The 70,382-nt window shown below is 53.3% G+C and overlaps 1 protein-coding gene across 1 annotated transcript; it reads left to right on the forward strand.

The window, feature by feature from the left end:
* The first annotated feature begins 9,657 nt into the window (after window positions 1–9,657).
* Window positions 9,658–60,374, forward strand: DISP3 (dispatched RND transporter family member 3). The gene is made up of 21 exons (XM_082615201.1): window positions 9,658–9,814; window positions 29,290–30,388; window positions 31,330–31,549; window positions 39,644–39,780; window positions 40,710–40,844; window positions 41,274–41,434; window positions 42,910–43,049; window positions 44,678–44,826; window positions 45,063–45,224; window positions 46,359–46,520; window positions 48,464–48,577; window positions 49,518–49,654; window positions 50,765–50,949; window positions 53,019–53,149; window positions 53,227–53,399; window positions 54,392–54,518; window positions 55,039–55,184; window positions 57,376–57,535; window positions 58,340–58,457; window positions 58,880–59,042; window positions 59,948–60,374. The coding sequence occupies exons 2-21, from the start codon at window positions 29,293–29,295 to the stop codon at window positions 60,308–60,310; spliced, it is 4,179 nt and encodes a 1,392-aa protein (XP_082471327.1). The 5' UTR covers window positions 9,658–9,814; window positions 29,290–29,292; the 3' UTR covers window positions 60,311–60,374.
* The last annotated feature ends 10,008 nt before the right edge of the window (window positions 60,375–70,382 follow it).

A 70,382-nucleotide genomic window follows, 5' to 3' on the forward strand; every position in this document is an offset into this window, starting at 1 on the left:
GCTTGAGATGTGTTTACGTGGTTGTGCTTGCCCGCTTGCACTCCTGCCATAGCCAGAAAAGGAACTTAACTGGAACAGCCATGGCCCCCAACATGACACGTGGAGCAGACGTGAGCGGGCTCACACCCAAAGCAGAGCTCTCCAGCCGCGTCAAGACCTCTGAGCAACATAGAAGTGTTAATGTTAAATGCCAGAGACTTTGAAGTGGTTTGTTTTGCAGCATTATCGTGGCAATAGCTGACTGATACAGGTAGCAAGGAGAACGGGAGGCTCTGGGTGACAGAGAAAGAGTGTGTGCAACAGCCCAGCCCTCCAACTGGGACTTTGGGGACCCCACCGGACTTTGGGACCCAGGGGTCTACAGTTAGGTCATATGGCACTATCCCACAAAATGCCATGTGATCGTGGGAAAGTCATCCCTTCCTTCAATGAGCCTCAATTGTCCCAACTCTAAAATGAGCAGAAGAATGTCTGACTCTGACTTCTGAGCTCAGCATCCAGGTCCCGGTAGAGATGGTCCCAGAACTCCAAGCTCTGCTGCTTCTCATGATCTGCCCCTGCCTGCCCCCAGCCTCAGCCTGGGGAGCGGCCCCCTGCGGCATCTTCACGCAACCTTGCACTCCACGCATGCTCACACAACACTCTATATAGAAAACAAGTCAGACTGTGACAAATGCAGAAATAGATGTGTGAAATCGTTCTAGGAGCAAAGAAGAGAGAGAGTTGAAGACTCTTTAGGGGAAAGGATGAGGGTAGGTTTGGGAGTGGCCTCATCATGGAAGGGATGAGTTTGGCATTGAGTATGAGTGATGCTTCAGGCAGAGGGAGGGATGTGAGTCAAAGCTGAGAGACACAAAGGAGCCTGGTGTGCTTGAGTGATGAAGGGCTAGCTCTTCAGCTACGACCGAGTCAGGGCTGCTGGGGGTGAGGAGTGGACGGCCAGTCGACCAGGTTGGAGAGAGGCCATTGAGGAGAGAGGGCCTTGAGTGCCATATTCAGGGTCAGGACCGTGTCGTGCAGGCAGTGGGGAAGCGTGGGGCCGTGGAGCAGCAGACTCTCCCGCAGGGAGTAGCCGGTGTCATCAGGGCTTCCTGGGAGCCCCGAGAGCTCTCCCGGCTTCCCCAGCCCTCCCGTACCAGGCCCAGGAGAGGGCAAGGCCTAGATTCAGGACCTTCATAGGCTGTCCCTGGGCTGCCCAAATATACATTGGGAATAGAAGGATGAGAAGGTACAGAGAATGGAACAGTTCAGGGAGGGAGATGAAATCAGCTTAGAGTTTTAAAGGAAAATCAAGACGAAAAAAGCATTTGCCAATCAATCCAGTCAATGTCAATCAATCAGCAGATGGCACCGCATCTGGCCCTCTTGCCCTACATGCGATGAGGTGCTAGTGTCCCCAGCAGAGCAGAAGGAGAGGAGAATGTGGGCTCAGAAGTCAGCTGGGCCTTACAAACCCTGACCTCTCTGAGTCATATTTTCCTCAAAAGGGAAATAATTACTCTCCAAGGGCTATCATGAAGATGAAAGAATATGGTGCATGTAAAACACTTGGTATGGGCTTGTCACACAGGAAGTGCTCAATATATGTTGACTGTGGCCATTATCAAGGGAAGGAAGACATGTAGAGGAGGAAAGGCGGGGAGTTTGGGGGTGCTGGGGGAGAGATAGGAAAGAAAACAAGGAGGGAGAGGAGGAGAGAGAGGAGGAGGGGGGAGTAAGGGAACACGCCATCCGTCTGCACTCCCAGACACGCCCAGCCATGCCAGCCTGGCCCGGTCTACTCCCCGTGTGGCCATTAAGCCTACTCACGCATTCCCCCTGCATCCTCCTGCCACATCTGTCAGATGTGGCCCTGGATGCCAGCAAGAACAGCTGTCCCCAGACGTGCCCAGCTGCAAAATGAGGACCCAGCGGTGTCGTGAAGGACACAGAGGCCTTGGAGGGGTGGCCAAGAGGACAGTTCTGTCAGGAGGCAACCACACCACTGCGATCACTGCGCTGGACCTCAGTCTCCCCAGTGGTAAAGGAGAAGCGAGGAGATGACGTGGCATTTTGGATCAGGGGATGTCAATCCCATGATGTGTCCACAGCCAGAGACCTTGGCCCCTTCATCTTGTCCTGGAAGGTCTAGGTATGACCCCGCCCTCCTGGGTCCTGGGAACTGTCCCGCCATTTTGCTGGATAGCCCTTCTAGTGTGTGTGGGAGAATCTCATCAGACAAAACAACTCTCAGATTGGAATGTAAGCTCTGTCTTAGGATTTTTTTTTTTTTTTTGGTAGTTTGGGGCTCACAGAGAGAGGCAGTGACTTCCCTAAGGATGAATCGGGAGGTGAGTTTTGTTGTGTTTTAGACCTAGGATAAGACCTAAGTGCCACAGTAGGGGTCTCTGAGAGTGGTATCTTAACAGGGACCAAGTTCATCAGGGAGCAGTAAAGTAGAGCAGATACATGTAGTATCTTTTTTGTTTTTTTTTTTTAGAAAAGGAATTCTGCCTTTTAAAATTTATTTATTTATTTGTTTATTTTTACTTATTTATGGCTGTGTTGGCTCTTCATTTCTGTGCGAGGGCTTTCTCTAGTTGCGGCAAGCAGGGGCCGCTCCTCATTGCGGTGCGCGGGCCTCTCACTATCACGGCCTCTCTTGTTGTGGAGCACAGGCTCCAGACGCGCAGGCTCAGTAGTTGTGGTTCACGGGCCTAGTCGCTCCGCGGCATGTGGGATCTTCCCAGACCGGGGCTCGAACCCGTGCCCCCTGCATTGGCAGGCAGACTGTCAACCACTGCGCCACCAGGAAAGCCCCAAACGTAGTATCTTCGACGTCAGGCAAACCTTGGTTCGAATCCTCTCCATGGCTGACCCTTTCTGTGACCTTAACCAAGTCCCTTATCCTCCCCAACTCTCAAGTTTTCCATTTGTAAGATGAGAATAAGAACGTGGTAAAGAACTTGAGCTATGGCATCTAACTGCCTAGGGTTGAGTCTTCAGTACTTACCTGCTGTGTGACCTAAAGGAGCTTATTCTCTGGGCCTCAATTTCCTCGCCTGGAAATGAGGATGATAAGAGGACTCACTTCATGGGGTGAGTTTAAATGAGGTGATGCATGTACAAGGCCTGGTACTCAGTGAATGGAGCCATTCATTATTATTGGTGTTGATGTTGTTAGCAGAATCCCTTGGTGCCCAAGATGTATTTCAATGGCCTGGGCACTGATGATCTGTCTACCGGCCCTTCATTCCAGCTCAAGGACCCCAGCCACGAGTTCTCTGGCATGGAAGGTTCCTTGCCCTGCCCACACTGGATGTGCTAGAATAGGAGCTGGCACTGGGGCAGCCCATCAGAGCTGCACAGATTCCTGACCGGGAAAATGCCAGAAAAGCTCTTTCTTGCTGTCACTGCAGAGGCCCAGATAGAGCCTGATGGTCAGTGCTAAAGCTGGCACCAATGGGACAGCCAGGCTGGTAGGGGCAGGGGGAGCTGCTGACCAGCTTGTGCCAGGAAGCCGAGGCCAGAGGGATAAAAGGGCAGGAAAGGGTAGGAAGATGGGGCTGGCATTCCATGCTGAGTCATGGAAGAGCTCACACACAGGCAGGTGCATCAGGAGCCTTCGGTATTCCTGGTGCACCTCCCTGTACATGACCCCACCCTCTAATGCTTGGGCAGCCCCCCTGGGTACTCAGAAACCTCCATCAGGTGTAGCTGAGTTATTCTTGAGCCTCAGCACTCCTCACACTGAGCGTCACACCACCTCCAAGGGGCCAAAATGTCCTCATCCCTTTGCCCTTGCCTCAACTATGGCTCAGGTGTTTGGAAGATGTCCTCAGCCGCTGTCTATTGTTCTAAAACATCCCCAAAGACAAGAACTGCACTGGGGACTTCTACTCAGCCTCTCCCAGGAGCTCTGAACCAGGCACTGATCTTTTTTTTCCTGTCTTGATCAAAGGTATGTGGTTTCTTTTACTGATGCAGAACCAACAGACTCTAGGCTTGACTGTGTAACTGGTTTCATGTTCTTTGGGCAGTTCCATCACATTTACCATTGCTGCCATTCACCCTCTTGAAAAATTGGGGATTCCATACTCCCCACAGCTTCCTACCTACCCTACACGCATTCCCTCGACCCACACTCCCTTGGAAAATCATAGTTAGAGGGGCTCTAGAGCTCATCTAGTCTCATGCCCTCCTTTGTCAGGTTGGAACAAGAGGCCAGAGTGGAAAGGGCACCAAGACCACACTGTAAGTTGTAGCAAACCTGGGGTCAGCATCCAGGTCTCCCGACTCCCCATCTACCTCATTCCCCATTGCCCCACGCTTCCACTCCCGTCAAGGGAAAGGAAACTCACAGGAAGCACAGAGTCTCTTTCCAGGGCTCCTTCCATATAGAACACAGTAGCTACCACTTATTTCCAGTTCACTCTGTGCCAGTAGCTGCGCTGCTGTGTGCTTCTGTGCGGTATCTCCCTCCTTGGGGAGGTGTGGCCACTGTGGCCAGCTTAGACGGAAGGAAATGAGCTCAGAGACATGAAAGGATTTTCCCAAAGCCACAGTGCTAGTATGTGACTGAGCTGGGATTTAAATGAGAACTTTTGGGGTATTTCTGACCTCTCCCTTTCAAGCCAGTTCTAACAATAAACCCGCACGGAATCTACTTAAAACCCACAACCTGGAGGTTAGCCTTTCTCCCTCAAAATGAGACAGTCTCTGGCTAATGCCACGCTGTCCAGATCTTTGGCAGGGTCCTGCTCTTCCCTGCCAGTGCGTTAACCCCGCTATGTACAATGCCCCTTGGGGTCTAACCCCTCACTCACTTTCACTCTTGAAGGCCTCTACTTGGTCTTCTCCAGATGTTGAAGTCAGAGCAAAGGCCTCTAGAAACGTGGCTGGGGAATGAGGGGACGGCGCATTGGGAGAGGAGTATGGGGCAGCCTGAACACTGATGATGCTGTAACTGGCTCCCTCTTTCCAAGCCGAGGTGTCAGCAGGCCCAGGCGCTGGGGCTAATTGTTGCAGGCAGTTAATAACTTGGATTGTATTCACTCTGGCATAAGTTGCCTGCTTCCTTGGAGGAGGCAGGCAAGGCTGGGAAAGGAGTGCTAAGCCTGCTGCTTGCGAAAGTCTGGAGAGGCAGGAGTGAGGGGCTGCCACCTGCCCAGCCTCCCCCAGGCCCTGTCTGCAGCAGCCCCACCCCAGCCTGGCCCCATCACCTTTCCCCAGACCTCTTTTTCTTCTCTTGAATTATTGGCCCCTCTATCCTCTTCCCCCCCATAAACTCACACTCACCTCCTGAACGGAACTTCAGGGAGAACGGGGCTGGGGAGAGGAAAGACGCTGTCTTGGGAGAAGCTCGAGACTGAAGGAGGCCTGGGTCCAACCCAAACTATTCCACTGACTTGCTACACGACCTGGAGTCAGAAATTCATTCACCATGAACTCGGGCAAGTTTCCTGAGCTCTTTTGCGTCCATTATATCACATGATGAGCAATCGACCTTGAAAGTCATGGAAACAGGGATTGTTCATTCTATCTAGCATATGGCTCTCCAACTATATATAACTATATATATGACTAGTTACCTAACTGTTACCTATAAATCTGTGCTCCACCTCAGCTGAAAAGATAATTGCAGGAGTATTATAGGCAGAGTTCATTATTACTCCCATTTTGCAGTTGAGGAAACTAAGTCTCAGAGAAATGAAGTGACTTGCCCAAGGTCATACAGGTAAAAAACGACACATAGAAAAATCAAACTCAGTTTCCTAAATCTAGAACTCTTTATAGCACACCCCGGTTCACTTGCCTCTGGGCATCCTGGAGGAGGTGAGTTTAGAGGGAAACCTCTAATCTCTTTGGGTTGGGGCCAAACTCAGTGTGTTAGCAGACTGAAGAGGGAAACACCTATAAATATAGTTACTCTATTCCTTGATGGGGGGACAATGGAGAAATTGCTTTCATCTACTGCACTGTTAAAAATAAACACCCCATCCGTCACCATATACTCTTTCCCTTAGCTGCTTAAACATTTAGTGGGAGGACTTGATCTGTACACAGTCCCCCTCACCAGGGGTGGGGCAAAGAAGTGAGAGGTATTATGGTCACCTGTAGGTCACTCTTGCCCAACAGGCAAGAAGAAGGAGGAGGAGGGGGAGGGGAGGGGGAGGGGGAGGGGAGGGGGAGAAGGAGAAGAAAAAGCAGCAGCTAATATTTATTTAGAGCTTGGTTTGTGCCATGCACTGTGCTAAATACTATTTTTTCACTGAGACTATCTCATTTAGTAAACTCTTTATAGCCACTACTGTGAGAAAGGTACTTTTACCGTCCCCATTTTATAGATGAGATGATTAAGGCTCAGCAAGGTGAAGTGACTTTCCCATGGTCACATAGCTGCTAAGGAATGGAACAGAAATATGGCTTTACTGGGAGTAGTGGAATCAGATGCTGGGCTCAGAGGCTCTGCTTCAGACATGGTTGGAGAGAAAATAGAAATAAAGGGATAAGAGCTAAGGACAAAGCAGCCCTTTATAGCTCCAACTTCTTACAGAAGAAGGCCTTTCAGTTAGTCGTGAAGACAGAGAACAGGGGAAGCAGCTTATCGGCACCAAGAGACATTTAACTCAGACCCTGGAAGAACCTCCAACAGACATCACTAGAGTGGGGGGCCAGGGGAACGCAGAATCTCATTCTCTGCAGCCCTGCAGTTGGGTGGATCATTTGACTATCGGAGTCATCTTTAATTAACACCTGGAGGGAAAGAAGGCTTCAGGGAGGTGCCCCGAGGCTGGGCAGGGCTCTCTGAGTCCAGCATTCCCAGGCCCCTGTAAACAGGCATTCTCTCCTGCAGGCAAAACATGGAGTAGAGGGCAGGGAGTCCGAGGATGAGGCTCTAGGAGGGGGATTCTTGTGACTTTCCACACCGGCGCCAGCTTCCACTGCCACCACCAGTTCCACTTTATGGCAGGCATATTTCAAAGGCCCAGTTCCATTTGCATTTTTTTTTTTTTTTTTTTTTTTTTGCGTTACGCGGGCCTCTCACTGCTGTGGCCTCTCCCCCTTGCGGAGCACAGGCTCCGGACGCACAGGCCCAGCGGCCATGGCTCACGGGTCCAGCCGCTCCACGGCATGTGGGATCCTCCCAGGACCGGGGCACGAACCCGTGTCCCCTGCATCGGCAGGCGGACTCTCAACCACTGCGCCACCAGGGAAGCCCTCCATTTGCATTTTTAAAACCCCGCTGATGGCCTGAGAAAATTGCATGCTTCCAGTGTTCCTGGGAACCACACTCCCACCTCCTCCTTTACTCCACTTGGCCTCTGCCTCTGAACCTTCTGTTCCCAGAAGATCCCACATCAAGGGCGGGCCAAACCCAGGCCCCACTGGAGATCATCTGGAGGCCCCAGGAGGCCAGGGAGGACTCCAAGGAGGGTGTGGCTGAGGGGGCCACAGCTATGACCAGCTAGACAGCATGAAGCTAGGACCCAAATCCACTCAAAATAGTTCCCAGGGAAGTGAGGGCTGTGTCCCCAGGCATGGGCTGAGGGTGGCACATGGAGCACATCAGTATCGCTCCCTGTGGATTTGTCTGACTGCAAGGAACAGTGAATGAGCCTTGGAGAGCTTTGAGGAGGCTCCTGGAAGCAGCCTTCAAACCAATGGAAAAGTGTAAGCCATTCGCCCGCAGGGAAAACCCTTTGCTTTCAGCTGGACTTGGAAACACACTTTGTGTCTCCCTTATAAACAAACCTTCCCCTGGTTCTCCTTCCTCCCACCCTCTCCCATGGTGCCACGTTCTCTGCCCTCTCCCTGGGATGTGGCAAGAGAGACTAGACGTTTTCAAGGCCATGCTGAGTCTGTTCCTCCGTGCGCACGTGTCAGATTTGGCCTCTGATCTGGGGGCAGTCACACACGCACTCTCCACTTCTCGGGAAAGGTCTCCTGTCTCTCTCTCCGCTCACAGCTCAGGGAGGCACCCTTCACACAGGAGCTGTCCTAAACCCTAATGTCTTCGAGGCCAGATGGGACCACTGGGAGTTCCCTGATAGATTTGGCCAGCCTGGCAGTGGTTCCCACGACGATCTTGAGTACATAGGGAGTGAGTGCCAGGGTAGGGACACCCGCTCGGGCCATTCGCTTCAGCATAGATGAGCTCTCAGGGCGTCCAGAATCATAAACATCCATGTGTCCGGTTGGCAGCCAGCCACTGGGAACAGCTCCCAGGGGCTGCAAACCAGAGAGATGGAGCAGGGATGGAAGGTGAGGAACAAACAGAAGCTCCACTCAGCCCTTCCATGTTAGAGGTGCTCCCAACTCAGTTCTCCTCTTTTAAAAAGAAGGACTGGGCTTCCCTGGCGGCGCAGTGGTTGAGAGTCCCCCTGCCGATGCAGGGGACACGGGTACGTGCCCCAGTCCGGGAGGATCCCACATGCTGCGGAGCGGCTGGGCTCGTGAGCCATGGCCGCTGAGCCTGCGTGTCCGGAGCCTGTTCTCCGCAACGGGAGAGGCCACAACAGTGAGAGGCCCGCGTACCGCAAAAAAAAAAAAAAAAAAAAAAAAGAAGGGCTGCGGCATGGATTGAGCATCCGTGTGTGGGTATGGGGCCTGGTGTTTCATTTTAGAATTCACTCGTGTTTCTATCTGCCCTGTAAGCTGGGAACTTCCTAGAGACAGGGCTTGCATTTCGACCCCCTCTCTATTTCCTCTATCTGCTCTCAGCACACACTGAGGAGGTATCGTGAACTCCTGGCTCACCCCTAACACAACAGTAGCAATGGCCTCCCTTCGTTCTGGCTTCTATATGTAAAAACCCTCCATCCGGCTGCTGGGGGCTGGCAACTGGTCCTCTTTCAAGGCATCCCCCTTGGCTCTCCCTGGGTGACACCAATGCCAATGTCCTCTGAGTCTTTCTCTCCTGATGGAGAGAAATGAGCCAGGCAATAGCCTTGGCTCCCTGGCCCCTTCTCCTTGTGGCCTGCGAACCAGGGATATAGGCAGACCGTGTACTAAGGCTGGAGGGATGCCCGGTCCCAGGAGCTGGCATGGCTCTGGGCTCTGGTGCCAGAGAGATGAATGGAAATGGGAGCAAGGGACGGCGCCAGGAGCCTGGGCTTGGCAGCTCCCTCCGGAGGAGACCTGAGGATGCCCTCCAGTGTCCAGGAGGCTGGTGGCCTGCCAAGGCCGGGCGGACGGGGAGAGGAGAGCGGGCTAGGAGACAGGTGGGAATCTAGGAAAGGGGGGGCGGGGCAGGGGACCCTGTCAGGACCGTTTGCAGAGGCGGGGACTGACCCACAGGGGTCGCTGTGCCCCTCGCAGTCCCCGCCCGCAGGCTTTGAGAGCCCGGCTATACCACAGCGCGGCTCTCGCAGGGGGTGCGGCGGCCACCGTGGCGCCTGGCGGCGGGCTTTGGAGACAGCAGGGAGCGGTGGAGCGCCAGCCTTCGCCGGCTACTGACTCAAAGCCCGGCGGCGGGGAGGCCGGCGGCGCCAGGGTCTGGGGGACGGTGTGGCCCCAGAGCCTGCCCTGCACACCCCCACGCCCCGTGGTAGGAGCCCGGACCCAAACAAAGGCGGGCGACGAATAAAAGGCGGCGGCGGCGCAGCGAGCTCCCGGTGCGCGCTGGGGAGCGAGACACACAGCTGGGCGAGCACGGTCTGTGCGCTCTGGAGCGGAGCGGGGAAAGCCGGCCTCCTGCAGCTCCGAAGAGCTTCTGCCTGCGACTCCCGCGAGGGGACAAGTCCGCACGGCAGGGTGGCCGCAGCCCTCGGCCCCCTACGGCGCGCCTCCCTCCCGCGCCCGCGGCTCAGCCAGCTCAGCTTGGCCAGCCGAGGTGAGTGCGACGGCCGCTGGGCGCCATCCGGGTCGGGGCATGGGGATGCATTGCTCGGAGGAGGGGGGCAAGCCCTCCGCGCCGCCCCCACCCCGGCCTGCGCGGCTCTGTACGTGAAGTTCTCCCGCTGTCCAGCCAGCCCGGGATGCGGGCCTCGGACCCTCCGGGAAAGCCGGCTGGTGGCGGGCAGAGCCCAGAGCTAGCCCCCCGCGGCCGAGCTCCAGCTCCTTACCAACTCCCCGCGGGGCCCGAGCAGCCTGGGTCTGCACCAGCCTGTTTGATGCCCACAAACGGCGAGGCTTCCGACCTCTCGTCCCCTGCTAGTCCCTGCGGATGGATGACTGATTCCGGAAAAGTTGAGCATCAGTCTGAAGTCGCCCGGGATCAGTCTCTCACCCCAGCTGGAGCTCAGGGAGGGGACTGGAAAAGATTAATGACCTCCTCTCCATCCACTTTCTACCTTAGCGCACTCATGCTCTCGACGGGACCTTCCCGGAGTGCTGGGGCCCAGTTAACCTGGCAACCGGTCCAACCGGGCGCGCGGGAGCTCCGGGGCAGACCGGGTAGGCTCTGGAAGCTGAGCACGAGAGGGTCTCCGGGCCCTGCTGAGAACGCTAGTGAGTGTGGAGATGGGGTGGGCAGCCAGCAGTGGTGGCGCTGAGGGTGTGGGGCAGGTTCTCGGCGCGAGGGGCGCCGACTCCTGGGAGCAACCCCGCCACTGGGAGAACTTTTCCAAACTCCCTGGGGGGCCCGCAGCTGGGCTAGGAAGGCGCCTCCTAGGAGGCGTCCTTTCCTCGGCCCCTCTTTGCTCCACGGTTGGCCCCAGGTTCCTCTTGACACTGGGCGCAGGTGCCCGCCCGTCCACGCCCGGGGTCAGTTCCGCGGACAGCACCTGGAGGCGGCCTCGGAGACTCACACCCCCCGCGCACGTGCCCACGGGCCCAAGAGCACACAGACCCACAGTCCATGGCCACACTGACACAGGTCTACCCGCAAACAATCCAAAGATCCACACGCACGTACACAAACACAGATCTTCCCACAAGCACCAGCAAGCCGAGCAGTATCTTCACTCAGGTCCTGGTGTCTCTGGACATCTGACTGAGCCTCAGACTTCAGAGCTCACCTCTGGGTGCCCACAGGGATGCCCAGTGACTCACAGAGCTGCTCAGGCTCCCTCCCTCAGCCTCAGCCCTCCTCCCCGCCCCCCATGCACACACACCCTTTGAGGGAAGCAGCGGGTCACAAAGAAAACCCTCCCCCCACCCCAGTGCAGACTTGGTCAGGAACCAGGATATCTGCCAAATGGAAGGAGTAGCCTGGCCCAGTGGAAGCGGCAAACAGAAACCCAGCCTTACAGGAGCTTGGTATTGGGCTCAGAGCCCATTTTTCTCAGCTCACCACCCTCATGCCTGCTCCCCTTTCTTACTTCAGACAAAGCTCCTACAACCAAGGTCCACATCCGTCTCTCTGCATATTCTTTGCTTGCACTTTCTGTCTCTTTGTTTCCCTGCTCGGTTCCCCTCCCCCATGTTTATCTTACACACACACACACACACACACACACACACACACACACACACACACACCCTTTTGTCTTTCCCAATTCCTCTTTCCCAGCTGCCTGCACTCTCTCCCCAACTTTCCTGCAGCCTGGGTCTGGTCCAGTCGGTCTTTGCTCCTTGCTCCGATGCGGCCACAGCTGACCCTGAGGGGCAGCTGACTTCATCCTCCCTGCAGAATCCACGCCCCCATACCTCTCTCTTTGGAAGTCTGACCTTCCTCCCCATGGGGAGCTTCTGCCCCCTTCCCCGGAAAATCTCCACGGCCAGATGACACAGATCCTTCACAGTCTCTCCGAGGGGCCAGGATTCCTCAGTTCTGGAATCGCAGCAAGCCCCTTAAAATCCAGAAACTGAGCTGAGAGAGGAAGAGTCACAGAGTGGTGTAGTGGAAGGAACACTGGCGTGGAAGTGGGGAGGCAGGTCCTAGATTCAGCGTGGCCACAGGCTCCCAGTGTGTCCGTGGGCAAATTCCCTTCTCTGAGCCTTAGGCTTCCCCATCTGTACGAGGACAGGGCTGGTTGAGGTGACCTTCAAGGGTCCCAGTTTGGCCCTAATAATGTGGGACACTGGCTTTCTCCTGAGTCTCTTGAGTGTGGGTGGGATTGAAAATTGTGATTCTAACCCCAGAGTTTATGGTACCTTTCCCCTTCCTCAGAGCACCCACCACCGGTGAAGGCATCCTGTCCCCTGAGCAATGGATGTTCAGATGATTTCCTTTATAGGACCAGAGATGTCAAGTAATTTTCTTGAGGTCACACCACTGAAGTGCCATCTCCACTGGGGCAGGCACTGATTCTACTGTCAGTATATCCTCTGCATGAGCCACTGGTTGTACTGGTGGAAGCTTGGTGAATGAATGAATGAGTGGAAGGGTCAGGACTAAAACCTGGATCCCCTGACCCTCGGAATCTTGGAATTACGGTTTAAGCCCTTTTCTCTGGTAGTTTAGACATGTTTCCCTTGTCTCCTCATTTCCCCTTCCACTCACCCGGTCATTCAAAGGCGGATGGAATTGTCTGAGTCCCTTCCCCCCTTAAGGCAGACTCTGGGCTGGTTGCAAACGACCACAGAGAAGGGACTAGCTGAGAGCAGCTTTAGAGGCCATGCCTGGTGGGTAGAGGCTTGGCAGTCAACTCCAAGTCCCGAAGACTCTACCAAGTAGGCTGTCCACGGGCAGCTGGCCAGGATCTGCAGCCGGGTGGGAAGACAGTCATCGCTACCATTTGGCTAAGCAACCACTTCTCACAGCCCCATGAGCTGGGTACTGCGAAAATCACCTCTACAGATGAGCGAAGCGAGATGCTGAAAGATGAGGTGCTTTCCCTGAGGGTAATCAGCCAGCCCGCTCTCAGTCATAAAAATAGGTGCCCCAGGGCTTCCCTGGTGGCGCAGTGGTTGAGAGTACGCCTGCCGAGGCAGGGGACATGGGTTCGTGCCCCGGTCCGGGAAGATCCCACATGCCGCAGAGCGGCTGGGCCCGTGAGCCATGGCCGCTGAGCCTGCGCGTCCGGAGCCTGTGCTCCGCAACGGGAGAGGCCACAACAGTGAGAGGCCCGTGTACCGCAAAAAAAAAAAAAAAAAAAAAAAAAAAAAGGTGCCCCAAAAGGGTGGTGGTGGCGGCAGCAGTGGTTGCTAATGAGATTATTGGTGTTGATAATGATGTGAGCGTTATGATGCTTGGAAACTCAGTGATTTGCCTCTTTGGTTCCCTTCCCCCTCTTTGAAATTGCTCCCCACCCGAACCTCTTATATTCTTCCCCCACCTATACTTGGAGAAACCGAGAGCTTGGACAATGAGGCAGGGGCATCTGATCATCTGTCACTCTTAGCCAAGGAAGAGGGCTTGTCATCTGAAAGCTTCCTTCTCTTGCCCACCCTTCCCACACCTGAGCATGTCTCCGGCCAGAGAAGCCTGGAGCAGCGTCAAAGTCTGTCAAAAAACCCTTGCAAGCTGGGTTCCAAATGCAAAGCCCAGGGAAAATAAGTAAAGAGGGCAGTGTTGGCCCGAAATAGAAACATGCACCAACTCACAAATATGCATGTTTTCCAAAAGTTGCATTTCACGGGCAAAACAGCGTAGCTCACGCTCCAGCTGCTCGACTAAGGCCGGAAGCAAGTATGCTGCCAGGACTGGTCCAGGGAAGGTGGAGCCTCCCCCGCGAGCTCACTCCCTGCCTGGCCCTGGGAGGCCAGACGGTGCTCCACTCTTCACCAGCTGGAAGGCACACAGGTGGGAGGACTTAGATGATGTGTCTCTGGTAGTCAGAGCTCTTTGGAAATGGGCACCAAACAAGGCTGATGGCCTTGGTTCCTCTGCCTTACAATGGGAGCAGCAGGCTTGTAATGACAATCCTGATCATAATAGCTGCCATTCGTTGAGTACCTACTATGTGCCAGGTACCAAGCATTTACACGTGTAAATGGAAGGGGTCACTTAACCTCGCAACCATCTCATGGCATATGGATTGTTATCTCCACTTAATATGAGGGGAAACCAAGGTTCGGAGAAGTCAAGAGGTCTGCCCAAGGCCACACAGCTAGAAGGGGCCGAGTTGGGGTCAGATTTTCATCTGAATGAAGCAAGAGCCCCTATTTTGCCCAGTACTCTGCACTGCTTCTGCCATTCATTCATTTATTCAGTACATTTTTTTTTTTTTTGTCAAGAAACCCACTTATGTGATGGTTTTCAAAAGAATGTAAATTCATCTGCCGCTGGGCCGGGGGAAAGGGCAGACTTTAGCTCTGGCCATCGCAGGATCAGTACTCCAGGCTTCTGGGCTGGGGCTGGAACTGGGTGTCTTACCTCTGCATCTTGGGCTGTGTCCCCAACCATGAGAGCCCAGACCTGTCTGCCTGGGGTGGGTGGGCTCAGGCGGGAGTCCCGCTGTGAAGCCTGGACTATGAAAAACAATTTAACTCCATAAGAGGTTAGGGCTGCGAGAGGCCTCTGCAGATGGGGAAGTTACTTCAGAGAGGGCAAGTGAGTTGCCCAGCATCACACAGCATGTTGGTGGCAGAGCCTGAATCTCAGAATCCCAGGCTGGCGTGCCATGTGGCCAGGCTGGCCTCCTGGAGTATGTGGGAAGCGTCCACATGGCCCCACTGAAGGGGATTGAACGGGTGCAGGCAGTAAACCTAACACTTCCCTTCCAAGCACAGAGGCGAGATGCAGCTGGTTTTCACTGCCAAGCCCTCTCTTCCGCATCCCCCCCGATATCAAGACTGACCCTGCTGACCTGCCCAGGTCACCCCGTTCCTCACTGTGAACAGCACTAACAGATACGACATTTGCCATGTGCCAGGCACGGCGCTAAAAGCTTGACGTGGGCTAATTGATGTAATCCCCACAACGACCCTGGAAGGTAAGTGTGTACTTATTCCACTTTGCAATTGAAGGACCCAGGCTGGAGAGGTTGACTCACTTGCCCAAGGCCACACAGCTAGGAAAGAGGCATGTGGAGCCCTGCAGAGCCCCTGCTAGCAGGTTTACTCTGGGGGTGAGAGGAAGAAGGTTTGGAACCAAAGCCAAGAGGATGGAGGAGCCCATGGGCAGCAGCAGGCTATTTATATGACACCTCTAGGCCTCGTCACGCTTGCTGGCATTGGTGCCAGCAGAGGCTGACCCTCTGCCAAAACCTGGAAGGAAGAAGCCCAGCGCAGGGTCCTGGGACCAGCCCCTGGGGGACATTAGCGAAGCGTAGGGTCTGGGTATGTTTCTCCCTGAACTCAAGGGAAAGAACCCGCTAGGCATGTGGGACTCCCAGTGATGCCCTTAGTCCTGGCATCCTGCTTTCTCTCTTTGCTCCTCCCTCTGAGAGAACTAGACTGGGAATCTGGGCAGTTTGGAAAGGGCCGTTGGGTGGAAGATTAGGGTCTTGCTGTATCAGTGAACTTGACCACTGGGAATGAGGAAGTAGTGGTGACAGTGGGAAGGACTGACTTGGATTTAGATACCAGCAGGTGCCATCCAGGTCTCTTATAGGGGGCACTCCCTGGAACTAGGGAATGCTGTCCTGGGATACAGTGTCCAGAGGCTTAAATCTCCTCCACCAGAAAAAGCCTTCTCCTTAATCCCCCACCCCACGAGTGTCTGCCTGAGCAGCCCCACTGTGTGCCAGGCATGCCGAAGTGGAAAAGCCTCAGCCTCTGTCCTTGTAGAGCTCACCAGAGTCTCCCATCCCTGCCCCAGCACCACCTACCTGGACCAGAAGTGATGGATGATAAGTAATAGCTCACCCAGGCCCCCCACCAGAAGTAGAAGAGGGACCCAGGTGCCCTCTGGGGCAGGAGAACATGATCCAGGCCAGTGGTCATTTCACAGTGAGAAGGAAATTTCCTGTGGGTGGTGCCTGCAGTACACTTGGGTGCCCTCCCCAGCTTGATGTCTTGGTGGGAGAGGGGGTACGGTAGGGAAGGCTCATCCCCGCCCAGCCATCTGCTTGAGGCATCCAACATACCAGCACCTGGACGATGCGTCCTTTGCCAAACCTTGTTAATAGAGGAGACATGACTGCCAGCTGGAAGCCACTCCTGTCATGAAGGAGAATATGGTGATCTTGTCTCGGAGGAAGGCAGCTTAAATGGGGTCGGAGTTGGAACAGTTGTGGCAAACTGGAGTTCCTGGGGTGTTTGGGGAGAAGTATGTGTTTCACCCCCGCTGTTCCCACTGTATTGGCCTTTGCACGGTCCTGGAGGATTTCTCGTGCTCTTAGGAGGGTTCTGCCAGGTGATCACCCCAATGATAATGATGATTATCATAGTGGCCAACGTATTTTGACTGTTTACTCCCTGCTAGGCACTGGGCTTAGGGCTTTATAGGTATTATCTTATTGCATCTTCATACCTGCTCTATGAGAGAGTTACCATTGTTCCATTTTAAAGATGAGAAATGTGAAACACGGACTGAACAGCTTGCCAGTAAGCCACGGAAACAGGACTCAAACCCAGGCAAGCTGGCCTCAGTGCACGATCGTGACCACCATATGATGATTGTGGCTCGTGCTTGGGCCTTTATATCAACTTGATTTGGGTCCTTACAGATGAGTAGGATTGAAATCAAACGACCTTTTGGATCCTTCAGTAATCTGGGTGATTTGTACATATGGGCTCGGTCTGCGTCCTGGTTGACAGGGTGACGTGGATTGACCATTTGCTCCTTGACTACCAAGCCACCGAACAGATCACTTTTCGGACATCCAGATGTGGGCAACATCTGGCAGACTGGCAGGGCTTTTCTGGCTTTCATCCAGAAGTTTCCCCTTTTCATCCCATGTAGATACAGCTGGGACTTGGCATACCTCTGGACATAATCATATGTGAGAACTTTCTGTTTGAAATATTATTTGCTGGTTTTGTAATATCATCTTGTGACTTCACAGAGGCAGGATGCTGGGTTTGGTTCCTCTCTGCAATCCAGGCCTGGGAGACATTCAGCTAAGCTAGGGAGAAATCAGGCTTTGATCTCTCCGCAGCCAGAAGAAAAATAACCCCCTTCCCTTCTCCAACTAGAGAAGCTGGGAGGAGGCTGGCTGGTGAAGAGCATTGTAGGTTAGTAGCTGCTGCATGTTCCCTGCAAGGGTTCCTGACTTGGTGACCTGGGCTTCCAGAGGCTTTGAGTGGATGATCCCAGAGTAACAGAGCCAGAAATTTGTGATAAACAGGGACGAGTCAGCCAAGAGGCACTCTTGGGCATTAATGCTCATGAGAATAGATCTGGGATGTGAAGGTTCATGGAGCCTTACAGAGGAAAGGAGTTCAAGACACCACAAAGTTAAGATACTGATGATTTAACAGAAGGTCCTTATTTTATATAGCAAGCACCAACAAGTGAAGGAATGAAGACGATGAATGAATGAGTGAATGGACGCATAAACGTAGAATTGGTGAATGGGGCCGAGAGACTTTGACAGCCAGGGCCTGGGTTTGGCCACACCTGACCCCAAGTACTGACAAGGCCAAGGATTCTGTTCTTGTCCGCTGGAACACCCTTCAGCTCGGAGTCAGGGAGACAGAGTCTGAATCCTTGAACCTTGCCCTCTCACTGCATATCCCATCCCCACCCCGTTGTGCAGGACCCTCTGGCCACCGGACTCCTCTGGCTCCTGGCCGTGGAGGGATTGGAACCCAGGAGACTGCAAAGCTGATGGAGGCTGCAGCCCTGGCACCCTGAAAAATCTGCAAAAAATCTTCACCTTCCCAGCTGCTTCCCTAGCCCCAAGCCACCCCGTCTTCTCTGTTATCACACTTCTGTGTCCTGGCTTTTTGAGGACTCCAAATGACAGAACTAGGACATACCTGAAATCTCATTGAGTCCAGCCCTCCCATTTTACAGAAGGGCAAACTGAGGCCCAGGAAGGAAGAAAGACTAGCCCAAGGTCATGAGCAGATAGGAGACTGAGCCCTATCATTGTGGGAGGATTTGAGGGAAGTTCCTATGAGGCCTTGGATAACACTGCATCACAGAGCAGGGTGGGGGTAGGACAGAAGGGGCCCGACATTCTGGAGCCCAGGTGGCTTCATTGGGTCTTTCCTGGCGTCTGAAGCAGGGCCAGGAGCAACAGTTCTGAGTTCCTGGGGCCTTGAATCTCCCAAGCATTTCATGGGAAAGGCAGCAGAGTTGGGGAGGGGGGCTACTTGGGGTCTGTTCTTCCTCTTGGACCCGCTGCTCTAGCAGCTGAGCTCCAGCCCTCTGTTCTGTCTCTGTAGGCAGCTACACTATCATGGAGGGTGGGCTGAGGGCCAGGGTCAGACTCCCCACCCTGCCAGGGGCCTCTGCTGGCCCCAGCTGTGGAAGGGCTCTGAGTGCACCTCCTGGACTGACCCCACCCTCCCTCCCTCCCCACTATACGCACCTGCACTGCCAATCAGCACGGTAGCCAGGAAGCACTTCCCCCTGCAGGCACAGAAGGTGTGTTTCCACCCGGCCAACCAAGATGATGAAGTTGGATGTCACCCCCTGGTGCTTTTTCTCTCCTCCCTTCCCAGGAGCCAGGGTTGTGCCTGTGGCCAGAATGACTCCTGGGGGCAGGGGCTGGGCGGGGGGATGGTGGGCAACATGTGCGCACACCAGTGGGGATTGGGAAGGCAGACTCTAGCACTGTGAGAGTTTTCCAACACGTGAGAGTCAAATAAAACCTAGTATAATGAGACGAGTACTGAGCTTATCAGAAATCAGGTTCAAATAAATCCCTTTACTTCTTTTAGCCTCAGTTTTCTTGCTTGCAAATTGGAAATACTTCCTAAGACTAGAAAACCTATATGAAAATCACCTACAAGCTGTAAGTTGCTGCAGAGATGAAGCATCATTCAGTTCCTCAGGATGAGAGGATCAAGGACAGGATCAAGGATATGGCTTAGGGACATGAGAGCCCCAGCAGTCGCCAACATCTCCTTGCTGTGCTGCTTCCATCTGGGGCTGGCCTCCTTGGCCTTCCACGAGCCCAGGCAGCAGGGGCTGGGGGAGCCCCAGGTTCTCAGAAGGGGAGATTTGTCCTAAGGCTTCTCACTTTCTTTCTGGGCAGTGAGGCTGGGGATGCAGCCCCTTTCTACAGCTCCATCCCAAACCAGTCGTGGTGGCCCGTCGGTGTGTCTGAGCACTTTGCGTGTCTGCTTTCTATCTTTCAGCTTCCAATTAGCCCTCAAGCTTTGCTTTTGTGGTATGGGGCCAAGAAGAGTCTTGGAACGTCCCCAGACCCACAGATGTGGTCTGGGTATGTGGGGGGAGAGGAGGGGTAGTGAGTGGTCTCCAAAGCTTTCCTCAGAGCTAAAGACTGGCAGGTTACCACCTGCTATGTCCCAGCGAAGCCGATGGCACCCAGCCGGCACACTTTATTTGGCTGTTCCTGCTTCTTGGCTTGATGATACATCAGGACCCAGCCTGGGTGTCCCTACCCCCATCCAGTTATATGTTGGCTTCTGAATAGGGATGAAGGGGAACCCCTCCCCTTCCCCTGCCCCCCGCTCTTGGGCAGCAGCTAACAATCAGAGGTGGACAGTTTAGAGGGCATCTCTCCCAACCCACCGTCTGACAGATGGGGAACCACCCATCCAGAGAGGTTAAGTGACTTGTTCTAGGTAACACAGCAGGCTGGTGGCAGGGCAGGTCCCTACTCCCAGCCTCCAGGGCCACTGCTGCTGCCCCAGGACCCCTCCCCCACTGACGCCTCCTTTCTTGCCCCTGAGCTTGAGCTCGCAGGAAGAGCCTGCTGGGGCTGGAGAGGAGACGCAAGGGGAATTGTTTTACATATTTGTTAATTGGGTCTCAGAGAGAGAGAAGGGCTCTGAGCTCATCAGCCAGGAAGGAATCCAATTTGGCTTTTATGGCCATTGTTATTGGTTGTATTTTGTGGGGATCTTTTTATTTTTTATTAATCCAGCGGTCTGGGGGCTGGGGAGCTGACCAGCTGCTGGGCCCCGTGGGCCCTCCTGCTCCCACGAATTCCAGGCTGCAGCCAGGACTTGGGACTGGGGGTGGGGGAGAGGTGGTGGGAAGGGGCGGCCTGGACAGGTTGACCAAGGTATGCAGTGAGGGTTTTCAGGAACCTTCTGATCCTTTGGGCGAGGGGTGTCTGGGGCTGTATTTCACAGGCTCTGTAAGTATCGCTGGGTTTATTAAGCTTTTTTTTTTTAATTAATTAATTTATTTTTGGCTTCATTGGGTCTTCGCTGCTGCGCGTGGGCTTTCTCTAGTTGCAGCGAGCGGGGGCCACTCTTCGTTGCGGTGTGTGGGCTTCTCATTGCGGTGGCTTCTCTTGTTGTGGAGCACGGGCTCTAGGCACGCGGGCTCAGTAGTTGTGGCTTGTGCTCTAGAGCGCAGGCTCAGTAGTTGTGGCGCACGGGCTTAGTTGCTCCGCAGCATGTGGGATCTTCCCGGACCAGGGCTCGAACCCGTGTCCCCTGCATTGGCAGGAGGATTCTTAACCACTGCACCACCAGGGAAGTCCCCTATTAAGCTTTTATTGGCTTTTTCTCAGAAATGCAAGACTGCTTGGCAGGCAGGCCTGATGGGTCTGGGCTGTGAGGCCTGAGTTGTGCAGGCGGAACAGGGTGGGGAGGGAGGGACAAGAGTGGGTCAGTGAGTGGAATCCCCTTGGGCAGTGAGGCACAGTGGCTAAAAGGATGGGCTCTGATTCAGGCCTGCAGAGGCTCAGATTCCAGCCCCACTCCTGCTGCCTTGTAGAGCTGAGGCCGGATCAGACAAGGCGTAAACAAGTAAAGCACCAGTGACGGCACACAGCGCTGCTCGGTGGATGGGCAGCCCCTCGCGTAGGGCCTTCTGTTTTCTTTCGCTGCCTGCCCCACCAGAAAGAGCTGGATGGCAGATCTGGATGGCTTGTGTGTGTCCTTTCTCTGGACGTAAAGTACTATTCCTGGCCCAGATGACATCATTTCTCCCCTCCCCATGGCTGAAGGAAGGGGTGCTTGGAGGAGTGAGCCCTGGCCAGAAATCCAGGAGCCTGAGTCCATCCCTAGAGCCGGGGGTAGGACAAGCTTGAGGAGAGGCTAGTGTGAGCCTCAGCAAGGGGAAGGCCAAAGGCAAGGTCACCTGCTGGAGAAAGCCACTGGGAATAGGGGAGGGTGGCCAGGGCAGCAGGGTCTTTCACAGAATAGTCCTGGAGTACCTGCAAAAGAATCACCTGGGGAGGTGGTGTAAATACAGATTCCTGGGCCCCATCCCCTGAGCATCTGATTGATGGGATCTAGTGTCTGGCCCAGGAGTTTGCCTTTTAACAAGTGCACCTGGTGACTGATCCATATTAAAGTGTGAGGGGGCTTCCCTGGTGGCGCAGTGGTTAAAAGTCCGCCTGCCGATGAAGGGGACACGGGTTCGTGCCCCGGTCTGGGAAGATCCCACGTGCCACGGAGCGGCTGGGCCCGTGAGCCATGGCCGCTGAGCCTGCGCGTCCGGAGCCTGTGCTCTGCAGCGGGAGAGGCCACAACAGTGAGAGGCCCGCATACCGCAAAAAAAAAAAATAAATAAAGTGTGAGGGCCGATGTAGCAGAGAATAGAAAAGTCAGTTCCAGCCGACTTGTAGACCTGGCCATGAGCAGGGGCCAGGTTTGGGGCTCTTCCCATCTTTGAAGCTCATCATGACCATACTAGCTGCTGTGACTCAGCCAGCAGGGTGTCACCACCCCATTTTTCAGATCAGGAAACTGAGACTTGCCCAAGGCACCCAGTTAGTGGCAGAGCCAGGGTTTGAACCCAGGGCTGTCTCTCCCCCTTCCCCCCAAAATCAGGCCCCGGTGCTCTTAACACCTGACATCCCTCTTAGTGTTGGGGGACCAGTTCTGTTCCACTGAGCCCACCAGAGAGAGAACACACAGACTGGGGGAAGCTTAGGCCGTCATGACCATGAATGTTGGGTTCCTCTGGTGCCGGCTGGGATGTTTCCCCTGGTGATATATTGATGAGATCAAAGCTGGTTTGCCTGATATATATCGAGCTGTTGGGCTTCCAAGTCAGTGCCCACAGTTTCCTCGCCGGCTGTCCACCTGGGGAGGCCAACTGTCCTTCATGTGCTCCATCTCCGCAGCCTGTCCTTCTCTGAGAAATGAGGCTCCTGGACGGGCTCACCACAGAGCCCCTCTCCCAGATCCCTTCCCTCTCCCACCCCACCTGGACTCCCAATAAATAAGCGCAGACTTTCTTTGGGGGGAGAAGTGGTCGTGTACATCCCTCTTCCTGCCCCCTGTTGGCAGATTTAGCCGATAGAATGGTATTTCTTAGGGGGCAGGGGGTCTAATGGGGAGTAGGTGCACGTGTTTGCTTCAGCTGCAGCTGTGAAGCCAGATTTCTTCAGGGCTGGGGCAGGGAAGATGGGGGTGACAGGTTTAGGGTCTTCTTGTTGGGGAAAAGTCTCAGAAAGCCACCCAGCCACACTCCTTCCTCTGTGGATTTGAAGGGCATTCCCTGTCTCTGTTGCCATTTTCATCTGAGATTCTGGATAGGACTCGGGGCTTCTTGAGAGAAGAGTCCAGGAGGATCCTAGGATCCAGCTGCTGGGATGGGGCTCCCTGCTTCACCCCCACTTTCCCTCTGGGGAAATTATATTAGTGGGGGTCCTCCAGAGAAACAGAACCAATAGGATGTTGATTAGGTAGAGAGAGAGATTGAGAAGAGTTGAGGCATCCCGACATCTGCAGTTGGCAAGCTGGGACCCAAGAGAGCTAATGGTGTAGCTCCAGTCTGTGTCCAAAGGCCTGAGATTCAGGAGAGCTGATTATGTAAGTTCCCGTCTGAAAGCCAGCAGACTCGAGACCCAGGAAGAGCCAGTGTTTCAGTCCGAGTCTGGAGACTGGAAAAGACCGGTGTTCCAGCTCAGGCAGTCAGCAGAAAGCGTTCCCTCTTACTCAGCCTTTTTGTTCCATTCAGGCCTTCACCTGATTGGATGAGGCCCACCCACACTAGGGGAGGCCATCTGCTTTACTCAGTCTGCACATCCAGAATCATGTTTGGTCAAATGTCTGACATCCCATGGGCCAGTCAAGCTGACACATACTATTAACCGTCACATCTATGCTTTCCTTGAAGGGAAGGCCAAGCATCCAAGGCTGGTGGAGACTTCCTTCGCATCATGCCCTGAGCTGCCTGTCACCTACTAAAAGCAGAATTGCTGAGACTTGCGTGCTTTCAGGTCTTACGGGGATGCTACAGGCCTGCTAAAGGGCAGTGGGTTTCCTCAGTGAGTATTTACATCTCAGCTCGCAAGGAACTCAAAGGCTGCTTGGAATGGTGAAAAGAACATGGGCTTCGGGATTAGTAGACCTGAGGTTCAAATGCTAGCTCCATGCCTTATTAGCTGTGTGACCACAAGAGAGTCTCTTAACCTCTCTGATTGTTTATTACTCTGTAAGATGGGGATGCTTATAAAGCCTCCCTTGCAGGGCTGATATATGAGAGAAGGTGCTTGCACATGGTAGGTGCACAGCTAATTATTATGTTATGATTCTCTTCCTGGGTGTCAGTTTCTGCATTGAGCTAGTTGGGTTTCCGGCTTCATCCCATCTGTATGATTTTGACCCGGTTTTATCACCATGTCTCCAATGTATCTGCAGCCTCCTGGCCTGAGATGGAGTACTCAGGTATCCAAGAAGAATTTGGAATTCTGGATAGCAGGCACATAGCTGGGGCATATGGAGGCTGGCAGACTCTTAGAAGATGGGGTATTAGGATTTAGGGCAGTGACGCCTAGTAGGAACCAAGCCCTCGTCTTTCCTTTCCTCTCTTCTCCACTTCTGATGAACTAAATTCACCAAAGTGGTAGATCCATAACCAGAGAGTAGAGAAGGGCACAATGTCCCCACTGCAGCACATCAGGAGGAAATGGAGCTGTTTGACTCAAAATATCTCATTTTGAATTTCTGCCCAAATCTCTCATCCCAAGAGTAGGAAAATCAAAGATCCCAAGATGTTTCCAAGAACCAGAGCTGAACCAGGGAGGCAAAACACCCCTAGACGGGAAGAAAAAGCTGATTAGCTCCTAATTACCATTAAATTATACATACATATACGTGCTTTAAGCCGAATCTGCAAGGCTAATGTGATTTTTTTATTACATTTTAATAGTCTGGCTGGGATGGGGAAATGAAGAAGGAAGGGTTCTGTTACCCTTCGTCAGAAGGAGGGAAGTTGTAAACAGGGATACAGGCAGCTCAGGCATGGGGCCACATCCCTTGGAGCCTTTCTGGAGAAGAGCAGGGCCCAGTGAGGGGCTGAGGGTGTCTGAGACAATACCGTCTCCCACCAAAGCCCCGTTCTGTCTGGATGGGGAAGTCCGTCTGGCTTGTGACTTGAAGAATGCCTCTTTCCTCGACCTTAAAAATAGCTTCCCTATGTTGGCTCTTTGGGTACCCATGTTATCTTCTGTCAAAGAGTTGAAGGCTGTTAACAAAATCCCTTCTACACACATACACACATGTTCTATTTTTAAATAACAGCATTATCCCAACCCTAGGGCTGCCAAAAACTGCCTCCAGAATCTGGTGATGGAGCAGATGGAGCACTCCTTTGAGCCAAGTGTCCCGGCTCTGCCATTGAAATATGACCTTGGGTAAGACCCTTTGCTGGGCTTAGTTTCTAAGCTGTGAAATGAAGGAGTGGGATCAGGTGTGCTCTGATGTCCCTTCTGAGTCTGATAAGACAGGATCTACTTCCTGGTCATTTTAAAGACTCCTGTGTCCATCTCAGGGGAATAGAAGATTCCACACTCACTCACTCATTGGGCATTTGCCACCTCCGGCTCTCCCTAGGTCCTTCTGCTTTCTAACCAGGATCTCTCTTGCTGCAACTCTCCATGTTGCCTCTCCTTGGAGGACAGAACCCTCCCCCGTCCCATGCCTATTATAGTAACTCCTCAAAAAGTTGAAGGCTGTTAACAAAATCCCTTCTACACACATACACACATGTTCTATTTTTAAATAACGTTTATTTCTGATTCTAAATGTCCAGCTGTACCCGATCATTGTAGAAAAATTGGAAATAGACAAGTATAAAGAAGAAAATAAAAGTCACCCATAATCCTCCCAGAGAGATAACCACTATTAATGTGTGTGTGTGTGTGTTGTTTTTTTTTTTTTTTTGCGGTATGCGGGCCTCTCACTGTTGTGGCCTCTCCCCTTGCGGAGCACAGGCTCCGGACGCGCAGGCTCAGCGGCCATGGCTCACGGGCCCAGCCGCTCCGCGGCATGTGGGATCTTCCCGGACCGGGGCACGAACCCGCGTCCCCTGCATCAGCAGGCGGACTCTCAACCACTGCGCCACCAGGGAAGCCCCATTAATAGGGTTTTTAAATGCATATATATGTAGATTTTGTTTTTCTGTTATAAAATCAGGATAATGCTGCAAATGTGGCCTTGGGTTGCCCCAAGCCTGGCCTTGAAATTGGACCAGGTTCTTTCTCCTGAGGCTCCTCAGGGTCTGCTGTTCCCTTGTAGGCTGCTGTCTCGTTTGCTTTTCTCAAGAGGAGGGAAACCACGGGAAACCACGTTCCGTGAACCTTGGTTCATGGGCACGCGGGAGGCCCAGAGTTTCGACTGTCTCTGAGTGTGTGTGTGTGTGTGTGTGTCAGAGACAGATGGAGAGGGAGGGAGAGAGCAAACATGTCGATCACTGAGCAGGGGCGCCCTAGGGGAGATCACAAAGGCAGATGACAGTCCCCCGTGACCACAGCCCTACTTTGGGCTCTTTGTCTGAGTCAATGAGAGGTATTGAAGGAACCATCCTTATCTCCTTTCCATGGTGCAGCTGGAGCTCTTCACTAAGCTAATCAGTTCCCATAATTTGAGAAAGGAAAACACATATGCGATTTGCTGCCCATCCTGGGAGGGGCCGCTGAGGACAGGGTTGCCAGCTGAGGCATTGGTGTCAGACCCCAGCTGGCAGCCGGGCCTCCGTTGGTTTGGTGGATTCTCTCAGATTGCACCCACCCTCCCCTTGGCCTGCAGATGAGGGCTTCTCAGAGAGTCTGGAGGTGTCACAGCTGGAGGGACCTGGGCTTTTACCATCCCACTGCCAGATGGGAGAGACAGGGTACCAAGAAGGGATGGGACATGCCCAGGGCATGAAACTTTCCAACACAGAAAGTTGGAGGCTGAGCTGGGTCTGGAGCCATGTGTAATTTCCCACCTGGCAACTTTCCTTTTCAGGGGTAGACTGAGAAGGCGGGCATGGTGGTGGAGGCGGGGAGGGGAGTGCTAGACAACTCATCAGGTCCACTTCCACCTCGTCCATCTCATCCTCTCCAAGATCCTTCCCACCCCAGGCAGAAGAAACCATACTCTCTGCCCTATGCTTACACTGTTTGGTGTCTGACTGTCCTCTGTCCAGGGGAAAGTTCTACCTAATATCAAACCCAGCTTCTTCAGAGATTCCCTTTCCTTCCTTCATTTAACAAATATCTGCTAGGCACTAACCTCCCTCCCCAGAGTATTTTAGGCCACAGGAACACAGCAGGGAACATGACAGCGAAGTCCCTGCTCCCTTGGAGTTCATGTCCACCGAGCTGTGGGGCTCTCACTGGGAGGCAGAATGGGTCACTTAAATCTAGCAAGTATAGTCTGCAGGGCACAGAGTCATACATATGCAACAGGGCTCCACTGCAATTGTTCAGTTACTGTTGCTATGGGACAAACTATCCCAACACTTAGTGATGTATGACAGCTGATATATTATGTTCATGGATTCTGTGGGTCAGGATAGGGCAGGCACAGGAGAGGGTGGCTTAGCTCGACTCCACAGTACCTGGTCCTCAGCTGGGAAGACTAGAAGGCTGGGGGTAACTTGATGGCAGGGGGCCCAGAATCACTGGAGGCATTTTCATTCATATGTCTGGTGGTTGATGCTGGCTGTCAGCCAGGTTGTCAGCAGGAGCTCCTACACGTGGTCTCTCTGCATGGGCTAATTTGGGCTTCCTCACAGCATGGTGGCGGGGTTCAAGGATGAGTGTCCCAAGACAGCCAGGTGGAAGCTGCATCTCCCTTTTTACCTAGCCTCAGAAGTCACAGAGCATCACTCTGCTGTGGCCACAGCCCACCCAGATTCAAGGCAAGGAATACAGACATTACTTCTTGATGGGAGAAGTCTTAAAGTCACATCATGAGAAGAACATGTGAGGTGGGAGATATTGTTGTGGCCATCTTTGGCAAATACAATAGGCCCCATGGGTGTTTTAGGAGTTCACAGCCTTTGGGGAGAAGCAGAGTGTAAAAGAATAGTAGCTGTCATTTCCTAAGCCCTTATACCTACCAGGCACTGTGGTCAGCCTGCTCTGTATATCATCTAGCAACCTCGATGGTGAGTACTGTTAGCCCCGTTTTGCAGATGGAAACACTGAGGCTCAGAAATGCTACACTGTCTGCCCTAAGTCATGCAGCTGGGATTTGCACCCAAATCTGTCTGCCTCCAAAACCATGGCTCTTAACAATCTGCTACACTGCCTCTCCCTCCCTGTCCCTAAGTAGTTTTTACCCCCAAAGTGTGGTGAGAAGCTTAGACAAGTAGCTTGGGGGTGGGGGGTGCGGGGTGTTCAGATCTGGGAAGGCTTCTTGGCAGAGGTGACACTTGAGCAAGGCCTTGAAAGATGTTTTAAACTTGGACATCTGGGGAAGGGAGTAGCATTCCTGATGGAGTAGCAATGGGATAGAGGGATCACCCAGGGAGTGCTGACATGACTCGGAATCCTGGTCTTAGACCCGCTCACACACCAACACATTGTAAACTGTACCCTGGGCAAGGCAGGCTGAGGCTGGCGGCCAGTGGATGAACTTAGTCCCCAGAAAAAAAAATGCAGAATTGACCCCTGTCCCTTTCTACCATATTACCATCAACTTCCTCCTTCAGCGGCTGGGAATGGGGTGGAGGTTCCCCCATTCCCCCACCTCCACATGCAGACCTGGGTTTGCCCTTTGGAGATGGGGTGAGTCTGAGCTGCCTCTGGTTCACTTCCACAAGTTTCTGCTAAAGCAAATTGGGCCTCAGTGCAGGTAGCATCCCCTTGGCAGGCTTGTGTTAGGGCCTCAGAAACGGGAAGTTAAATGTTTGCATCCATAGGAATCTCGAATATTACAGAAGCAGTTCCTGCCCCTTCCAGGCCTCTCTCCCTTTCAAGTCTTCCTCTCCCACCCACCCTCGGCACCCCCTTCCTCCTCTTCTGTCCCCTAACTCCACTCTCCTGTCCCTCTCCAGTTTTCATCTTTCTCTGTCTCGCATCTCTCCCGTGTCCTGTCTCTCAGTCTCTGTTTCCCTCCTTCTCCTTGCCCTCTCTTCTTCACTTTCTTTGGGCTGAGGGCAGCCCCCTCTCTTCCTGGACAGACAGTCTAATTGAAATGGAGCATTCTAGAGAATGTTAATAGGAAAGACAGCATTAATTAGCCAGCGCTGGCATAATTAGCTTCCCCTTCTCACTGCCTGGCCTCTAACTGGATAATGAGTCTCTCTCCGTCCAGAGGGCAGGCAGGACAAGGGGACAGGCCATGCCCGGGGATGCCAGAAGGCATCTTGCCTTTGGACCACCCTGCTGGAGTCCTCAGGCTGCCCTCTCCTGCCAGGCCCTCCTGCTGCTTGGGCCCACGTCTTGGGGAGACAGATGCCCGGCCCCTGTCTGTGCCTAAAGGTTTGACATCCCTGGAGCTGCATATTAAGTGGTCCGAGCCTGACAAACAGTGGCCACAGCTGCAGTGTCCCAAAGAGGGGGTGGGGAGCTATTGAGAGTTCTTGAGCAGAACTATGACAGGCATCTAGCCCTGGCAGAGCCGCATGGGCAATGGCTGAGCACATTACAGTCCCCAGAGAGAAGCAAAGAAATCTGTTCAAGTGACAGATAATATACTACGCAGACTGAAAGTGCTTTCACCCTTGACGCTCCCCACAGCCACGTGAGGCAGGAATGGCCACCTCTGTTTTATAGATGAAGACTCTGAGGTTCAGGATGCAAACTAGGGTCTGACTCCGAACAGCATGCTCTTTCCCTTCTACCCTGATACTTTTGGATGCCTTTACAGTTGCTCGTTAAATAAGTGATTGCAGCAAAGTCACACCTCACACTGGCTTTGAGTTCTAAAATCAGAGGATGCAGCAAAAATTGGGAAATCATACATCGTCAAAATTCCCCTCGAATATCCCTTACACGGGGAGGAATATCTCTTCTGTTTGCAACTGGGCTATGAGTCTCCTTTTTCTGTGACCTTGAAAGCCCTGATCTAGTTGGGAGATGTGATGGGCAAATAATAGGATTTTTCTTTCTGTTTTGTACACATGTGGTTGAATTCAGTTAAGTGCCTGCTTGATGCAATTCCATTGTAGTATTTGTCTTGGTTATGAGTGGGCAGGGTTAACGCAGGGTGGACGACTGCAGCTACAGGGCACCATCCTCTCCTTCTCTGCAGCCTGCTGACCCTCTCCCTCTCCTGTAGGCTATGGACTCGGAGGATGACCCCTTGCTGCAGGATGTGTGGCTAGAGGAGGCGCAGGAAGAGGAAGAGGAAGCAGCGGGTGAGGCCTTTAGGAGGGCCCAGAAGCCAGGGCCCCAAGCTGGGGCAGGGGGGCAGTGTTGCTGGCGGCACTGGACCTTGCCCTCCCGACCCCCAGCGTCAGGCTTCTGGAACACACTGGGCTGGGCCTTCACCAATCCGTGCTGTGCGGGGCTGGTGCTCTTCCTCGGCTGCAGCATCCCCATGGCTCTTTCAGCCTTCATGTTCCTCTACTACCCGCCGCTGGACATTGACATCTCCTACAATGCCTTTGAGATCCGCAACCATGAGGCCTCCCAGCGTTTCGACGCCCTCGCGCTGGCGCTCAAATCCCAGTTTGGGTCCTGGGGGCGCAACCGGCGCGACCTGGCCGACTTCACTTCTGAGACGCTCCAACGCCTCATCACAGAGCAGTTGCAGCAGCTACATGTAGGCAATCGCTCGCGGCCGGCCGCCCGGGTCCCGTACCAAGTCCCTGCCGCGCTAGAGCTTGGCCCAGGATTGTGGGACACCTCCACCGCTCAGAAGCCAGCAGCCAATCGGAGCGGGCGTCTTCGGCGAGAGACTCCACTCCTGGGGAGCCTGGCCGCCAACCAGAGTGAAGCCCAGGTGAACCAGGGGCTGGACAAGAATGGGCAGCGCCAACCCAGCGCCCCTCCCCCCGTGGCGGCTGCGGCCAATCAGAGCCGTGCCCGCCGAGGCACCTCGCGTTGGGACTACTCACACTCCTATGTGAGCGCCAACACCCAGACGCACGCGCACTGGCGCATCGAGCTCATTTTCCTGGCGCGTGGCGATGCAGAGCGCAACATTTTCACGAGTGAGCGGCTGGTCACAATCCACGAGATTGAGCGCAAGATCATGGACCACCCGGGCTTCCGGGAGTTCTGCTGGAAGCCCCATGAAGTGCTGAAAGACCTGCCGCTCGGCTCCTACTCTTACTGCTCCCCGCCCAGCTCGCTCATGACCTACTTCTTCCCCACTGAGAGGGGTGGCAAGATTTACTATGATGGCATGGGCCAGGACCTGGCCGACATCCGGGGTGAGCAGCCCTGGGTGTGGGTGGGGCGGGGCCTGTAGGGACCAGGTCTGAAGGAGGCTGGAGGCGGGGCTTGTAAGGGGTGGAGGCTGAGGGTAGGTGGGGCTTGTAAGGGAAGGGGGTGGTTAATGAGGCTGGGAGCGGGGCTTGGAGGTTAAGGGAAGGCTTGATTCTTGACTCAGTACTTCACAGACTGGTCGGAGGATGGGGTCGGAATTGGCTGTGAGGTGGAGTCAGGCTGGAGCTGAGTGCTGGGCAGGCCTGGGGGCCATTATTGAGGAAGGGCAGGGAGCTGGGGTTGGGTGCAAGATGGGATCTGAGGGAGGCAAGGAAGGAGGTTTGTGTGCACACCTGGATTGAGGGAGACTGGGAGTTGTGCTGTGGCCAGAGTTAGGCTTGGGGTGGGGCTTGGGCGTGAGGTTGGTTAGAGGGAAGGTGGGGTGTGGTTACAGAGAACTGGGCATCTGGAGAGAGGCTGGGCTTGAAGGAAGATCAAGGTGCATTAGTTTGAAGTATGTTTGGGATGGGACTTGAGAAAGGATGGGGAGGGGGCCAGAGGCTGGCTGTGGAGGCGGGGCTTGGGTTTGCCTTTTAAGGGGCACATGGGCGGGGTTCTAAGCAGATGGAGGCGGGACTGGGATGGGAAGGAGTTACAGGACTGCAGAGACTGAGCCTTGGAATTAGGTGAGGTTCAAACTGAAATGAAGGTGTAAACTTAGTGGGAGCCGCCTGAGCATATCTGGGGGGCTGCTCCCCTCAGACAGCTGTGATTTCTCTAAACTATCCGTTCTGTTAGAGACAGTTGGAGATAGCCCAAGCTGGGACAGTTTTGCATTTCCTTAGAAAGGGGGTGAGGTGCTGAGGAGGGCAGGATGACCCTGATGGAGGGTTGTTGGGAGCTGACCCACTGAGCTCCTTGGACCCCTTGACCTCTGCCCCTGCAGGCTCCCTAGAGCTGGCCATGACTCACCCGGAGTTCTACTGGTATGTGGACGAGGGCCTCTCTGCAGAAAACCTCAAGAGCTCCCTCCTGCGCAGCGAGATCCTCTTTGGAGCACCCCTGCCCAACTACTACTCGGTGGACGATCGCTGGGAGGAGCAGCGGGCTAAGTTTCAGAGCTTTGTGGTCACCTATGTGGCCATGCTGGCCAAGCAGTCCACTAGGTAGGCAGTCCAGCTGCACCCGGTGTGTGCCTGGCCTGTCCTTGTTTGTACCAGGAAAGGGCTGTATTAGCGTAGAGAATTGGTTTCCAGGTGGTTCTTTTCTCATAAACCCCAGATCCCCTTACCTGCAACCTTTTCCCTAAGAGATCTTTCTTCTCAGATCAAGGGCAGAGCCAGATACATCCTCATCGTCACCCTGACAGATGAAAGGACGCTTTTCCTGATCAGTGCTGATGGTTTAGTGAACATGACAGCTTTGGAGGAACTTCTGCCCTGGAGGTCTTTGGTATTGATTTTCTCCTGAGGTGGTGCTAGAAGGCTTTCTGGAAGGAGTATTGACCAGGGCATAAGGAGTTCCTCTCTGCTTCTACTATCCAGGGAGATAGTGGGCAAGTCACTTCACTTCTCTGGGCCTCTGATACTGGTAAAACGGGGATGATGACTCCTGCTACCCTTCTGCAGTCATTAGGAGGAGACGAACTAAGAGATGTGAAAGAGCTTTTGGGCAGTGGGTGCTTTGATCGTCCTCCAGCCCTTGGGATGTGTGTCTGAGAATACAACTGGGCCTCTCCCCATCAGGAAAGAGCATTGGATAGCTCATCTTCTGTCAGTCCTGCAGGGCAGTAACTCCAGTGCCTCTTGGTCCTCTGCCCTGACAAGTCAGCCCCCGGCACAGGAGGAATGAATCTGACTGAAATACCCTCGTTTCTTTATTGAGCAACTACTGTAATAATCAGAGCTAATATTTATTGAGTGCTTACCCTGTGCCACACACTGTTTGGAGCCCCTTATACACATCATAAGCATCTTAAGCATATCAAGTTATTAGGTTATTATGGATAACTTGTGGATTTGTTTCTGTGGTCTGTTCTTTCACTTGGTTTTTGGTCATGGGGTCCTGCCTGTGAGTATGCCTGGTAGTTTTTACTGAGTGATGAACATTGTATATAAAACCATAGAGGTCCAGATGATGTTATTTCTTCCAGAGAAAGTTTATCTTTCCCTCCACTAGGCAGATGGAGTTGTGACTGATCACCTTAAATAGTCAGCAGTTACACGAAGTCGAGGCAGGTTTGCAATACTGAAAATTCTCAGCCTACCTCTAGTTTGCCCTTGGTTCTCTAAGATGTTCAACTGAGAGCCTGGAGTATTCTGCAGAGCCCCTTCCCCTGACAGGTTTCAGACCCTAATCTTTGTCTCTCAAAACTGCTAAAAATATCTCTACTCTGTTTTTTCAGAGCCTTTCTGCTTAGCTTTGTAGCCTCATACTCCACACGGCCCCAGTATTTGGCAGAAGTGCTGAGGAAGAAACTGGCTTTATGCTATGCTGGTCTGCACGTCTCTGCCCAAAGCTCTGCTAGTTTTTCTGACCCCCCGCCTAGATTTTTAGCCTCATGCCTGTGTTCAGAATCAGCAAATACCTCTAGGGTAAACACAGCCGTAGAAGGGGAGCTTACCTTTTGTAGGTTCTTTGCTTTCTGGAGTCTTAGCCCTCTAGTTCTCATTGCTTCAGGAAGTCTCTAATGTCATTAAACAGATGATTTCTCAGTTTTATCTGACTTTTTAGTAGTTCTAGGCAAGAATATTGTTCTTGCATGAGCTATTCCTTTCTACTTGAGAGTAAAAGTCTGGGCCCATGACTTTTTATAGCCAGTAACTAAGACAGGACCTGGAACCTAGAAGGCATTCTATCAAAGCTATACAAATGAATGAATGAATAAACAGTTGATTGAACTTTCAGTTTTCTACTCTAATGAAAGATGAATTAATCCATTTAGTTCAACAAAGTAGATAATCCAAAGATCTTTTCTACTTGGTTTTTAAATGTCCTGTTTGGTTTTTTAAACAGCTTTATTGAGGTATAATTGATATACAACCAGTTGCATATACTTAAAGTTTACAGTTTGATTAGTTTTGACCCATGTATACATACACCATGAAACCTTCACCACAATCAAGATAATGAAGAGACCCGTCACCCCCAGAAGTTTATTCATGTCCCCTTGATAATCACTCCATCCTGCCTCACCTTGCCTTCCCACTGCCACCCCAGGACCACTTTCTTGTTTTTGTTTTTTTGTTTTGTGGTATGCGGGCCTCTCACTGCTGTGGCCTCTCCCGTTGCGGAGCACAGGCTCCGGACGTGCAGGCTCAGCGGCCATGGCTTATGGGCCCAGCCGCTCTGCGGCATGTGGGATCCTCCCGGACCGGGGCACGAACCCGTGTCTCCTGCATCTGCAGGCGGACTCTCAACCACTGCGCCACCAGGGAAGCCCCACTTTCTGTTTTTTATCACTGTATATTCATTTTCATTTTCTAGAGTTTTATATACATGGCATCATATAGTATGCACAATTTTGATTGCTCTCTTTCACTCAGCCTAATTATTTTGAATTGTATCCATGTTGTTGCATGTGTAGACGGTTTATTCTTTTTAAATGCTGTGTCGTATCCATTGTGTGGAGATGCCACCTTTTGTTCATCCACTCACCTGTTTATGGGTATTTGGGTTGTTTCCAGATTTGGCTATTGCAGATAGAGCTGCTGTGAACAAGCCTTTGTGTGAACAAGTGCTTTCATATGTCTTAGATAAATACCTAGGAGTGAAATGACTAGATCATATGGTAGGTGTGTGTTTAACTTTTTAAGAAACTGCCAAATTGTTTTCCAGATTGGTTGTACCATTTTGCATTCCCACCCAGTGTATAAGAATTCCAGTTCCTCCACAACCTCTCTAACACTTGGTACGGTCAGTGTAAAAAATTTTAGCCGTTCTACTAGGTGTGTGGTGATATCTCATTGCAATTTGAATTTGAATTTCCCTAATTACCAGTGATGTTCCCGTGCTTATTTGACATCCATTTATCTTCATTGGTGACTATTTAGATCTTTTGATCGCTTTAAAACTGGTTTTACATTTAGATCTGTGATATTCCATTTTTAATTAATCTTTGTATATGGTGCAAGGCATACACTATGAACACTTTGTATATATTGTAATGTGCCGATGTTTATTTATTATTTTTATATGACTCTCCAGCTGTTCCAGCATCATTTGTTGAAAAGATCATTCTTTCTTCACTGAATTGCCTTTGCATCTTGGACAAAAATCTTTGTCCGTATATATGTGAGTCTGTTTCTGGATGCTCTGTTCTGTTCCATTGATCTATTTTTTATTTGCACACCAGTATTACACTGTCTTGATTATGGTAGCTTTATACCATGTCTTGTGCAAGTGTTAGTCTTCCAGCTTTGTTGTTCTTTTTCAAAGTTGCTTTAGTTATTCTAAGTCCTTTGCATTTCCCTATGAATTTTAGAATCAGCTTGTCCATTTCTCCAAATAAAAGTCTGCTGGGATCTTGATTATGATTGTGTCAAATACACAGATCAATTTGAGGGGAACTGACATCTTAACAACATTAGTCTTATGACTAATGAATGTGGTGTATATGATGTCTTTTGTCAGATTTATCCCTATTTCATATTCTTATGCTATTGTAAATGGTATTTTTAAAAAAATTTCATTTGGCAATTGTTAGTTGCTAGTATATAGAAATATAATTGACATTGGGTCCTGCAACCTTGCTAAGCTCCCTTATAAGTTCTAGAAGATTTTTGGTAGATTACATTTGATTTTCTACATAGTTAATTATGTCTTTTGCTAATAAAGACAGTTTTACTTCTTGCTTTCCAATTTGGATGCCTTTTATTTCTTTCTCTTGCCTGAATGCACTGGCTAGAACATCCAGTACAATGTTGAATAAGTGATGAGAATGGACAATGCTGTATTATCCCTGACCAAAGTATGTAGATTTTTTGTAGATGTCCTTTATCAGGTTAAGGAAGTTCCCTTCTATTCCTAATTTGCTGGTGTCTTTTTTTTTTTAATCAGTAAGGAATATTCAGTTTTCTCAAATGCTTTTTCTGCATCTAGAGAGAGATCATACAGTATTTCTTTTTTAGTTTAATATGGTGAATTACATTGATTGAGTTTTTAATTTTAAACCATCCTTGCATTCTTAGGGTAAATCCCCCTTGGTCATGATATATCATCCTTTTTATATAGTGTTAGATTCTATTTGTATTCTTTGTTCATTGGTATATGTTCATGATGGATACTAGGCTGTAGTTTTCTTGTAATATCTCTGTTTGATTTTGGTATCAAAAATTTTTTTCTTAATTTATTTATTTATTTTAGTTTTGGCTGTGTTGGGTCTTCGTTTCTGTGCGAGGGCTTTCTCTAGTTGGGGCAAGCGGGGGCCACTCTTCATCGCGGTGCATGGGCCTCTCACTGTCGCGGCCTCTCTTTTTGCGGAGCACAGGCTCCAGACGCGCAGGCTCAGTAGTTGTGGCTCACAGGCCCCGTTGCTCCGCGGCATGTGGGATCTTCCCAGACCAGGTCTCAAACCCGTGTCCCCTCTACTGGCAGTCCCCTCCACTGTGCCACCAGGGAAGCCCTATCAAAATGTTTTACAGGATGAGGTAGAAAGTATTGTCCTCTCTTCAGTTGTCTGGAGAGTTTGTATAGAACTGGTATTATTCTTCCTTAAATGTTTGATAGAATTCAGCAATGAAACTGTCTGGATCTGGAGTTTTCTTTATGGGAAGGTTTTAACTACAAATTCAATTCTTAAATATACATATAGGGCTATTAAAGTTATTTCTGTATTCTTGCACAAGCTTTGGTAGTATATTTCATGAAATTTGTCCATTTCATTTAAATTGTCAAATGAAATTGTCAAACTGTCAAATGACATTTCATTAAAATGTCAAAGTGATTCATAATATTCCCTTATTATTTTTGAATATTTATAAAAACTGTAGTGATGTCCCTTCTTTCATGTGTGTTTTATCTCCTTTTTTCATGATCAGTCTGGCTAGAAGTTTATCAATCTTACTGATCTTCTCAAAGGACTAGCTTTTGGTTTCATTGATTTTTCTTTGGTATCTTTCTGTTTGTTTATTTATATATTTATGCTCTGATCTTCATTATTTCCTTTCTTATACCTACTTTATATATATTTTTCTCTTGTTCTTCTTTCTTGCAGTAGAAGCTGAGGTCACTGATTTGAAAGCTTTCTCCTTTTCTAATATAAGTGTTTATTGCTATAAAATTACCTTTGAGCATTGTTTTAGCTCATCTCACACATTTTGACATATGCTTTCATTTTCATTCAATTCAGAATACTTTCAATTTTCCCTTTTGATCTCTTCTTTGACCCTTGTATTATTTAAAAATGTGTTAGTCTCCAAATATTTATGAATTTCCCAGATAGTGTGTTGTTGTTAATTTTGAATTTAATTCTATCATGGTCAGAGAACATGCTTTGCATGACTTAAATTATTCTAAATTTATTGAGTTTTGTTTTACGGTCCAGTGTATGGTCTGTCTTGCTAAATGTTCCCTGTGCACTTGAAAAGAATGTATATTTTGCTGTTGTTTGGTGGGGTATTCTATAAATGTCAATTAAGTCAAGTTGGTTGATTATGTTGTTCAAGTCTTCTATATCCTTACTGATCTTCTGTCTAATTGTTCTAGCAATCATTGAGAAAAAGGGTTTTGAAATGTTCAACTATCATTGCAGGTTTGTCTATTTCTTTTTTCATTTCTATCAGCTTTTGCTTCATGTATTTTAAAGCTCTGTTGTTAGGTCCAAAGCATGTAGTATTGTTGTATTCTTTTAATGAACCGAGCCCTTTATCATTTTTAAATGACTTTCTTTATCCCTAGTAATATTCTTTGCTCTGAAATTGATTTCATTTGTTATTAATGTAACCACTCCAGCTTTCTTTTGATTCATGTCAGCGTGGTATATTTTTTTCTGCACTTTTGTTTTTAACCATTTGTGTCTATATTTAAAGTGAGTTTCTTGTAGGCAGCTGGGTCTTGATTTTTTAAAATCTAATCTGACTGTCTCTGCCTTTTAATTGGGGTATCTAGACCATTTACAGTTAATGCATTGTTAATATGGTTAGACTTAAGACTATTTTATTTTATTATTTGTCCCGTATATTCTTAGTTCCCTTTTTCCTCTCTTCTGCCTTCTTTTAGACTGAGAATTTTTGATTATTCCATTTTTTTTCCTTTGTTGTTTTTTGAGTTATATATATTTAGTTTAGTGGTTGCTTCAAGGTGTATCGTATACATCCTTAAATTACAGTGTATCTTCGAATGATGTTAAACCACTTCATGTATAGTGTAACTATATATGAATAGTATACCACCATGTCCTTCCTCCTGGCCTCTATGCTACTGTTGTCATATATTTTATTTTCATATACGTTATAAACCCCATACCACATTATTGTTATTTCTGTTTAAACGGTCAGTTATCTTTTTAAAAGATTTACATAAAAATAAGAAAATTTGGTACATTTATTCATGTCGTTACCATTTCCAGTCCTTTTTATTCCTTTGTGTAGATGTATATTTCCATCTGTAATCATTTTCCTTCTGCCTGAAGGATTTTCTTTAACATCTCTTGTAGTGCAGGTGTACTGGAGATGAATTCTTTCAGCTTTTTAAAAAAATTATTTATTTTTGGCTGCGTTGGGTCTTAGTTGCTGTGGGGCGGCTTTCTCTAGTTGTGGCGAGTGAGGGCTATTCTTCGTTGTGGTGCGCAGGCTTCTCACTGCGGTGGCTTCTCTTGTTGCAGAGCACAGGCTCTAGGTGTGCAGGCTCGGTAGTTGTGGCTCCCGGGCTCTAGAGTGCAGGCTTAGTAGTTGTGGCGCACGGGCTTAGTTGCTCCATGGCATGTGGGATCTTCCTGGACCAGGGCTCGAACCCGTGTCCCCTGCATCGGCAGGCAGATTCTTAACCACTGTGCCACCAGGGAAGCCCCCTTTCAGCTTTTGTATACTGAAAAAGTCTTTATTTTGCCTTTGTTTTTCTTTCTTCTTTTTTTTTTTTTTTGCGGTACGCGGGCCTCTCACTGCTGTGACCTCTACCATTGTGGAGCACAGGCTCCGGACACGCAGGCTCAGTGGCCATGGCTCACGGGCCTAGCCACTCCGCGGCATGTGGGATCTTCCCGGACTGGGGCACGAACCCGTGTCCCCTGCTTCGGCAGGCGGGCTCTCAACCACTGTGCCACTAGGGAAGCCCTTGCCTTTGTTTTTGAAATATGTTTTTCAAGATATAGAACTCTGGGTATAGAATTCTGGGTTGACTTTTTCCCCAGTTGGTAAAGGACCTTGCTCCATCGTCTTCTCACTTGCATTGTTTCTGAAGAGAAATCTGCTGCCATCCTTATTTTTGTTCCTCTGTGTGTAATGCATCTTCTTCCTCAGGCTGCTTTTAAGATTTTATCTTGGTCACTGATTTTGAGCAACTTGATTATGATGTGCATTGTTGTTGTTTTATTCATGGTTTGGGGGTGCTTGGGGTCCATTGCTTGAGCCTTTTGAATCAATGGGTTTATAGTTTTCATCAAGTTTGGAAAACTTTCAGCCTCTTTTGAGAAGTCACTAACACATATATTAGGCTGCAGTGAAGCCTGGAAACTCTCTCAAGCAAGTAAGTCAGGGTAAGCATAGGGTCCATTTTGTTTCTCACCTCTCAGAGATCACCATTCTTTGTTATCTCATGTCTCATGTATTTTCTTATGTTTTTCATTAGTTTCACTGGGAAGGTAAGTCTAGATTTCATCTTGTTACTCCATCTTGGCCAGAAGCAGATCTCCCTCCTGTTTGTATTTTAAAACTCAACTTGACTAGCTTGGTGAAGTTTTTCTTATTAAGAATAACTGCTGTTAAATGCACACTAGCGGTATAAAACCGTATCTGGAAGCTGGTTTGAATTTAGAATTTTGCTGTGAATAATTAAGAATTGGAAGATGACATAGAATTTGGCTATAATTGATTATTATTTGTGTAGAGCAGTGGTCCCAACCTCACTGATAATTCAGCCCCACCCCAGACATTCTGATTTCATTTGTCGAGAGTATGGCCTGGACATCAGGATTTTTGGAAGTCCCCCAGGTGATCATAATGTACAGCCAAGGTAAAGAGACACTGGTGAGGTGGATGGCTCCCAGACCTCCTCTATCTCTGATCCGCTTTGTCTTTCCTCTCTCTGTGTCCTCCCTTGTTCAGCAAAGTGCAGGTTCTGTATGGGGGGACGGACCTCTTTGACTATGAGGTTCGCAGAACCTTCAACAATGACATGCTCCTGGCCTTCGTCAGCAGCAGCTGCATTGCCGCCCTCGTCTACATTCTCACCTCCTGCTCAGGTAGGGTTCCTTCAAAAGCCCCGCGTGGAGCCAGCCCCTTCTCTTCTTCCAGTGTGCTTCTCTCTGGACAAAGCCTTCCTGCTCAGGGATGCCAGAAATGGTCTTGAATCCACTATGTCAGAACTGGTGGGGGGAGGGGTGCTCAGACATCACCTTCTAACCCCAGGCAGGTAGACTGAGGTTCAGAGGCAGGTTGGGCCATGCCTAGGGGCCCCCATTCCCATGACCTCCCACAGTTGAACCTTTTTCCCTTTGATCATCTTTTTCTTGCCGATAAACTTGCTGATAAGTTTTGGGGAGTCTGGAGTATTGGACACCTTATGAATTATTCTGTAGCCTGTTCTATAGTCCCAGTCAGCTGCCCTTAGTCCCCCAGTTTACTTTTCCACCACCATCTCCCCATATACCTTAGCTGCTTCTTTCTGCATATACAGTAGGTGCTCTCTGTTGCTCAAGTGAATGAGAGATTGGTCATACCTTCAAAAATGGAAAAGACCTTCATTCATCCATGTAACAGATATTACTTGGGCACCAACTATGTGCCAGATGCTCTAAGGTGCCAGGGATACAGACACATAGTGAGCATCACAGACACACTTCCTACCTCCATGGAACCTCTAGTCTACTGGGGTGACAGATGTAAATATATAATAATCCCCCACTAGCACTTGAGACAAGTTCTGCAAAGATGAGGGCCCATAAACAACTTGACTTACTCAAAAATGGCTTCATTTGCCACTCAGCCCTCCTGCCCAGCCCCTTCTCTGGGTGCAGAGAACTGTGCTGGGCTAGATGGGGTGGTAGAGGTACGCCCTGGGGTTGGGGTGGGTGTGTGAGGCAGGACCCAGCAGGGGCCAGGGACACTGAAGAGGTGTGTTCCTCTGGGTCCACCCACTCTCTCCGTCCCCTGTGCCTCTTGCCCTGCCCAGTGTTCCTGTCCTTCTTCGGAATCGCCAGCATCGGCCTCAGCTGCCTGGTGGCACTCTTCCTGTACCATGTGGTCTTTGGTATCCAGTACTTGGGCATCCTCAATGGGGTGGCTGCCTTTGTGATAGTGGGCATTGGTGAGTTGCCTCTGTTGCCATGGTAATGGGCCCTGGGAACTTGGGAACTCTGTCCCCAAAAGGGCCTTCTTCCAAGAGGCAAAGCCTGGCTCCCATGGGGGCTCCAAAAAGTCCCCTTTCAGACCTCGGAGGCTTGGAATTGGGGTGGCGGGTGGGTAGAATATGAGTGGTGGGTGATCCTTGGCATATGATGGGTGGAGCCCCCAAGGAGTGGAAGGAATGGGTAGCTATTCTGGGTGGAGGTTAAGAATGGTGGGAAAGGTGGGAATGGGGCTAAGATTTGGAGGAAAGGGCCTGGTTCTGGTGGGGGCAGGGGTGAGGAGCGAGGAGCATGGAGGGTGGGGCTTGGGTTCCTGGCCCAGGTTGGGTCTGACCGTGGACACGGCAGAGTGATCCTGAGCCCTGCTGGCCCGGGGCTCCCTCCCGTAGGCGTGGACGATGTCTTTGTATTCATCAACACCTACCGCCAGGCCACCCACCTGGAAGACCCGCAGCTGCGGATGATCCATACCATCCAGACGGCGGGCAAGGCAACCTTCTTCACCTCCCTGACCACGGCTGCCGCCTATGCAGCTAACATCTTCTCCCAGGTGGGAGCCCGCCCTCCCCGCCCCGACCTGACCTCCCCGTCCCTCCCGTGCACACCTGGCCCCTGGTCTCTGCTCTTCCTACCCGTCCCTTCTCTTGGGGCCACGCAGCCTCTGCCTCAAGTTTCCTGCCACGTCCCTAGAGTCCATTCTTTTCTCATTAAAAAAAAAATTTTAATGGAGTCTAGTTGATTTACAGTGTTGTGTTAGTTTCTGCTGTACAGCAAAGTGAATCAGTTATACATTTACATATATCCACTCTTTTTTAGATTCTTTTCCCATATAAGCCATTACGGAGTATTCAGTAGAGTTCCTTGTGCTGTACAGTAGGTCCTTATTAGTTATCTATTTTATATATAGTTGTGTGTATGTGTCCATTCCAATCTCCCAGTTTACCCCTCCCCCACTTAGAGTCCATTTTTGCTACTAGTCATCATTACCAGAACTTAACAAATGGGAGAATTATAATAATACAAATAGTGTTTCTTACTGATGCTTGTTAGTGATAATCCAACCTCTGTCCTGAAGGGCATTTGGCAGTTTCCAAGGGTCCCCCAGCTGGTAAGTGGTGAGCCTGCCCATGTCTCCTGACCGGGGTCCAGGGCCCTCTCCACCCACTGGCTTCACACCACATGGTCATGCCTCACGTTCACTTTTCTCTCGCTGACCCCACGCTCCTTCACATCTGAGTTGGGCTCAGGAGAAGGATCTTAGGCCAGATCCTTGGTGCCAACAGAGCCTGTAGGACAGTGAGCCTGCCTGAGTCTGAGAGGTTTTATGACCTGGGCTGAGGATCCCGTCTAGAAACCACTAGGTGCTTTGGGATTCTCCAGGCCTTCCTAGAGAACCACATCCAGAAAACAGGCAGAGCTGGGTTCACATCCCACCTCTGCCATTTTCTGGCTGTGTGACCGTCAGCAGGTTGTTTAACCTCTCTGAGCCTCGCTTTCCTCATGTATGGATCATCAGGCACTGACATGAGATGATTGTGAAAGTGTTTCACAAACAGTGAAGGCCTGTCTGCTTGTTGGCTACAGTTTCCTTCTGACTGCCACACCCTGTGCAGGTCCCTGTGACCCTGTGCAGGGCGCACACCCATCCTCCCTATTCCCATCACAGCAGCTTTCCCTCCCTTCCCCCTCGCCGACACGTGGCCTGCTCCAACAGGGCATGTCTTCCTCTGTCCTTCATGTAATGAGAGTTATGGAGTGCTTGCTCTGTGCTGAGCACTATTCCGGGCAGAGGGCTGCAGTGTGGACCAGAGGTGGGACTCTTCCTCCCCTGCCCCAACCCTGGCACCAGCCCGGCCCTCTGACGACCTCCTAGGCCAGTGCCTCTGTTCCAGCAGCCCCGGCCTCCTCATCCTGCCTCAGTCTGAGGGTGGTCGGGGGTCCTGAGTGCCTCGCTGCAGAGTCCCCAGGCTCCCTGGGCTCCAGGCCTGATAGTCCCACATCCCCCCTCTACTTCCCCATTGCCAGATCCCGGCCGTCCACGACTTCGGCCTGTTCATGTCTCTCATCGTGTCCTGCTGCTGGCTGGCTGTGCTCTTCACCATGCCTGCTGCCCTGGGCATCTGGAGCCTTTATATGGCGCCGCTGGAGAGTGCCTGCCAGACCAGGTGAGCTAGGCAGGGGGTCGTGTCCTCCTCTCACAGAATATCCACAGCAGGCCCTTGGGGGGCCATTCAGCACACCCTCCTATCTCCCAAGAGCCTCGTGATTCACCACTGAGCACCTTCTGTTTGCCCAGTCCTATGCTGGGCACTCCTGGGGGAGCAGAAGAAGAAGAGAATCCTGTCCAGTAGTTACATCTGATCACCTACTGTGTGCCAGGAAGTGGGCAACGAGCTTTTGTACGAGATCTTACTGCCACCCTCCCCAAGGACCCTGGCAGCTGGGTCCTCTTATTTCACCCATTTTGTAGACAAGGAAACAGAGGCTTGGAGCAGCTGGGCAACTTTCTCAAGGTTACCCATTTAATAGGCAGTGGAGCTGAGATTTAGACCACATAATCCGACTCCAGATCCCATGCTCTTAGCCGCCACGTTGAATGTCCTCAAGGTTCTCATCTTGGGGGAGGAACCATATTTAGGTGCAGTGAGTGGTGTGCAGAGTTGAATGGATCAGCCCAGAGACGCTGCTGAAGGTCTAGGGGTTGGGGTCTCGTGGGCCAGGTGGTCAGTGGCGGGGGGCGGGGACAGTGACCAAATGGAATCCAGCCTGGGTGGCTGCCTGGGTTGGGAGTCCTGAGGAATGATGGGGGGTCTGGGCTTGGGGCAGGGCGTGCAAGGGCAGGACTGCCAGGGGTCCATGACAGTGTCCACCTGACCATGGTGGGCCAAGGAGGGGCAGCGAGGAGCTCAGACTCGGGCCCGGGACGCACTCAGCTCTCCCACACACACACCCTGCTTCAGGACCACCATGTATGGTGGTACGGGTCGGGCACTGGACAGGGGCACTCTGGCTGAGGCACAGCGGTCTGCACTGTAGACGTTCAGATGTGACTATTTCTATGACAGTTTTGTGACACAGAAGCAAAATGTCTTGGGTAAAGGACTCCTTGTTTCTAATCTCTACAGAGACACCAACTAAGCCTACGCTGTCCCACCCCCCGGTCTGGGGCAGTGGACGCAGCAGTCTTCCCAGTCCTGGGCTCCAGCCTCAGCCTCTTTGCCTGGCGGCTGTGGAACCTTGGACCTAACCTCTCTGCATCTCAGCTTCCTGTTCTATAAAATGGGTACATGGAACCCCGTGAGGATTAATGAGAGAATCTTACTGCCTGGCACGTAGTATTCCTGGCACATTCACCGTGTGCACTGTTCTTGTCCCCAGTCCCTAGGGTGAGCCTTGTGTCCCTCACATTCACTCCAGCCGAGGCCTCAGCTACACCCTCAGCCCAGCCCCACTTCCCCGTCCTCCTGGTGTCAGGGCCCTGGGCACACGATGGGGGAGACATGATTCCCCTGCTTTGGTCACCCTGATGCTTGGGCAGCTGCGAGTCATCACCCCCTCTCCCTGGGTAATGGTTGCTGTCACCATTTGTGTCCCCAGAGGAAGAGTGGCACCCAAGGGCCCCAGGGGAGATGGCGCTCGAGAGAACTCAGGTGCAGGCCCCTGGAAACCTGTGATGCGTGTCCTGTGTGAGCTGTCGGCAGCGGTGTGATACCTGGGTTCACATGTAGCCGGGACCTTCCCCCGCCTTCCCTGGACACCCATGACTCACCCTCTCCTCCCACTGTCTCCACAGCTGCCACCAGAAGTGCGGCTGCAGGAGCTCCCTGCACTTCCCCGGGGATGTGTTTGCTGCTGCTGAGCGGGCTGGGGGCAGCCCTGCTCAGGGCCCCATGCCCTACCTGGATGATGACATCCCCTTGCTCAATGTGGAGGAGGAGCCAGGTGAGAGCTGGTGCGGGCCTCCCGCTGAGCCTGCCGGGACCCAGGGGCTGCCTCGGCCAGGGGAAGTAGCCCTTGGCGAGCTGGTATGAGGACAGGCTGGTCCTGAGGGGTGGGGGTGGGGGCAGGACGAGATCCCCATCGGGCGTTTGGCCTTCCCCGGAGAGGGCAGGGACCAGGGTGGGCTCTGACCCGCTTCTGGACCGGCCCTCTGACAGGCCGCTGCTCTGCCCTGGCAGTGTCGCTGGAGCTGGGAGACGCGTCCCTGGTGTCTGTGCCCCCCAAGGGCCTGCAGCCAGCCCCCGATGGGGGCAGCCGGGGGCAGCTCATCGCCCAGCTGCAGGAGCTGCTGCACCACTGGGTCCTGTGGTCGGCCGTCAAGAGCCGTTGGGTGATTGTGGGTAAGTGGGCTCTCCACTCTCCTTTCCCCCATCTTGCAGCTTCTCCCAGTGCCTAAGGCGTGGGGGACAGACCCCACCCCATGCAAAGAACGTGCACGCATTGGGAGCCCGCCCGTTTCCCAAATGAGCTAGAGGTCAGAAACCTGGGCTGGTGTCCCTCACTCTCGGAGCTTTACCCCCTTGCTGCGTAGAATAAAGCTGGTTCCGTGATAGCTGTTGCTTATTGAGCACCTACTATGTGCCAGTGATGAGGCTGGGCAGCAGAGCAGAGCGCCCAGTGCTTGGGCTCTGGATTTAGTCCACCTTGGCTAAGTTGGAATCCTAATTCTGCCGTGTACAAGCAGTGTCTCCTTGACTGCGCCAGTTAGTCTGAGCCTCCATTTCCTGTCCTATAAGTGAGGATAAGAATAGTATCTATCGGGCTTCCCCGGTGGTGCAGTGGTTGAGAGTCCGCCTGCCGACGCAGGGGACACGGGTTTGTGCCCCGGTCCGGGAAGATCCCACATGCCGCGGAGCGGCTGGGCCCGTGAGCCATGGCCGCTGAGCCTGCGCATCTGGAGCCTGTGCTCTGCAATGGGAGAGGCCACAACAGTGAGAGGCCCGCGTACCTCAAAAAAAAAAAAAAAAAAGAATAGTATCTATCTACTAAGGCAGCTGTGAGGAAAGCCACAGTGTATGTAAAGAACTTAGCCCAGTGCAAGGCATGTAGTAAGTGCTCAGTGAAAGTTAAGTGCTACTATTATTAATTATCATTATTATCATCACTGACTGTATTTATGTCTGTGTAAGATCAAGTGGAGATGCTGGCTGTTTATAAACTGTTAAGGGCTCTAAGATGGTGGCTGGTTCTTGTCCAGGAACGTGAGCTTATAGCTTACAGTCTGACCACCAATGACACATGTAACAACCGGCCCCTACCTCCAAGGGACGGACCCCTAGCAGCGTCACCCACCGGCTTGCACGCTGGGCCTTTGCCTTCTCCCTTGGGATACCTGCCCCCCCTTCCCCCTCCCGTCCCCATAGAGGGAGCAGCTCTTCCCCAGGGCTCTGGAAGCCCCGGCTGTGAATGCCCGCACCCCACCCCACCCCACCCCCGGCCCCAGCCCTGCCTAGCGCAGCGTCCTTTCCTCGCAGGGCTCTTCGTCTCCATCCTCGTCCTGTCCCTGGTGTTCGCCAGCCGGCTCCGCCCCGCCAGCCGGGCCCCGCTGCTCTTCCGGCCGGATACCAACATCCAGGTGCTGCTGGATCTCAAGTACAACTTGAGCGCCGAGGGCATCTCCTGCATCACCTGTTCAGGTGAGGGTTTCCTGCCAGGGTGTCCCCTGTGGGCCCTGCCCCTTTTGGAGTCCACGTCTCCAAGACGAGAGATGTGAGATCCAGGCTCCCCATCACAGTATGACCTCAGGCCAGTCACTCCACCTCTAAGCCTCCGTGTTTTCATGTTTCATTAAACGAATACTTACTGGGTGCCAGCTGTGCTGGTGCTGGGGGCAGGCCGCAGTGGGCAGGACAGGCTTCTCGAGCTCAGGGAGTTCATTCCACTGCTGGGGCAGGCCATATAATAGTAGATCTGAGCTGTGGTGGACTAAAAGGAGGGTGACTGGGGAGCTCAGTATCATGGAAGGCTTCTTCCTGGAGGAGGGAATGTCTAAGGCAAGACTTAGCCTGCCTGGGTTGGGGGGAGGGAGGGAAGGAGTTGACCAAGCTGGGAGAGGAGAGGAGAGAAGCGGTCTAGGCAGAGGGGAGCACCAGAGTGGGAAAGACCAGGGCCACGTTTGATGGAGATAGTTGCAGGAGCTAAGGCTAGCCAGGTGGGCTGGGCCAGGGCCTGCTGGGGTACAGTGAGGAGTCTGGATTGGATTGTAATTGGCACTGGAAGCTAGTGGAGGGCTTTAAGCAGAGAAGGACCAGCTGCTGTGTGGTCGGAGGGCCAGCGTGAGTGTGGCTGGGAGCCCAGGTGGGAGTCTCGTGCAGTCATCTAGACAAGAGACAGTGGGGGCTGGAGCCGGTGTGGCCGATGGTGACAGTGAAGACAAGAGGTTTTCAGGAGGTGAAACCCACAGGACTTGGTGATGGAGCACGTGCCGGGGATGAGCTAAGAGGTGAGATAAAGATGTCTGCTTGCCTTAGAGTTAGTCTGATCCAGGCTCTCGTCTTACAGAGGGGAGCCTGAGGTTGCAGTTGGGGCGGGGGAAGTCGACCCAAGGTCATACAGCTTTGCCGGGTGGTTAGAAACCAAATGAGGAGACGCTTGGGTGAGTGATTCCAGCTCCTGGGGGAAGACCCGCTGACTGCTGTAATTGCCTTCGTGTAATTAGGGTGGTGTTCAGATTAACCTGGCCTTCCCCTCGGTAAATGGCATTAGCCAAATGCATGATAATTGGCTGCAGCTCAGAGAGGTGCCCGAGGAGCCCCTCCTAAATTGGCCACGTCCCTGCTCCTCTCCCACCTGCCTGGGCAGCGAATTTCGCTCCAATGTCACTGCCGCTGCAAGGCCTCCCACCACCCCCCAGGGCCTGTCTGCTCCCACTTCACAGGTGGACAAACCCTGGGATGATCCCGAAGTTCCTGGAAACATCTGGAGAAGGGCCAGGACCCCCGCCAGAGTCCAGCCCCAGCCCCTTGTATCTCTTAGCCTCTGAAGTGCCTCTTAAAGGGGCCCTTCAGGCTGTAGCATAAAGATGCTCGGCTTTAGGGGCAGACAAGCCCGATCCTGGCGGGGCTCTGCCCCTCGCTTCCCCGAAGGTCATGTACCCTCCCTGAACCTCTGCTTGCTTGGGGCAAAACAGGAGGTCTCGCCGACCTCTGCTAGTTGATAACCTGCCATTTCTAATTATTCCTATTTATCAAGCATTCATCGCAAGCCAGACACGTTGCTAAGCGCATGAGATGCAGCATTCCCTTTTGTCCCTCAGCCACCCTCTGGAGGTACCCTCTGGGTGTCATCCCATTTGACAGAGGAGGGAAGGGAGACGTGGTGAGGATGAGTGGGGTAAGCTGCGAGTGTCTTTCTCTGGATGGCGCTGGCAGGTTCCTTTCCTTCGCCTTAAGATTCTTGAAAATTCAGCATTTGGCCTTTCTTCAGTTCCATCTAGTTTCTTTCAGACCCCTGATACCACCCCCTTCCCAAGCGGAGGGCCCTGGGGCCCATGTCCCTCAGGTTGTCTCTGTCCCAGCCTTGGCCGGGCCCAGCCAGGGAGGCCCTGCTGTCTGACACGGTGCGGGGGGTGGGGGGGTAGGTCTGTTCCAGGAGAAGCCCCACAGCCTGCAGAACAACATCCGGACATCCCTGGAGAAGAAGAAGCGGGGTTCAGGGGTGTCCTGGGCCAGCCGGCCTGAGGCCGCCCTACAGGGTCAGTGGGGAGTGTGCACAGGCTGGTGGGGCAGTGGGAGGTCCTGGTACAAGGGTGCAGGGGCCCTGTGGGGAGAGCACATTAAATCCATGGTTTGATTCTCCTTCGGGAACAAAAGTCTGTGTCCTTGGGTCACCGTGGAAGGGTCGGTGCAGGGGTGAACCTGAGGCCCTTGTCCGTCGTCCCACCAGCTCTCTTCAGCCGACAGGGCGGTCCCTTCTTGCCACCACGCCAGCCTGGCTTGTGGTGCTCTGTGAACCTGCCTTGTGTGCCAAATCCATCCTGAGTGTCTGGGGTGGGGGGCAGGGGCGTCCTGAACACTGGAGGCTGGCTTATCCCTGCTGGGGCCTCCATCAGATGTGGGATGCCAGGATGCGTGTGGGAATAAACCCGTCACATGGGGCAGTTCTGCGTGTCCTAGTCGTCACACGGCCATCGTCACCCCTCTGTGCCCACCACCCTCACCAGCAACACGCCCCCACCATTCACGCCATGCCTGGGGCATCGTTGTTGGCGTCACTTCCACTACCCTAGTTCCTACTGGTACATCACACCATGGCTCCCACCATCACTGTCATTCCCTCTACCCGTGCTGCCACCCCATCCAGTGTCCACCACCACCTCCCCTCCATCTATACCTCCACCCCATCCAGTGTCCACCACCACCTCCCCTCCATCTATACCTCCACCCCATCCAGTGTCCACCACCACCTCCCCTCCATCTATACCTCCACCCCATCCAGTGTCCACCACCAACAAGCAGTCCCCCATCATTGCCATGGGCTCGGTCCAGTAGAGAGGAACAGAGCCACCATTCAGAGATGACCCCAAGGTCAGGCTCAGCTCCTCAGTCAACAGAGCCGAGGCTGGGCTGTTACAGGGTTAGGGGAAGCCAGTCGAGGTGATTGTCCCTCCTCCTCCACACCTCGTTTGTCCCTAGACTCCCCGGGCACTGTGTACATCTCCAAGGTGAAGAGCAAAGGCCACCCGGCTGTCTACAGGTTCTCCCTCAACGCCAGCCTGCCTGGCCCTTGGCAGACCGTGTCCTCTGGGGACGGGGAGGTGCCCTCCTTCCAGGTGAGCCTGGCTGTCGTTAAGTGAGCTGCCACTACCAGGGGAGGGGGCCCTCAATGCCACACTGGTGGGCGCTGGCCACATGGGGGTGGGGGCAGGGCCTGCGAGGATGGAGCTGCTGCAGGCAGGCGAGGACCCTCTCCCACCGTCAGCCAGGCCTGCGGCAGGGACCTGCAGAGTGGTGAGAGCACAGGCTGCTGAGTCAGCCAGGCCTGGGTTCGAGTCCTGGCTCTGCCATTTATAACCTGTATGTCTTTGGGAAGATTATGTAATCTCTCTGAGCCTCAGTTTCCTCATCTGTGATACGGGGACATGAAAGGTACCAGCCAGGGATGTTGGAGGTACATGAGGCAAGGCCTGTGCATTCTGTAACATCTGAAACATAGTAAGTGCCCAGTAAATTGGGAGCTGTTAGTTAGATTGTTGTTCTCAGCAGTCTGTTCTAGCACCCCAGAAAGGGGGCTCCCAGGGCCAACCCAGGCCTCTGATTTTTCCCTCTCAGGAATCATTTGTATTTCTTTAACATGTTTCACCTGCAGGGTGACAGTTACACATGTCAGCTCATTTGTTCGGGGTTTATATTTCCATTCAAAAGGTGGGGTGTGAGAGGCGTTCCCTGGCTCTGACCTTTGCACTGCAGTTCTCACTGCCTTGTCACCTCCTCCTAGGACCCAGTCCTGGCCATCCTTATCAGTTTGGCCTCCTTTTCCACTGCCCCATTCATCCTGTGCCTTATCGTCCTAATATTTAATTCAAGGCCCTTAAAAGAATCTGAAGCCATCGTAATTGGCAGCTCCAGGAGGGCAGGGACCAAGCCCGTCTGGCTCACAGCCGTATCCTCAGAGCCCAGCTCAGGGCCTGGCTTGGAGTAGATCCTCAGTTGAAGGAAGGACTGAGGCTCAGAGAGGCAGGGAAGGATTTGCTCCGTCTTTAAACTTGAACCCAGGCCTCCTGCGCCTCTGCCCAAGGCTCTACCCCCTGACTCTGGGGGCTGGAATGGGGGCAGGGGGCGGGGAGCACTCCAAGGAGGGAGGGGACCGAGCCTGAGGCTGGGCCCAGGCCGAGGCAGCCTCCCAGAGTCACCTGTCTTGTCTCTGTCAATCCACTGCTTAGGTGTATAGAGCGCCTTTTGGTAACTTCACCAAGAAGCTGACCGCTTGTATGTCTACAGTAGGGCTGCTCCAGGCGGCGAGCCCCTCCGGCAAGTGGATGGTGACGACCTTGGCCTGCGACACCAAGCGGGGCTGGAAGTTTGACTTCAGCTTCTACGTGGCCGCCAAGGAGCAGCAACACAGCCGGTAACAGAGCCTTGCAGATAAGTCGGTTTCCACCAGCCCGGCCCACTTGTTTGCCCCTCTCACGACACCTTTAAGAAACCCCAGTCCGGGCTTCCCTGGTGGCGCAGTGGTTGGGAGTCCGCCTGCCGATGCAGGGGACACGGGTTCGTGCCCTGGCCCAGGAGGATCCCACATGCCACGGAGAGGCTGGGCCCGTGAGCCATGGCCGCTGAGCCTGCGCGTCCGGAGCCTGTGCTCCGCAATGGGAGAGGCCACAGCAGTGAGAGGCCTGCGTGCTGCAAAAAAAAAAAAAAAAAAAAAAAAAGAAACCCCAGTCCATTTCTACCCATCTGTTCAGATGTTTCTCGCCCAAGACTGGGGGTTGGGGGAGGGGGACAACAAGACGCCAGGCCCGCAGTTCGTTCCCCCATCTGCTGCCTTCCCTCTGGATGGCTCCCGCGGGAGGCGCAGCAGCTGTCTGGCCCCTCAGCACGCCAGGCAGTTCCCAACTCAGAACTTTTGTATTTGCTGTTCCCTGGGCCTAGGATGCTTTTCCCTAGCTCCTCCTGGGATTGACTTGTTCTCAAGATTCAGGTCCTTACCCAGATGCCTACCCACCCCCAACAAGGTTTCCCTGACCAGACCGCCCTCCCCAGCGAAAATAGCCACACCCGCCTCTCCCCATACGTCACCCCGCTGCTCTCTTTCTGGCTTCTACCACCACCTGGAATCATACTGACCTACTGGTTTATTACCTGTCCTTGCTCAGGAGCACGCAGGCATCCTGTGTGAGCAGCTTACTGTTCTGTGTGTATCCCCTCACCTAGTGCTATGTAGCGGGTGCCCAGGAAACACTTGCTGAGTGAATGAATGGATGAGTACACTCTGCATTCCTCTCCAAGGCACTATCCACACTCTCAATACCTACAGTTAATTCAGAAAAAAAATGTTTAATGTTCCCCCTCCCTCAGACTGTAAGGTGATGGGAGAGAGCCCGTGTCTGTTGTCTTTACCTACTGTATACACACGCCCTACCTAGTGCCTGGCCTGAAGTAAGTGCCCATGAACACCTAATGATCAACTGCACTCTGTGCCTCGGGGGTCTCTGAGCCAGCTGGGGCCATCTTTTCCCAGGTTCCACCCGCCACGTTCTGACCATCGAGGCTGTGTCAGCCGAGGGCCTGTCTCTCATCCGCTCATTCATTTAACACTGAGCACCGACTGTGAACGGGCACGGCGCTGGTGCTGGGGATGGGAAACAAGACAGATGTGACTCCTGCCCTCGGGAGGTAGCAGCTAACAAGTCAAGCACAGTGTCACTGCAAATTACAATACGTGCTCTGAAAGGAAGAGCTCACGGCTGCTGTGGTCCAGAGAACAGCAGCGCGGGGCCTGCACTGGTGACACCAGGGACCCATGGTCTCTGACAGGGCCTGGCCTCAGGACATTGAACACCCACACGAGGCTGATGCTTGGGGCAGGGAGATGACCAAGATGGGCTCACTGGGCCCTTCTAGCCTGGCACACCTCGGCTCGGGGGATGAGGGGGTCCCTCTGCTTCCCCTCCAGGGTCGGGCTCACACTGCGCATATACAGTAGCCACTGGGGTCAGGCTGCCTGGCTGAGCTTAGAACATTCTAGAAAGAGCCTTGAGCTACATCAAGTCCAGTGGTGAATAAGCTAACCATGGAATCCTTTCTTCAAACAGAATCTTGAGGCTCTGTCACTGTTGAGATTAAAGTGGGGCAGGGGGCTTCTGAGCACCGACCCCCAAGGCTAGCCCTGGGGCCCCTTGAGGACCGTTTGGAAGCTGCTGGTCTCTTCCACCCCTCCTGCCGCAGGCGAGGAGACACATGCAGAGAGGGGAAGTGCCTTGAGCAGGACCACAGGGTGGGCCTCGGCAGGGGCGGGACTAGAACAGGTGTCCAAACCCCAGGCCTGAACCTAAGATTAAATCCCTGTGCTGGGGGAGCCCGAGCCCGTCCCCTGCACTCTTCCAGCCCCTGTGCACGGCCGCCTGTGCCCCTCCTCCCCCACTGCTCCTGGCCTTCCTGGCCTCAGTCCTGGCCTCGCCTCCTTTGCCTCCACAGGAAGTTGTACTTTGCCCAGTCCCACAAGCCCCCTTTCCACGGGCGTGTGTGTGCAGCCCCTCCTGGCTGCCTGCTCGGCTCCAGCCCCGATGGGCCGACCAAAGGCTTCTTCTACGTGCCCAGCGAGAAAGGTACATGTGGGGCGGCCGCGGTGGGGCCTTGGGAGGCTGGGCCCCGCCTTCCCATACAGCTGTGACTCCCTCCGCAGCGCCCAAGGCCCACCCCTCTGCCACCTTCGGCTTCAACCCCTGCGTGAACACGGGCTGCGGGAAGCCAGCGGTGCGGCCGCTCGTGGACACGGGGGCCATGGTCTTCGTGGTCTTTGGCATCGTTGGCATCAACCGCACGCAGCAGGTGGACAACCATGTCATCGGAGACCCGGTACGCATGCCCAGGTTGGGCAGATGCCAGAGGGCCCGGCCACACCAGGCTTGCAAGCTAGCACCAGCCCAGGGCCCGCCGGCCCAGCTCCGCACACCCCGTCTCGGCTCCTCGGCTGCTCACCTGGCCCACAGGCTCCGCTACGCGGCACCATTTCTCTTGAGGACTGAGCAGCATTGAGCTCTTAGAATCGCCCAGGAATCTGGGTACAGTGGGGCCTGAGCCAGTGGCCCCGCATCATTAGGGGTGGAACGGAGGTGAGGGCAGTACAGGTGTGCAAAGCCTCCCTGCCCTCCTCCTGCACGGGGCCATCCCTGTGCCCACAGCCCTTGCTGCGTGCCTCGGCCATGGTGCCCTCGCTCGGGGTGGTCTCCCCCCCTTGTACATGTTTGTGCCAGGGCTGGGCTCTTGGGCGTTGGAGGGGAGAGGAGCTGACACGGAGGTGTGACTAGGTCTGTGCCTGGCCCTTGGTGGGTGCTGAGACATGGTGGGAAGGACCGTGGACGTCAGTACCCTTGGTCATGACCCCTGCCTTGGGAAGTCAGCCTGGCTGGGTGTACAGGGTTTCAGACAGAAAGTAATTCGGGAGCCAGGTGGGGTCAGAGGACATCTGTCCAGTCTGGACCGGGAGTCCACAGGTGTTCAGAGGAGGGGTGGGGAGGCAGGGAGGAGAGGAGGCCCACGCTGGAGGACAGGTGGGACTCGGCTGTGCCGAGGGATAGGGGAAGGCAGGGAGCCCAGGTGAGCGCGTTGTAGGATCAAGGAGGGAAGGCTGAGGGGGCCCGTGCGGGTGGGCAGCAGTGGTAGCAGAGGTGCTGCCGGGGGCAGGGCAGAGCAGGCTCGAGCAGGACCGCGGGTGACCAGGCAGAGGGCTCCAAGTGCCAGCGACGAAGGTAGCAGGAGCTGCCGGAGGTTCCTCCCTGGGGGTGGGGCCCAGGATTGAGTTCCCGACTCACTGAGCAGTCGCACTGGCTTGTGTCTCCTTGGGAAAGGGCAGCGTCATCTACGACAGCAGCTTTGACCTCTTCAAAGAAATCGGGCACCTGTGTCGCCTCTGCAAGGCCATCGCGGGGAACTCGGAGCTGGTGAAGCCGGGCGGGGCCCAGTGCCTGCCCTCAGGTGCGTGCGGGGGACCTGAGGGTGGACAACCCCGAGGGCGCGTGTGCCTGGCGTGAGGGTGTCTGCAGACATGTGTCCAAGCTTATGTGTGTCCACACTAGGGTGGGGGGCGTGCGAATCTTCCAGATGAGAGCGGGCTCGTGCCTAAAGATGAATGGCACAGAGCCGCACGGGCGTGGGGAGGTGTGCGGTGTGCAGGGCGCACCTGCAGGAGAAGCTTTTCCAGAACTGGGAGCAAGGCCATGGGCCGGCCCAGATAATAACCTGGGTCAGGCCAGGGCTCTTCCTGAGAAGGCACAAGATGTCAATTTCTGCCCTGACGGCTAATGGGTGTTGTAGGTTTCCCGATGGCATTGCCAGTGGTTCCAGACACTTTTTAAACTAGGAGGTTGGGGGAAGGGTGCGTGCCCCTGTGCATACACACCCAGATGGGTAAGTACACATGTGCAGGTAGGATGGGGGGAAGACGTGCTCCCTTCCCGGGTCCCCGCCCCGACCTACCTCTCCCCTCTCCCCACAGGCTACAGCATCTCCTCCTTCCTGCAGATGTTGCACCCCGAGTGCAAGGAGCTGCCTGAGCCCCACCTGCTCCCAGGGCAGCTGTCACACGGGGCCGTGGGCGTCAAGGATGGCCGAGTGCAGTGGATCTCCATGGCCTTCGAGTCGGTGAGCCCAGGGTGGGCCGCCGGGTGCAGGGCAGTGTGCTGACCTCACAGAGTGCAGTGTCACCACTGGACCTCGTCCCAGAGCAGAGCAGAGTGGTTGTTCTTCAGAGGGGAGGCTGAGGCCAAGAGGGGTGAAACTGCTTGCCCAAGGTCACGGGGTTAGTGAGCGTCAGCATCAAGTGCTAAACCAGGCCGTCTGACCCCCAAGCTCGGCCTTTCTGCCACACGGGAAGCCACCCACCTCCCACCACCCTCCCTCCCCGACAGCCCGAGGTCCACATCGTTTTCCGGGGGCAGGTGACAGTCCAGGACACTCCCCTCTGCCACTGTGAGGGGACAGGTTTGGGACCAGAGAGCCCCCGTGCTGGGCCCCCCAGGAGAGCTCGGAAGACAGGGGACCAGCCATTCGACACTCCACTGCTTCCTCGCTCACCCCCTAGGCTCTGCCAAGGAGACACCCATGCACACACACCCATGCACACACATGTGCACACACGTGCACACACGCACATCCCCGACCTGGGCATCGCGGGCCTGGCACTAGCACTTGACACCGTGAGACTTGCCAGGTCTGCCCCCGCTGCCTCCGTGCTGAGCCCCGGGGTCCAGTCCTGGCTCTGATCCTGCTGTGCTCTGTGTCCTTGAGCAAAACACTCGTCCCCTCTAGCCTCCAGTTCCTCCTCTAAAGATTAGGGTTACGGCTCCCTGCCCGCCCTCTGGCGTCATCCAGAAGCTAGGGTAGGTCAGTCACGTGAAGGTGCTGGGGAACGAGAATTCATATGACAAGGGCGATTCTTTTTTTTTTTTTTTTTTTTTTTTTTTTTTTTTGCGGTACACGGGCCTCTCACTGTTGTGGCCTCTCCCGTTGCGGAGCACAGGCTCCGGACGCACAGGCCCAGCGGCCATGGCTCACGGGCCCAGCCGCTCCGCGGCATGTGGGATCTTCCCGGATCGGGGCACGAACCCGCGCCCCCCGCATCGGCAGGCGGACTCCCAACCACTGCGCCACCAGGGAAGCCCAAGGGCGATTCTTGTTCTTCGGCCCCGGCCCTACTTTCTGTCCTACCACCTGTGCCACTCACTGAACGAGCAGCCAAAACCCTGGCCACCGCGAGGAGGACCCACACCCCCTCCAAGCCCTCAGTGAGCCCCAGGCTAACGCAGACACCACTTCAAAGCCCCACGTAGTTTTTTAAAATTGTGGTAAAATATACATAATAAAATTGGCCATTTAAACCATTTTTAAGTGTATAGTTCAGTAATATTAAGCATAGTCACAATGTTGTGCAACCATCACCGCCATCCATCTATAAAACTTCTTATCTTGCAACACTGACACTGTCCCCATTAAACACCGACTCCCCAGGCACCCCCTCCAGCCACCACTCTGCTTTCTGCCCCCATGGATTTGACTACAGAGGCGGAAGCCCACAGCACTGTTCTTCTTGTGATTGGTTCGTTTCACTTAGCACAGCGTTCTTCACATCCATCCATGTTGTAGCCGGCATCTGAATTTCCCTCCTTTTTAAAAAAGGCCGAAGCCGCAGACAGTTGGAGGAGAGAATCCCTGCTCAGGCTCCCCCACCAGCACGCAGACACACACGTGCACACAGACACGCTGTAAACTGCTTTGTGCTCAGGGAGAGCAGAACTGGACCAGTGAGGTAACATACATGAAAGTTCCAGAGCTGGCGGCCGTGAACCAGACAGGTCACCTGCCTTCCCGGACTCACAGTCCAGCCAGGAGAGGAGGGGCAGGTTGCCGGGCAGTGACAAGAACTGTGATGGGGAAGCACCGAGGACTTGCAAAGCCCAGAAGATGACCGTCTTGGGGCATCAAGGAGGGCTTCCTAGAGGAGACGGAAACCTCATGAGGCTTGAAGGAGGGGTGGGAGCAAGCTGTGCAGAGGGCAGAGGGACAGTGTGGGCCGAGGGTGGGACGCGGAGCTGGGGGGCTCTGGAAGTTGGAGGTGGTTCTGTTGGAAAAGGACGAGGACCCGTCGCCGCTGTGAGAGTCACACGTGCACCCAGAGGCTGGTGGGAAGTGATCTCAGGCTCACGCTTCACACAGCGCACTCTCTTTGCAAGTGGCCAGAGGCCAGCTGCAGCTGTCACAGAGCAGACCAGCTATCACCAGGGCAGCAGCACGGGCCACAGCTGCCCGCCTGTCTCACTGGCTATTGTCCCCGCAGACCACGTACAAGGGCAAGTCCTCCTTCCAGACCTACTCGGACTACCTGCGCTGGGAGAGCTTCCTGCAGCAGCAGCTGAAGACGCTCCCCGAGGGCTCAGCCCTGCACCGCGGCTTCCAGACCTGTGAGCACTGGAAGCAGATTTTCATGGAGATCATAGGCAAGTGGCAGCCCAGCCACCCCCTGCCCAGGGTCCTGGTGGGGTGGGCGGTGGCAGCAGGGACACGGAGAGGTGACCTAGAGCAGGAAGGGCACGACCTGGCCTGTCTGAGCCACACTTGTCTTCTCAATTCTGGCCGAGAGCCCTGGAGAAACTGGGATGACACAGTGGCCGGGAACACTGATCAGAGACCAGAGTTTGGGTCCTCTCCTGCTTGGGGGCGTCTGGCCACATTTTCTGATCCTGAATTTGGCCACCTAAAAAGTAATGGTAACGACCCTCATGGCAGTGGTCTCTCATTAGGAGCCCTTCTTTTTTTTTTTTTTTTTTTTTTTTTTGCGGTACACGGCCTCTCACTGTTGTGGCCTCTCCCGTCGTGGAGCACAGGCTCCGGACGCGCAGGCTCAGCGGCCATGGCTCATGGGCCCAGCCACTCCGCGGCATGTGGGATCTTCCCGGACCGGGGCATGAACCCGTGTCCCCTGCATCGGCAGGTGGACTCTCAACCACTGCGCCACCAGGGAAGCCCTAGGAGCCCTTCTTGATGCCAAGCCCTGGCTGAGGCCTGACCTATGTTATCTCTTTAAACTCCAAATGAGGCCTAGGGAGTAGGTACTATCATTACCCCATTTTACAGATGAAGAAATGGGGGCTCAGAGAAGTCAAGTGGCTCACCCAGAGTGACACAGCTAGCTGTGACGCTGCCATTCTGCATAACCCCAGTACCTCTGGTCCGTGAGGGTGAGGGGGCTGCGGGTGCCCCGCGGCGCAGCCCAACTGAGGGCCCTCTCCTCTCCCGTCCAGGGGTGCAGAGCGCCCTGTACGGCCTGGCGCTCTCCTTGCTCATCTGCGTGGCCGCGGTGGCCGTGTTCACCACCCACGTGCTGCTCCTGCTGCCCGTGCTGCTGAGCATCTTGGGTAAGTGGCCCAAGCAGCGGGCAGGGGGCTCGCTGCTGGCTTCCGGTCAGCAGGTTTCTCTCCACCCTTAACTGTCCCGTCTTTTCAGCGGTTTCCCGACTCCCCACCCCAAGCAAAAAGAGCCTCTGTGACAGTCCTTTATAGGACCACGTGCTCCCCGAGGGGAGCCAGGTGTCACCAGGTGGTAGCTCTCGTCCCGAGGACATGTTGCTGCACTTGTCCCCTCTTTCAGCCCCGCCCCCCCACAACACAGCTCTCTCTGGCCCTGTCCCTACTCATCGCACCTGTCCCCAGAGCTGGGGGCTCCACCGTAGACTTTACCAGCTTCCCCAGGGGCCCTTAGAATTTGTCCAGCAACCTCCAGGACTGTATGGGTGGGAGCAGGTCCCAGCCGCCTCCCCGCCGCCTCCTGTGCCCCACAGGCAGTGTCTGCCTCGTGGTGACCATCATGTACTGGAGCGGCTGGGAGATGGGCGCCGTGGAAGCCATCTCGCTGTCCATCCTTGTCGGCTCCTCGGTGGATTACTGCGTGCATCTGGTTGAGGGCTATCTGCTGGCCGGAGAGAACCTGCCCCCGCAGCAGGCCGAGGTGAGCACCCTGCCTGCCCCACCGCTCCCCAGCAAATCTTCTCCCGCCTCGGTGCCAGTGAGGACCTCCAAGGGTAGCTGGACACCCCTGGTGCCCAATGCCCAGCCAGGATGTGTTCCAGGAGGCTCAGTTTCCAGGGCCATTCTCCACGCCCAGGGGACTCAAGTTCTAAGGCAGCTCCACCCAAGCATCGCTGTGGGTGGTGGGTGGTGGGTGGTGGGTGGTGGGTGGGCCCACTCCCCCCAGCCTCTGTCTCCCTAAGTGAGCACGAGGAGTTGAACCAGGCGATGTCCAGGGGCCCTTCCTGCTTCTCGGTTCCCTGAGTGTAAGTCTCATTCTGTAGCCCGGGGAGCAAGTCTGAGCCCTCCTAGTCGTGACCTTGAGGCCACCAACCCCTGCCCCCGCTGGACCTCGTGGCATAGGGAAGACATGCCCGCGTACCAGTGCCAAAACTAGCTCTGGGTCTCGTAAAGTTTTTGGCTTTTCTTAGTTTGGAATTGTGTTGGTGTGAAACGTTCATAAATATGTAAATTAAGTCGGTTATACATTTAGCTGCTCTTGGTCAAAAGAAGGAAATCAGTTCCAATCACGGCTAACATGTTTGAGGACCTACTGTGCAGATCATCAGTGCCCTGGTTGTCATAGCCACATTTAACACGCCGCTACTGTGTGCTGTGCACCGTGAGCTGCTGCAGGGGAACCGCTTCAGCTTCACGCCAACCCCAGGGAGCAGGTGCTGTTATCACCCCCGTTCACGGAGGTGGAATGGGGAGCCCGTGAGAGGAAGGCTGGCCTTGGACAGCGATGCGTGTTTATCCCGGGTCCAAGCCCCCATTCCAAAGCCCCAGGCAGGGAGGCACCCCCTCCTGCATCTGGGGCCCCAGCTTTCTCTCACCCACACCCAGGATGCCCACTCGCAGCGCCAGTGGCGGACGCTGGAGGCTGTGCGGCATGTGGGCGTGGCCATCGTCTCCAGCGCCCTCACCACAGTCATCGCCACGGTGCCCCTCTTCTTCTGCATCATCGCCCCGTTTGCCAAGTTTGGCAAGATCGTCGCACTCAACACTGGAGTCTCCATCCTGTACACGCTCACGGTCAGCACAGCCCTGCTCGGCATCATGGCGCCTGGCTCCTTCACCCGGACCAGGACTTCCTTCCTCAAAGCCCTGGGTGCCGTGCTCCTGGCAGGGGCCCTGGGGCTGGGCGCCTGCCTGCTGCTCCTCCAGAGCGGCTATAAGATCCCCCTGCCCGATGGGACCTCCCTATAGCCCTGGCACTACGTCCGGCCTTGCACACCTTTGGTCCAGTGGGTGGGGGAAGATACGCTCATTCTCTGACCCCAGAGGCACTTTGTTCCCAGCTTGGCTACAACTAGTTATGTTCCCAGGCCTGGGCCAGACGTCACTCACCTGTGTGACCCACACTGCCTTCATCACGGTGCCAGCCACCGCTGGGTGGTCAAGCTGGCAGCCGCCCTGGACTATGCCTGGTGGTGGAAGAGACCAGCCTTCCTCCTGTGCCTGGTCACCATGAGGGTCCGGTGATTTTTGCAGGGGGCTTCCCTCTCACACTGCCTCGGTGCTCACAAGAACTTTCTGCTGTGGGTGTTACAGTTCCCCCATTCTACAGATGTGAAAACTGAGGCATCAGGGGGCAAAGTGACTGACCTGTGGCGGCACAGCCAGAGCTGCCTCCCTCGGGGACTTTGCAGGAAGAGCACAGTGGGCTCAAGGGCGGGGCCTCGCACTCCCTGCCCCCCTCCTCCCCACCAGTTTTACAGCGGCCGGTGCTGGGTGGTCCTGTGATCTTCCCCAGGGCTTTTAGTCCTGGCCGGGGAGCACAGAGGAACCGGCCTGGGGTACTGCATGTCCCGCCCCTGGCCCCAGCCTCAAGGGGCTCCTGCTCTTTGGAAGCCATGGGGCCCCAGCACAGCCTTCCTTACAGATCTGAGCCCCTACCTCCCCCACCTGACTCTGGGGGTGGAATTTGGGGGAGGGGGGCAGCCCCTGGGAGGGGGAGCTGGCCGTGCCTGCCACCTGCTCACAGCAGATGGTTCTTATTAAAGTGAAATGAAACTGCAGACCGCTGCCATTAACACGAGCATTTTAAGCATCGCTGGCTCCGTCGTATTCTTAAAATTGAAATAACAGTGTTCGCGTGCCGCCCGGCTGGAACCTGGCACGAGGGGTGGGGCCGGGCCTGGAAGGAGATGGAGGTGGGGTGGAAGGGGCCAGACCCTCTGGGGAGCAGGGTCACAGAGTGCTGTGCAGGCTCGGGAGGCTGGGTACCGCTGGGGGAGCACCGTGGGAGGGGGCCCATCTGGCTCCCCACAGGGACGTCCGTCAGCACCTTCAGCGCGTCTGGTATCGTGCTGTGACCTTCTTCCTCGGGACAGACGTTGGCCCCTGGGCTTTAGGAAGCTGGACACAGACTGAGCTGGGACTAAACCCTTAGTTGGGGGAAGACATCCCTGAGGGTTGTCTCCAGGTCAGCTCACCTGGTCATCTGTGAATATTGACCGGGGTCGGGGGGCGCTGGGCATGCATGACAGACACGCAGCGTCGTGTCCCCGCCTGGTGCATGCCTGGCGCCCAGCAGGTGCTCAGGATTTGCTGAGGGAGCATCAGACAGACACCGAACGTGCGATTAATGGTACAAGTTGACACATAGCACTTACTGTACCACACGCCCTTCTCAGGGTTTGTACTAGGCTGCTCGGGCTGCGTAACAGTGCCCTAAACTGGGTGGCTCATAACAGGAATTTATTCTCTCACAGTTCCGGGGGCTGGAATTCCAAAGCAGGGTGTTGGCAGCATGGGTCCTTCTGGAGGTTGGTCCTTTCTTTCTTTCTTTCTCTCTTTCTCTCTCTCTCTTCCTCCCTTCCTTTCTCTGTCCCTCTCTCTTCTTTCTTCATTCATTCATTTATTTATGGCTGGGTTGGGTCTTCGTTGCGGTGCGCGGGCTTTCTCTAGTTGTGGCGAGCGGGGGCTACTCTTCGTTGCGGTGCGCGGGCTTCTCGTGTTGCGGAGCACGGGCTCTAGGCACGCGGGCTCAGTAGTTGTGGCTCACAGGCTCTAGAGCACAGGCTCAGTAGTTGTGGCACACAGGCTTAGTTGCCCCATGGCATGTGGGACCTTCCCGGACCAGGGCTCGAACCCATGTCCCCTGCAGTGGCAGGCGGATTCTTAACCACTGCACCACCAGGGAAGCCCACAGCTCATGGTCTTAATGAGCTTTTCCCAAGCGTTAATGAGATGCCCTTCATTAGCTCAGGCTCAGCAGTTAGCTTGGGGTCTGTGAGGATGTGCAGGCATTTGGTGGGCTAAGGCGGGGCAGAGGACAATGAGGGCAGCCCCTGGAGAGGGACCCCCGTCACTTACAGAGGTTCCCTGAGCCCTTGCTTCTTTCTCCTTCACTTGGAAGCCAGGAAATCAATGAGAGCCGGGTGCTTTGAAGTGCCGGCTGTGTCCCAGGCCCCATCCATGCATTCTTGGGAATTCTCGCAGGGAGTGTTTTTGTCCCATTTCACTGCTAACAAAACTGAAGCCCAGAGACGTGAAGTAACTGGCCTGAGGTCACACAGCTTGTGCGAGATAGAGCTGGAATTCCCACCCAAGGCTGATGGCTCCTGAGTATATGCTCACTCTCTGATACAGCCTCTCCTGCAAGCAGACTTGACTCACAGAAGCAGCCAGCCCCAGGCCAGCTGGGCAACCAGGGTCCTCCCTCCTTCACAGTCACCCACCTGTGTGCTACTTGGAGAGGAAGGAGCACCAGGCCTAGAGGGGAGAGTGCAGCGTCCAAGTCTGGGTTCCAGCCCTGCCTGGGTGACCTAGAGCAAACCACTGCACACTGATTCAGTGCCCTGGAAAGTGGGGCAGGGGACAGCGTGGTGTCCAGGGCTCTGCCTCCTTCCAGTGCTGTGCTGCCAGGGTTTGAGCCTCCTTAAGTCAAGCTGCCCCAGTGCCCACCATCGGTGGCCGTCTTCTCCTGTGAGTCTCTCCTGTTCCCGTCATGTTCACATCCAATAAGCAGGAGGATGCCCACTGGAGCTGTCGTCTGCTCAACAACAATTTATTGAACACCTACTTGTGCCCGGCACTGTTCCAGGCCTCAGCCATCCAAGAAAACGCAAAAACAGACCCAGACCTGACCACATGGACCTTACAGTCGAGGTGGGGAAAATCTTTAATAAACGAACCCCTCAGATATTTAACCACAGACCAGAGAGCTGTGAGGGAGAAGAGTGAGGGGTAGGGGCACAAAGCCCTGTGTCTGGAGCTGGCAGAGGGGTCCCTGCCCTGGGATTGAAAGGATGAGGACCACATATACGTATAGCTGATTCACTTTGTTGTACAGCAGAAACTAACACAACATTGTAAAGCAATTATACTCCAATAAAGATGTATAAAAAAAATAAACAGAAGGTTAATGCTTTAAAATAAATAAATAAAATAAAGGATGAGGACCAGTTCCCTTGCCTCTGGGGGGGTTGGTCCTATCAGACACAGGCCTTCTTGAGCCACAGGACAGCCTACCGCAGGCTGATGCTAAGACATAAAAGGAGGGATTCCATTGTATCTTAGGCGACAAGGCTGGAGCTTCTGGGGGCAGCAGACAGGGAAAGTGGCGACACACTGGGTCAGGAGAGAACATCTGGCTGTTCTAGAAGCTCAGAGTCACACACACACCCCACCCAGTGACCCGAGAGAGAGGCATGGAATGGCCTGTGTACACAGTTCTTAGTCCTGCCTCTGTCACCGCAGAGAAAGTTGCCCAGATAGAACCGAGTCTCCTTTCCCTCCTGGGGCCTCCAGAGGAGTTCAGAGTGGCATTCATGTCCTCTCGAGCAGGCTAAATACCATTGCCTTTGGCATTCAAGGCTCAGTGGAGTCATGTGAAAACCCAGCCACTCCAAATGGACTTAAAATAGGAGCCCAGCAGCTGGAGGCCATGGGTCCACACACCACCGTACCTGGAGGTCTCGGGCTGGCATAGGGCCTGATGTCTTTGCCCAGCCCTGCCCGCCAAGGCTGCCTGGATTTGCCTGAGACTAGCTCTGCAGTTTTTACCTCGGGACCCGGTTGCAGCAGCGGGTGGGGTGCACCTCCCGGCCACAAGGAGGCGCTCAGGCCCCCGCACCACACCTCCAAGGGAGGAGCTCAAAGGAAGCCTCTTCTAGTTCCTCATCCTCTTCCTGAGCTTTACAGCCTCTGCTTGGGTTTCCCCACCTTTAATTGTCTCCGATATAAGCCCATCCTTCCCTTTTCTGGACACTGCACCTTGATTTTTCTTTGGGGATCCTCCCCCAATCCAGACCTTGTGATGCAGGTGAAGCTGAGGCACCCTCGCCATACACACTCCTCCCATTACCCCCTTACGTTATTCCTACCCCCCTTCTCCACCAGGTGGGAAGGTAGGTGACCCAGACCCAGCCAATCAGTGCATTCCATCCTCCTGGCCGTAGTGATTGGTTGAGGAATTGACACCTGACCCAAATCAGTCCCATGAGCCTCTTCTTGGGAAAGATACACTCTCTTTTGACCTATATTTCTAGGCTGTGGGAGGAAAGTCTGGAGCCTGCCTGGGAGCGAGGCAACACAGAGGAAAGCAGAGCCAAGGGTGAAAGACAGATTTCTGATGACATCACTTAAGCCCCTAGATCCAGCCATGCCTGAAGCTAATGTATCCCTAGATTATTTTCATACATAAGCCAATAAATTCCCCTTCTCCTTAAGCCACTTTGAGTAAGATTCACTCTGACTTTAAGTCAAAAGTCCTAACTAAACAGTCCCTCCACCCACCCACTTCACACACCCTCTCAAAAGCCTTCATTGTGCTCCTATCGCTTGCAGGTTAAATCCCCAACTCTCTCTCACGTGACATTCAAGGTCCATCGTGACCTGGCCCCGCCCCCTCTCCAGGCTCCTCTCCTTCTAGGTCCTCCAGCCATCCTGGGCTCTTCACCCTCCCCAGACATTCCCCATCTCCCTTGTGGTCTACACCCACACATCCCCCTCTCTGTTCCCCCACTGACACCTGTCAAACTCTGACCTGTCCCTGAAGGCTCAGCTTAGATGCTACCTCCTCCCTGAAGCCTCCCTCTTCTTTCTCACTGCTCTTTGCTGGAACACTGAGTCCCATGCTCTGGTTGAGCTGTGTCTACATCCATCTCCCTGGCTGGGAAAGAGCCCTTGAGAAAGGACAGGGCTGTGCTCACCCCTACACTGTCCAAGGAAGCTGGACTCTATGCAAGGGGGATGGGGATACAGTGAAGGGTTTTTAAAGCAGAAGACCATCTTATGCCTGTTCAGTGGTAAAAATCTAAACGTTTGGTAACACACTCTGTTGACAAGGCTACATATGCAAACAGGCTCTCGTATGCATTGCTGGTGGGAGTTTAAACTGGTTCAACCATCGTGGAGGGGAATTTGGCAGTAACTATCACAATGGCACGATCCTTTTGATTCAGCAGTACCACTGCTGAGCATTTATCCTGCGGATAAACTTCCACTGGGCAAGTTATTCACTGAAGCCTTGTCTAGTATATCAAAGGATTGGGAGCTCCTAAACGTCCATCAGTGCAGTGACCGATGAAATAAGTTACGATCAGTCCATTCAGACAATAGGATACTCTGTGGCTATAAACGAAGAATAAGGACGCTCTCTAAGTGCTGATATGCGAAAAACCACCAAGCTATATTAAAAGAGAGGAAAGTTGCAAAACTGTGTGTAAAATATGTTGAAAAAATGGGTGGGAGAGAGAATGTATCTCATTTTGCTTGTATATGCATAAAAATAACTGAAGGAAACGCAAGAAAAACGAAGGCAGTAGTTACCTGTGGGAATTGGGGGCAGGGGGCGGGGACTAGGCAGATGGCAGACAGCCACGGGAGGAAGACTTTTATTACAAATCTTTTCACACTCCTGGATTTTTTGACAGTAGGAATATATTATCTGGATGTTTTTTTTTTTTTTTTTAAGCAGAAACGAGACATGGTTTTTGTTTACTCCTTAGAAAGCTCACTCTGGCTGCGGGGCAGAGGATGCACTCAGGAGGGTGGAGTGGGGCAGGGAGAGCAGTGAGGAAGGAAGGAGGGAAGGAAGGGGTGCCCCCACCCCGAGAAGGCATCAACAAACATCATCTGAAGTGTTCTAAACCCAGGTGCTGCCAGCATCCTGTGGGGCTAGCAACAGCCTCCCTGCCACCGTGTCTGAGTAGAGATGTGGACCATCACCCTCTCTGGAGCCAAGGAGACCAAGAGCCTTTGGAGTGATCAGGAGTGTGGCATTGCTCGATGCCGCTCCCTCGCCTCTTTGTAGTTGAGCAGGCAGAGGGCACGCTTGGAAGAGGGCAGCACAGGGTAATAGAAAGAGGCTGCCGTTGGGCTCTGTGACCCTCCTGCAGTGTGGAGTGTGGAGTTCCAGAAACTGGGGGTTAGCATCCTTACTCTGCCTCCATAAACTGTGAATTAGGGCAAGTCATTTCCTCTATTTTAACCCGTTTTCTCATCTGTTAAATAGAATAACAATATCTATCATGAATGGTTGTTGTGGTTTTTTGTTTGTTTGCTTTTTTGTTTTGTTTTTTCGGCCGCACCGCACAGCATGCGGGATCTTAGTTCTCTGACCAGGGATTGAATCCGCACCCCCTACAGTGGAAGCGCGGCGTCTTAACCACTGGACCGCCAGGGAAGTCCCTGGTGGTTGTGTTTTATTAATAAATGAGGTAATATATGCCAAGGACTTGGCCATAGTGAGAGCTGCTAAACCATCATAATTTCTCTTATCATCGTTATTAAAACAGAGTTCTCCTAACTCAGGATAGCATTTAGGTGCTTGAAGCAAAGCGCTTCAATAAATAGGAACTACTCCCTCTCGGACTAGTTTCTCTCTGACCATGGGTGGCATATGTCTTCGTGTCCCATCGATGTCGGGTCTGGCCATGTGACTTGCATTGTCCATTGAGATGTCAGCAGGAGTGGAGCAAACAAAGGCTTGAAATGTGCCTGTCCAAGGGGACTTGCCCTCTGAGCTTCTTCCTCTCCATGGAAAGAGCATGCCTCAGGGAGCCCACTGGTTCCAGGAGGTTGAGAGACAGACACATGGAGCAGACTTGACCCACACGGTAGCCTGGAGTCAAGCCCAGGTGGTCTTGGCCCAGCCCACTGAACTCTCTCAGCTGACATCAGTTAATGATTGTTTTAAGCCACTGAGTTTGGGGAGATTTGTTATGCAGCATTACTGCAGCAATAGCTGATGGAAGCATTGTTCATTACATCCTGTGCCCTGTATGTTTAATGACCTCCTACTTGTCTCTCTCCCCACGAGGGCACACCCCATGAAGGCAAAGCCCGGGTATCCCCAGTTCCTGGCGTAGAGTGTGTCCATTGTAAATGCTTATTGACTGAATGGACTTCCTACCCCTTCAAGCCTCCATCTGCCCACCTGTTAAATGGGAATAATCACATCAGAACGGGGCCAGAGCAATGCCTGTGCCTTGTTTCACTGCAGGGAAGGAGTTAGCAGGTACCTCATACTCTCCAGCCACCTGCATCCCCTCCTTGCTTTCAGGCTCTTCCCCTGCCTCTTCTCAAAGGGACTCGAGGTGAAAGACATGTTTTGTCAGCGGAAGATCAATGGAGCCTTTGTTCCGCACAAGTCTATCTACCTGCAGAGATGCTGCTTGCACTCACTTGGCTTGCTCAGGAAGAGGAGACGGGTTTCTGCCTGGGCTGTGCCCACTCACTCCCCTCTGCCTGCTTGAGCGCCTTCAGGACTGACCTGCCTTGTCCTGGTGAGGACAGGCAGAAACAGGGCAGGGGAGGGAAGGATGGGGGGAAGGAAGCTGCGATGTAACTGGGTCTCTTCCACATGCTTTCTCTCCACCCATGAGCTCACTTCAACCCCACCACCCACCTTGGAAGGAAGGTGTATCCCCATTTCTCAGAAGAGAAAGTGACTTGCCCACCTTCACCCGGCATTGGGAGTCTGACCCAGGCTGGCTGACTCCCAAGGTCAATTTCTACTACCTGTAACTGCCTCCACAGGGAGCAATGATCCCGAGCACCTGGGTGTTGCAGGTAGTATCAGCGGGGACAGAGAGCATCCATGACATTATTACAGTAAAAACAGAGACCCCCTAAAATGTGTACAACCCTATGCAATTCACAGAATCTCATGGGTTCCTTGCAACTTTGCAAGGCAGGCTTATGACCACCACATTTTACAGAGTAGAAAACCGAGGCTCAGCAGGGTGCAGTGACTTCTCCCAGGGTCTCAAAGCAAATGGGGTAGCTGACGTAAGACTCCTCCCACCTTGTCTCCTGGGTCACTGAATTCCAGAGGTCCCACCTAGTGGGGCCCTTGACCCAGGGAGACTTTGAGGAATCTGACACCTTGGGACACATCCTTTCCCCATGATGTGGTAATCAGACCATCAGCCTGCCTGGTGCCACCTACAGCTGCTGCATAACGTTGTGCAAGCCATACGATCTCTCTGAGCCTCAATATACCAGTTATCTTTTGCCATCTAATAAACCACTTCAAAATCTAGTGGTTTAAAACAACAACAATTTATTTAGCTCATGATTCTGTGAGTAATTAAATTAAGCTGGGCTCAGCTGGGTGGTTCTTCTGATCCTAGAGGGCTACGACATGTGTGTGCAGTCAGCTGTGGCTTAGCTGAGTGGTTTTGCTTTGGGGGCTGGGCTGGCTGGCAGGCTGAGGGAACAAGGGTCACAGGGCCATGTGTCACTCACCAGGCTTGTTTACAAGGCAACGTCAGCTTCCTGGAGGATGAGTGGCCATGCACAAGGCCTCCTGTTATGACCTGAATTGTGTTCAACCCTCCTGTTATGGGTCGAATCCCAGAAGACAGGATGATTAAGCTTTGTTTTAGAAAAAGAGAGAAAGCGGGGGTGGGGGGTGGGGTGGCGGGAGGAGGAAGGATACACACATTTGCCAACCCCAAAATGCAATTTATAAAATGAAAATCTAGTGTGACATTCAACTAAATTAACAAGTTATAGATAATTCACAATGCTCATACCATTAAGCAAATGCACTTTAAATTGATTTCAAATTAGTACGCTAATGATTTCCCCCAGGTCCAGTCTCTGCCAGCCCCCAGTGCAGTGTTTTTAATAAGAGGTAGGTGTGCAGTAACAGCCTCTTTATTCCATAACTGAAGCCATTATTGAACTTGAGGTCATATTCAAGGGCCCTATTGATCTACATAAAGAAAGAAAGTGCTGACAGTGACCATCTTCAGGCCAGAGGGGTGGAGTTGGCCATGGCAAAATCCTGCAGCTGTGGCAGATTTGGAGCTCACTTCCTGTACGACTTGCAGGTAGCTTAGATGGCTGATGGGAATGTTAAATAAACTTGAGACAGACAGAGCTCTCCATCCCAGTCCTGCAGGGACTCCCTAAAGTCATGTCAAGGATCTGTGTGACCCTCCAAGAGTCCTAGAGCCCCAAGGTGAACGCTGCACCCTCTCTTGTCCCACGATGCCTATCTGACTCCCAGCTCTCCAGGCCAAGGGAATTCAAGCCAAGGTACAACCACACGCGTGTTCTACGTTCCCTCTTCATTCCAAGTGTCAAGTCCTTTAACCCTCAGCCCAACCAAGAGCTCCCCAACCCCAACTCAGAAAGGCAGGGTGGAGGGTCTTCCATTCCTGTTGGCAGATCGCTGACTGCTGTCATTTCATGAGGCACAAACCATGACCCATCTCTATTGCTGTCTCTAAAGGGGCCATGAGGAGCTTTGACTCCATCTCCAAAGAACACTGTCCTGAATCCAGAGACCTTTTCTCCAAAGAGTATGCCAAACAAGTGGAGGGTGGAGGAGAAAGAGACAGAGAGAGAGAGAGGGAAATTGATTTTACAGGGGAGTAAGTGTGGATTGGGAAATCTCATGACCCCAGAGTCAGAGGGAACAGTCAGGAGGGTGAACAGACTGTGGGCACTTAGTCTACTAATGGATGGATCAATGTTTAGAACAATCGGTAAAGTGCTCCATGTGTGCCCTTGAGGTTGTTGAGCTGTCTATAATACAGTCCAAATTTGAACCCTAAATTATCTAAACACTATATATTAGCAGTAGATATAATGCTCCAAAATCTCATAAAAACTCATAAAATTGGGAAAAGTCAAGAGGGGAGAAGAACAAAGGATGAGGAGCTTGCTACCCTCCTGCTACCCGTCCCCCTCCTATTCTTGGAGCACAAAGCTCCCTGCAGATTTTCAACTGGGCTTTGAATGTGTGGAGCTCCCAGGATTCCTCCACTGGCACTGGGGGTAGATACCATGCTCCTAGCTCTCCTTGGCCAGATTC

This window comes from Mesoplodon mirus (genome assembly GCF_964341445.2).
Source record: "Mesoplodon mirus genome assembly, chromosome: 3".
Classification (NCBI taxonomy): domain Eukaryota; kingdom Metazoa; phylum Chordata; class Mammalia; order Artiodactyla; family Ziphiidae; genus Mesoplodon; species Mesoplodon mirus.

Coding starts and splice junctions, on each gene's coding strand:
- DISP3 (XM_082615201.1), top strand. CDS start 29,293: ATGGACTCGGAGGATGACCCCTTGCTGCAGGATGTGTGGCTAGAGGAG. Junction 30,389..31,329: donor GGACCTGGCCGACATCCGGG/GTGAGCAGCCCT, acceptor CTGCCCCTGCAG/GCTCCCTAGAGCTGGCCATG. Junction 58,458..58,879: donor CTGCTGAGCATCTTGGGTAA/GTGGCCCAAGCA, acceptor CCCCACAGGCAG/TGTCTGCCTCGTGGTGACCA.